At 43.9% G+C, this 72,089-nt stretch overlaps 3 protein-coding genes across 3 annotated transcripts; all 3 read left to right on the top strand.

The window, feature by feature from the left end:
- Positions 1–20,435: 20,435 nt before the first annotated feature.
- On the top strand, positions 20,436–34,245 carry LOC143935245 (olfactory receptor 11A1-like). Its single transcript, XM_077458953.1, has 3 exons — positions 20,436–22,481; positions 33,040–33,173; positions 33,264–34,245. Exons 2-3 carry the CDS (start codon positions 33,171–33,173, stop codon positions 34,188–34,190), a joined length of 930 nt encoding a protein of 309 aa, XP_077315079.1. The 5' UTR covers positions 20,436–22,481; positions 33,040–33,170; the 3' UTR covers positions 34,191–34,245.
- A 4,527-nt stretch (positions 34,246–38,772) lies between these two features.
- LOC143934841 (olfactory receptor 5V1-like) lies at positions 38,773–42,597 on the top strand. The gene is made up of 2 exons (XM_077458449.1): positions 38,773–38,820; positions 41,372–42,597. The coding sequence occupies exon 2, from the start codon at positions 41,449–41,451 to the stop codon at positions 42,376–42,378; it is 930 nt and encodes a 309-aa protein (XP_077314575.1). The 5' UTR covers positions 38,773–38,820; positions 41,372–41,448; the 3' UTR covers positions 42,379–42,597.
- A 16,306-nt stretch (positions 42,598–58,903) lies between these two features.
- LOC143934842 (olfactory receptor 10J4-like) lies at positions 58,904–59,984 on the top strand. The gene has a single exon (XM_077458450.1). It carries the CDS (start codon positions 59,041–59,043, stop codon positions 59,977–59,979), a length of 939 nt encoding a protein of 312 aa, XP_077314576.1. The 5' UTR covers positions 58,904–59,040; the 3' UTR covers positions 59,980–59,984.
- The last annotated feature ends 12,105 nt before the right edge of the window (positions 59,985–72,089 follow it).

The raw sequence follows: 72,089 nt of genomic DNA on the forward strand, positions 1-72,089 counted from the left end.
AACTCGAACATACAGTCAATTGTTCAGGTTCGGGACCAAAAAACCCAAAAGTTCGGTACAAACCCAAACTTTACAGTTCACTCAACACAAGAAACTAAAATAAATGAATAAAATAAAGGGACCAGAAGTAACCCTCTAATAATCCTATGATAAAGTAGTCACTAAGTGAATAAATACCACAATTATTGTATGTTAAACATAAATGCTTATTCCTGGCTATCCACACCAGCATATGTGAAAACATGCAGCTCAGTGCTCTAAAAGTGTCACCACATATACCAAAACTGGGTTAAAGTGTAAATACCATAGAACTAAAAATTCCAAACCAGTATGTGATACCACTTAAATATCCAACCAAATTAATGAAAGTATGTGAAAAATTAAGTGATAAATGAACCTCCTGCCGAGCAATATGTCTTCTACAAAAGGACAAGAGGTTAAGTGACACTAATTGAGTCCACAAAAAAGTCCAAAAACCAGTAATCATTAAAGTCTGTATAGAAATATATATAAAAAAATTATATTGAAGCTCCAAAATAACTAAGTGTTCCAAAAAATGTGACCAAAAGTTGTGTTCACAAAGTAAGATTAGGTGACGCTTGTGCTCAGCAGATCAGGTGACGCTTGTGCTTCCCCTCAAGGGTCCCCACTCACCAGCTCCTATTACCCCTGCAGGGTTGGTAGGCGTATATAGATAGCCGTGGATGTTTTTCCTGGTGACTTATCCAGCCACACACCGGTAGCCCCTCTCACTGGCTTCTCCAGCTACTGCAGCGAATCAGGAAATCCACACCGATCTTCTTTTTTTAGGACGAGGTTCAGGGTTTACTCACGGATGAATCCTGTGTAGTTGGAGGCAGAAGAACTCCTACGGTGGCCGTGTCTTCAGGATGGAGACTGAGAATGTGTTCACCATGTGGAAGGCTCTAAAATGGCCAACAGCACACAGAGCCAAGAAAATGAAGCACTTTGGGGGGGAATTAGATGGCCAGTGCTGCAAAAAAATAACATTTTGTGATATTCCACCCAAAAGTACCCATAAATCCACCCACAAGAAATGTAAAAATCCGCCCATCACAAAGTTTTATTTTTTTACTGCACTGGCCATCTAATTCCTCTCCCAAGTGCCCATAAATCCGCCCATCATGGACATGAATTTGCCGCGGGGAGCGCGGGGCACATCTGAACAGCTGATGGTAAAATCAGCTGTTGTGATGTTACATACAGCGCATGCGTTGCGCCCTTCAGCCCAGGCACTATTCGATGGGGGGCATTTCTTGACAGAACACCTGGAGAACTGCGCAGGTGCCGTACGTAATACCACAACAGTTGATTTTACGCTCAGCTGTTGTGTCGGCGAGGCGGCGCCTGCGCACAATACCCGGCTGAAGAAATTTTTCAGTCAGATTGTGCTAAGGTACGTTCATGTAGGTGAGGGGCGAAATTTAACATGAAGGGGGCAGATGTTTTCAATGAAGGCCAGTGCTGATCTAACATGAAGGGGGTGGATATTTTCAAGGATGGCCACTGCTGCAAAGATGGGGGCAGAATTGTAAACGTTTAGCTAGCTAAATAGGCCCTTTAGGAAGAATAGCAGATAAAGATTTGTTTAGCAGATTTGTTTGGGCATCGTTAAAAATTCTGCCCTCATCTTTGCAGCACTGGCCATCATTGAAAACATCCGCGCCTTTCATGTTAAATTCCACCCCTCACCTACATGAACACTCCTCGACAGCACTTAGGCACAATCTGACTGAAAAACGTCAGCTATTGTGCGCAGGCGACGTCTCGCTGACGCTACAGCTCATCATAAAATCAGCTGTTTGTCCCAGGCACTATTCGATAGCGGGCACTTTGACAGAACACTGATCCAGGGTCCTGCTGCCACCTCGGGGCGGAAGATTGTGGCGTTCTCAGGGTGCCCTGCCACAAGGCCTGTGATGGAGCTGACAGGAAGAGAGGACTCAGAAGGCAGAAGATTAGCCCACCAGCTGACTGCCAGGAGGAGAGGTAAGTGAGCCATCACACGAAGGCTGAGCAAAGTCCTTAGTTGTGTGACTGGGGTTGAAATTTGTGAAGAGGTGGTATTTGTGGAGAGTGTGTGGGGGAGTTGCTATTTTTGGAGTGTAAGGGGGGATATTTGTGAAGTGGGGTGTGGGGGGGTATTTGTGGAGTGTAGGGGGTAATGCTGGGGTTTAACATTGCGTCCGCTGACACCAGTGCTAGCGGTTAATATTGCATCTGCTGACACCAATGCTGGGGGAAATGACAGTTTGCATGCAGCCCCCATTGGATGTGAAAATTGGATGTGAAAATTTCTCCTGTGGGAAAGGTCATTTGAGTTTGAGACCCCTGCCCTAGATGTTTAACCCCCTTCCCAGCTAGTGTCTTTAGTACAGTGACCACTGTGTTAGTGTTAATGGTTCCCACAAAGGGTCAAATATGTCAGTTAGTGTCCAATTGTCCACCGCAATATCACAGTCCTGCTATATGTCGCTGATCGCTGCCATTGCTAGTATAAAAAAATTCATAAATATATCCCATAGTTTCTAGACACTATAACATAAACCAATCAACATGCGCTTATTGGGATTTTTTACCAAAAACATGTAGCAGAATACATATTGGCCTAAATTCATGAAGAAATTCAAATTTTTGTTTTAAAAAATTTATTGAATGTATGTTATAGCAGAAAGTAAAAAAATTTTTTTTTTTTAAATTGTCGATCTTTTTTTGTTTATAGCGCAAACAATTAAAAACGCAGAGGTGATCAAATACCACCAAAAGAAAGCTCTATGTGAGGGGGAAAAAGTCCTCAATTTTATTTTGGTAAAGTGTTCCACGACCGTGCAATTGTCAGTTAAATAACGCAGTGCAGTATTGCAAAAAATGGCCTGGCCATGAAGGGGGGTAAATCTTCTGAGGGTCAACTGGTTAATGGTCCCACAATACTAAACTGTATAAGTATACTTTTGTTATGAAACACTAAGCAACCCATTAGGCTGCACGTCCTATTGCTACATGTTTTAATATTGAAAAGGTAATACATAACAAAAGTAAAAACTGAAAAAATCCCCGAAAAAGACTATTGTGTAGCAGAGGTGGGAGCATGGGGGGGGGGGGGGTTGATTAAATAGTATTCTGAAAACAAATTTGTGGAAGTTCTAATGAATGAGGAATAGCTATATGCTGTCAGGTTAGTAATGGTGATTTGCATGCACTAAAAATGGATTTGTTGGTAACGTCAAATACACAATGATTTGTTTTGGTATTTTCAGCTGTGAATTTCCAATGAACAGAATCAATGAGTCTAGGGTCACAGAGTTTTTCCTCCTGGGCCTCCATAGTCAAGACCAGAAAATACCACTATTTGCTCTGTTCTTCATAATGTATCTAGTAACACTCTTGGGTAATGCTCTCCTAGTAGCTGTGATTGTCAGTAGCCAGGAGCTACACAACCCGATGTATTTCTTTTTAGGAAATCTTTCTTTTGTTGACATTTGTTTTAGCTCAGTAACGGCTCCTCTTATGTTGACCAATCTTCTCTTGGATCAGAAATCCATTTCCTTTGAAGGATGTATAAGCCAATTATTCTTTCTGTTTTGTACAGCGAGCATGGAGTGTTTTGTCCTGGCAATTATGGCTTATGACCGTCTAGCTAAAAGGCCAATATAATTTACAGGTATTAGGTCCCTACATGTTTTGCCAAAACATTGGCTTCTTCAGGGTAAATGATGTTATAATCTGTGCAAAAATGTGGATTCTGAATAAGAAAACTGAAAAAGCACACAAAAAAAATTGCATATTAATCATTGATTTATAAAGATGTAGCGCCCTGTTCCTAATGAGCAGACACTATTGTTTTTCCAAAATGAAGTTGTCTGAAGCTGCAGTTTGGCTCAGGCTAATTATTTCAAAGTTCTGGTTTCTGTACCAGTTCAGCTGGGTTGTGCTTGTTTCCACTTGGCCGCAGGTGTCGCTGTCGCCACCGGTAAGTGTTGGAAATGCAACGGGCTGAATGTACTGAATACCCCTTTTACTCGGAAATAGCCCAGTGGGAGTGGTTCACCCCCTGTGCATTCTGGGTGGGTGTATTTAAGGTACTGATGCCATTTTGAGGGGTCTCTTTTGTGGGGTTTGCTATCCCAACTTCATGGCCCTCCTGACCTGGGGTGTGTGCTGCCTGTTCCTATGTCTGAGGGCAGGCTGGCCCGAGGCTTTGCAACTGAAAGGGTAGTCCCAAAAGTCTTGGGGCCTACTGATCCAGGGGTGGCCCTGTGCTGTCTTGCCTGCGGGGAGAAGCCAAGCAACTGGAGGATCCAGAGGAGGACTTTTACAGGAGAGGACCGAGCAACAAGGCTGGTATCTCTGGAGGAGCCTGGAGATTCAGTTGGAGGACCCAACCCGGGTCACTAACCACACAGTATCGCCGGATCGGCCGAAGGAAACTGGTACTGTGTGACAGTTCTTTAATTTCTCAAGAAGTTCATTTAAATTGACAAGTCTGTGGCAGAGACTTTGTTTGTTCATCCAACCAGCTGCTAGGTCAGTGAGAGAGACCTATCCGGTGATTGCTGGATCCAGCTTGTGGAAGCTGTTTGTCCTCTGGATCAAGGAAATACCTCTAACCCGGAATTACCAAGTACCTGAACTCCCCTTAACCCTCTATCCCTCTATTGCAAATCAGTTTGTTTATCTCAAATAAATCTTGGAAAAAGGACTAAGTGTTGGAGCTGACATGCTTTGATTCACTTTACAACGGGACCCCTGAGATGGTGAAGCGAGCAGGTGAGGTAACGGTAAGCCCAATAAAAACCAGCAGCTCCTCCGGGGGTCAGTGCTACATAAACTTATTTTATAAATGCTGGAAGCATGGCATGGCTATAAATGGCTCTCCATGGCTGGTAAACCCACACATCCCAATACCTGCCCTGATATCCCCAAAGGCGAAGATGGCATTGAGACCCTCCCAGGGGAATCAACAGAAATGCACCCCAACTTAATGTGGCTGCAGGGGGCTAACAGAGACCTAGCATGTAAAAATAAAAACTTGTATCAGTATAATACATGAACATCATCTGGATAAACTGTATCCCAGACAAAAGGGCTGACATAGCCTCATTACTCACAATTACATGATATTAAAGTCTCAGTGCCATATTCGCGTTTGGGGATATCAGGGTAGGTATTAGGATGTGTGGGTTTACCAGCCATGGGGAGCCATTTATAGCCATGCCATGCTTCCAGCATTTATAAAATATGTTTATTTCTCTATATATATCAATTATTAATAAGCAATTTTTTGTGTGCTTTTTCTGTTTTTTTATTCAGAATCCACATTTTTGCACAGGTTAATAATTTGCCCTGAAGAAGCAAATGTTTTGGCGAAACATGTAGAGATCTATTACCTGTAACTTATATTGGCCTTTTAACATCTCGGCTTGTTTTAAATGTATATTTTCTTGTCCTGGCCTTGTTTACACAAACTTACATGTTAGGAAACGGAACTTCAAACAGTGCCCTTGCCATTATGAAATAAAAGAGAAGTCTCTTGACATCATCCAAGTGCCTGATGTCACGCCTGACCTTTGTGGTGACAACCTAGGTACCACAGTGTTTTCTACTACAAGCGATGACAACAAAATAGCCTTGTCAGTCAAAGATAGAGAGTTCATCAAAATAATGGACAAAGAATTCTTCCAGGATGAGTCTAACAGCTGGGTTGCACCATTAATGCTTCGTGCTGCAAGGGTTAACCTCCCAACCAATCGTGAACAGGCTCTATCCAGATTCAACTCACTTCAACAAACACTAAAGAACAGGCCTGAAATGAAGGACCATTTCATCTCTTTTATGAAAAGGATCTTTGACAATGATCACGCCAAACCAGCCCCACCACTTCAAAGACACAATGAGTGCTGGTACCTGCCTTTCTTCGGAGTGTATCATCCACGTAAGCCAAAGCAAATCAGGGTAGTATTTGACTCCGGTGCCAAGTATCAAGGCGTATCCCTGAAGGACGTTTTTCTCACTGGTCTAAACCTAACCAACAACCTTGTAGGTGTACATATGAGGTTTAGAATAGAGCCAGTTATCATAACTGCTGACATTGAACAAATGTTTAACTGCTCCATTGTATGTTAAGACCATAAGAACTGCCTAAGTTTTCTGTGGCACCATGACAACAACATGGACAATGAGATGATTGAATACCGCATGAAGGTACATGTTTTTCGGAAATAGTCCCTCACCCGCTGTTGCAACATACGGTTTATGAAGGACTGCCCTTGATGGTGAAAAGGAGTATGGCATAGATGCTCGACACTTCATTGAGAGAGACATCTATGTGGACGATGGACTTAAATCTTTACCTACAGACGAAGAAGCCATAAACCTGCTCCAAAGGACACAAGGTATGCTTTCTGAGGCTAACCTCAGACTACACAAGATTGCTTCAAATAGTGTTGCTGTTATGAAAGCCTTTCAACCTGGCGATCAAGCCACAGGGTTTAAAGACCTGAATATGGGAATGGACATACCACCTGTACAGAGAAGTCTGGACCTATGGTGGGATTTATTAACCAGTTGCCGACCGCCGCACGACGATGTACGTCGATAGCATGGCACGGGCAGGCATATTGGCGTACATGTACGTCCCTTGCCTCCCGCGGGTCGGGGGCCCGATCGGGCCCCCGCCCGGTGCCTGCGGCGGTCGGTATTCGTGCGGGAGCGATCCCGGACGAGGGGACGGCCATTCGTTCATGGCCACCCCCTCGCGATCGCTCCCGACGAATAGGAATCCCCCGTGACATCACTTCCTCTCCTGTAATGTAAACACAGGAGAGGAAGTGATGTATTCTCTCCTCCGTGTCGGTATTTTTCGTTCCGACACGGAGGAGAGCGGATCAGTGAGTTGCACCAACACATCCCACACACAGTAGAACATGCCAGGCACACTCACACCCCCCCTTTACCCCCCGATCACCCCCCCAATTACCCCTGCCCCCCAGTCACAGTGACACCAATGTCATTTTTTTTTTTTTTTTTTTTTTTTTGCATTGGTGTCATTTGTGACTGTAATAACTGTTAGGGCAGTTAGAGTTAGCCCCCTTTAGTTCTAATGTACCCCCCTAACCCCCCCAATAAAGGTTTAACCCCGTGATCACCCCCCGTCGCCAGTGTCACTAAGGCTGGGTTCACATTGCAGCGGTTTATGAGAACGAATGTGATTCGCACCGCACTGCAGTGCAAATCACATCCGATCTCTGTGCGATTCGAGTTCAGCCATTCGCCGCACCCGCCGCACCCGCCACACCCGCCGCACCCACCGCAAATTCGCACGGGACCCTTTTTTTGGCCCGCAGCAGAATCGGATCGCATGGGTGTTCACACCATGCGATCCGAGTTTGCAGATCGCACTGCGATATGCAAACTGATCTGGGGGTGTCAGTAACATTTCACTGACACTCCCAGCAGTTCGCATAGGGCAGTGTGAACTGCCGCCGGGAGGCATGCGATGCGGGAACCCGCCGCGGATTTGCGGCGTTTCCGCATCGCTCCAGTGTGAACCCAGCCTAATAAGCGATCATTTTTCTGATCGCCGTATTAGTGTCACAGGTGACGCTAGTTAGGCAGGTAGGTATTTAGGTTCGCCGCAGCTTTTTATAGCGCCAGGGACCCCCATATACTACCGCATAAAGCCCCCTGATTGCCCCCTAGTTAACCCTTTCACCAGTGATCACCATATAACTGTTACAGGTGACGCTGGTTGGTTAGTTATTTTTTATAGTTTCAGGGCACCCGCCATTTATTACCTAATAAAGGTTTAACCCCCTGATCACCCGGCGGGTGTCATTTGTGACTAATAACTGTTAGGGCAGTTAGGGTTAGCCCCCTTTAGTTCTAAGGTACCCCCCTAACCCCCCCAATAAAGGTTTAACCCCGTGATCACCCCCCGTCGCCAGTGTCACTAAGGCTGGGTTCACATTGCAGCGGTTTATGAGAACGGATGTGATTCGCACCGCACTGCAGTGCAAATCACATCCGATCTCTGTGCGATTCGAGTTCAGCCATTCGCCGCACCCGCCGCACCCGCCACACCCGCCGCACCCGCCGCAAATTCGCACGGGACCCTTTTTTTGGCCCGCAGCAGAATCGGATCGCATGGGTGTTCACACCATGCGATCCGAGTTTGCAGATCGCACTGCGATATGCGAACTGATCTGGGGGTGTCATTAACATTTCACTGACACTCCCAGCAGTTCGCATAGGGCAGTGTGAACTGCCGCCGGGAGGCATGCGATGCGGGAACCCGCCGCGCATTCGTGGCGTTCCCGCATCGCTCCAGTGTGAACCCAGCCTAATAAGCGATCGTTTTTCTGATCGCTGTATTAGTGTCACAGGTGACGCTAGTTAGGCAGGTAGGTATTTAGGTTCGCCGCAGCTTTTTATAGCGCCAGGGACCCCCATATACTACCGCATAAAGCCCCCTGATTGCCCCCTAGTTAACCCTTTCACCAGTGATCACCATATAACTGTTACAGGTGACGCTGGTTGGTTAGTTATTTTTTTATAGTTTCAGGGCACCCGCCATTTATTACCTAGTCTCACTAGTGTACCCCTAAATTTAGGGGTGTCTACTTTCCAAAATGGGGTCATTTGGGGGGGGTTTGTGCCATCTTGGCATTTTATGGCCTTCAAAACTGTAACGCCCTTAGAAAGCCTGAAGGCGGTGCTTGGTTTTCGGGGCCCCGTACGCGGCTAGGCTCCCAAAAAGTCACACATATGTGGTATCCCCGTACTCAGGAGAAGCAGCAGAATTTATTTTGGGGTGTCATTTCACATATGCCCATGGCATGCGTGAGCAATATATCATTTAGTGACAACTTTGTGAAAAAAAAAAAAAAAAAAAAAAAGTTTGTAATTTTCCCGCAACTTGTGGCAAAATATAAAATATTCCATGGACTCAACATGCCTCTCAGCAAATAGCTTGGGGTGTCTACTTTCTAAAATGGGGTCATTTGTGGGGGTTTTGTGCCATCTTGGCATTTTATGGCCTTCAAAACTGTAATAGGTAGTGAGAAGTGAACTCAAAAATTTACGCCCTTAGAAAGCCTGAAGGCGGTGCTTGGTTTTCGGGGCCCCGTACGCGGCTAGGCTCCCAAAAAGTCCCACATATGTGGTATCCCCGTACTCAGGAGAAGCAGCAGAATTTATTTTGGGGTGTCATTTCACATATGCCCATGGCATGCATGAGCAATATATCATTTAGTGACAACTTTGTTAAAAAAAAAAAAAAAAAAAAAAAGTTTGTAATTTTCCCGCAACTTGTGGCAAAATATAAAATATTCCATGAACTCAACATGCCTCTCAGCAAATAGCTTGGGGTGTCTACTTTCTAAAATGGGGTCATTTGTGGGGGTTTTGTGCCATCTTGGCATTTTATGGCCTTCAAAACTGTAATAGGTAGTGAGAAGTGAACTCAAAAATGTACGCCCTTAGAAAGCCTGAAGGCGGTGCTTGGTTTTCGGGGCCCCGTACGCGGCTAGGCTCCCAAAAAGTCCCACATATGTGGTATCCCCGTACTCAGGAGAAGCAGCAGAATTTATTTTGGGGTGTTATTTCACATACGCCCATAGCATGTGTGAGCAATATATCATTTAGTGACAACTTTGTGTAAAAAAAAAAAAAAATTTTTTTTTTTGTCATTATTCAATCGCTTGAGGCAAAAAAATTAAATATTCAATGGGCTCAACATGCCTCTTATCAATTTCCTTAGGGGGTCTACTTTCCAAAATGGGGTCATTTGGGGGGGTTTTGTACTGCCCTGCCATTTTAGCACCTCAAGAAATGAGATAGGCAGTCGTAAACTAAAAGCTGCGTAAATTGCAGAAAACGTACCTTAGTTTGTAGATGTGACAACTTTTGCGCAAACCAATAAATATACAATTATTGACTTTTTTTTTACCAAAGACATGTGGCTGAATACATTTTGGCCTAAATGTATGACTAAAATTGAGTTTATTGGATTTTTCTAATAACAAAAAGTAGAAAATATCATTTTTTTTCAAAATTTGCGGTCTTTTTACGTTTATATCGCAAAAAATAAAAATCGCAGAGGCAATCAAATACCATCAAAAGAAAGCTCTATTTGTGGGAAGAAAAGGACGCAAATTTTGTTTGGGTACAACATTGCATGACCGCGCAATTACCAGTTAAAGCAGCGCAGTGCCAAAGTGTAAAAAGACCTCTGGTCATTTACCAGCAAAATGGTCCGGTCTGAAAGTGGTTAAAAGACAACAACAAAAGCCTGGGGAATGCCCAGGAAAAGAACAAAGCCTGCTTACCACCAGCTCGCAGACAACCAAATAAACCTGTCTAACAGTATGTATTAAAAACAGGGGTTTACTCCACATGCATTTGAAAACGCATGCGTGAGCCACAGAGCCACGTCATGGCACGGTGGTATCTTTGGTCCTAACACTAAAATATGAGTGTCTTCACAGTGGAGGCACACGCATTCTGATGGATAAATGAGGGCAGGTGGACTGAAGGGTAACCCACCCCTTCTTAAAGTTACAGCAGCACACCAAACACCCAGTAACTAGCACAATGGCTACAAAGGTGTTGGTGCGTTGCTGGACCAATACAAACACCAATGTGATACCGAAAAACTTGCCACCACCCTCATCTATAGCTGGCTATCGCAGTAAGCGGCATTTGGAGGGCTAGAATAGGTAACAGCAAAAGCCTGGGTAATGCCAAAGAAAAAAACAAAGCTTAATTACCACCAGCTCGCAGACACCCAAATAAACCTGTCTAACAGTATGTGTTAAAAACAGGGATTTAGACTGTACGCATTTGCAAAGGCATGCCAGAGCCACGTCGCAGCACCCTGGTATCTGTGGTCCTAACACTAAATTAAAAGACACTTTTTAAAAGACACCTTCGGCTTTCAAGTCAGCTCTGCAGACAAGCCATTTACGAAAAGTGGTGTTCTGTCAGTGGTGAACAGCCTATACGATCCACTGAGATTTGTAGCTCCCATCACCATACAAGGTAAATCCTTACTTAGTTCTCAGAGACTATTAAAGATTGGGATGCTCCACTGCCAATAGATCAGCTTTCAAAGTGGGAGTCCTGGAAACAATATCTACATGCCTTAGGCTGCGTACACACGGGCGGACTGTCTGCCCAACTTAGTTCGTCAGACAATCCGACAGACAGTCCGCTCAAAATTTGCATGAACGGACTTGACCACACACGATGAGCAGACAGTCCGCTGAAAGCGTGCGCGATGACGTCTACAGCACGTATGACGGGACTAGAAAAACGACGTCCTATACACTGCAATGCAACCTTCGGCCATGTAAATCCTTTCTGAGCATGCGCCATACTTAGTCCGTCCAACTTGCCTACACACGAGCGGACTGTCCGCTGAAACCAAGTTTGGACGGACAAAACCAAGTTTGAACGGACTGTCTTACGGAAATTCCGTAAGACTTTGTTCGTCAAACTGTCCGCTGAAAAAGTCAGCTGAAGCCCACACACGAGCGGATTGTCCGCTGAAACACTGTTCAGCAGACTAAGTTGGGCAGACAGTCCGCCCGTGTGTACGCGGCCTAAGATGGGAACCGTATACCACGCTGCTATACTTCTTCCTCCCTTGCCACAAGTCAGAGGAAAGAGCTTTGCATCTTCTCAGATGCATCCACTGAGGCCATCACAGCTGTCTCTTACCTCAAGCTAAGAGTTTCTTCTAAACAAGCCCACATAGGGTTTCTGTTTGGGAAAGCTAAGTTAGCACCTAAGCCTGAACACACGATTCCCAGGCTTGAACTTTGTGGAACTGTGCTAGCTGTAGAAATAGCAGCTTTCATGCTGCGTGAGCTAGACATTCAGATAGATGACGTCAGATTCTACACAGACAGCAAAGTTGTTCTGGGCTACATCTACAACCAGACTAAACATTTCTATGTCTATGTCAGCAACCGTGAACTTTAGTTGCATTTCTTGAAGCCTTAAACTAAGAGTTATTGTTATTGCATTATATGCATGTTCTTTTATGTTTTTCAGGTCTTCAAGACATCCAGAAAATTACATTACATTATTTGCAGTTGCATCACTACTGCTCTGATGTATATAGTGGCATTTATCATGCCAGGCGGGGAGTGTGCTGCCCCAACGGGCATTTTCTATGGGCGTTTATATTTAGTTCACATGCTGCTATCTAGTGACCCTTTGTGGTAATGCACTTGTGTTCTCAAGTTTATTTTCCCTTATGTATGACAAACTTCCTTTGTATGTAATGTTTCACCCTTCTTCCTGTGCTTTTGTACTTCCTATGTCATCAATGCAACTATCAAGCCTCATGTAGCAGGGCATATGTATTCTGCATTGTAAGCTGCAGACAATATCATCTTTTAACCGCACAATACCATAACCTATTCATCTGTATCCTGTCATCTGCTGTATAATGATGTTTAGAATAAAAGCACCTCTGTGGGTAGAATCGGTATTGGTGAGTTCAAGCTATCTGATGAGGATTGTCTTCAGTGATTATATCTTATAGCCAGGCATAGAGGTCTTCACAACAATCAGTCAGAATAGATGTATAGATCCAGTGATAATTTTGAATTTAATATATTAACTTTGTTATATTTAAATAATTGACACAAGGAATACAAAATTTAAAAAAAAAATATTTATTAATAAAATGACATGAAAAAAACAACATTTACATTGTACATAAATTAATAAACTTTCCATTACTTTGGAATATGTATGCAGCTAAGCAAAAAATAAATAACTGCAATAGATTGGGGATATTATGAGATATAATTAAATGCAAAAAGTTACAAATTTGAGCCAATTAACCTACCTACATGTCTTTGGAGTGTGGGAGGAAACCGGAGTACCCGGAGGAAACCCACGCAGGCACAGGGAGAACATGCAAACTCCAGGCAGGTAGTGTCGTGGTGGGGATTTGAACTATCGACCTTTTTTACTGCCAGGTGATAGTGCTAACCACTACACCACTGTGCCGTCCTTAACCTATACCACCGCTTTAAGAAGGTTTTCGTGTTTACACGCCCATCCTGTTTGAAGAGAAACCAGATACTAAAAAATTGATAGATGGCTTATCCCAATTACCAGTGAACACCAACTCGTTGTTGTTTATGTATTCCAATTCCAAAAAAAATGCCAGCGTGTCGCCACTTCCTCGCCATAGAATCACAATATCTTCTCTTGAAAAGAACTAGATCCGGTATATTTTTTTCTGAAAATTGCTTTGTCTTTCCATTGGCTTAACAAGCGGTTGGCAGCACTGGGTGCATACTTGGTTTGTCATAGCTAGTTTTAGGGTTCCTCCATATAGTCCAAGTATCATTCACCCAAGGGTGGGTAGGTGTTTTCACCACATCCCCTCCTATGGCCTCTTACTGAGCCTCTCTATTTGGTGATGGCTCCCTGGAGTCAATAACCTCATTGATGTTTAATTCCTATACTTTGTTTTCTCTATAGTTGTTCCAATCCCTTTGGTATTTTTAGGTTTTTTATGTTTGATGTCTTTATCAGCTTTAGCCAAATACTTTTGTATTTGAGCAGATTTTTCTTTGTATTCTGACGTATCTTTGAATGGACTCTATCTTTCTTTTAATCCAGCTATTTTTGTGGCTATTTTTTTGAGTTGGAGCAGTGTGACCGTATGCAAACGGAGGTGTGCCAGAGTCACAGGGTCTAAGGAGCCACCTGGTCTTCACCAGTGCCACTGGCAGTGCGGATGTTGCACTGCAAGGCAGCTCCCAGGTTGAGGCTCTCTAGCACACCCGTGCGGGCACAGTACATCCAAATAGGCTTAATATTACTTAGGTTCAGGTATTATTGTGTCCACTGACATCAATGCTTGGGGGTTAATATTGCTTCTACTGACACCAATGCTGGGGATTTTTGCACCCACTGAAACCATTGTTAGTGGTTATTATTGCATCCACTGACCTCTTATCCACTGACCTCTTATCCACTGACCTCTTATCCTTTACAAGCAAGTAAGCTTCCATCTTAATTTCTGTTTGATCTGCAGTTTTCATGGTGTTGTATAGGTGATAAGCCATGACACCAGCCATATGATGTGTTTATAGTTTGGTTGAAAGCAACATGTTCTGCTTTAAAAGTACCCTATAATATGATAAAAAGTACATTTGAAATGTGATAGTCCTTCAGTCTGTTAGATACCCTGCCGCCAGGTTCTGTCAACTGGCTAGGTGCCTTGCCACCTGGGTCTGGAAGCTCGCTGAGTGCCCTGCTGCTGAGGTCTGGAAGCTGGCTGAGTTACCCGCAGATGAGATCCTTTAAGAAGTGCAACACTTGGAACTTGCAGCTCCACAAGGCAGAAAATATCCCAATGCTGGGATCCCATGGACTATCTGCAGGCTTAACATGGAGTCCCTTAACCCATACTGCTTTTCATTTTACCCGTCTCCAAGGTTTTACCAAGGAATTGGTTCCCCAGCATAGGTCCCCTAACACACTTGGAGTCGCAGAGGCACACATTACAACTGGATCAGGACAAACGTCAGATGGAAATCTGCCCTCACCCAGAACACCTCTACTACTGGAACTGTAAGTGTAAGTGTATTTTAACAGTCACCCAGGTCTTACCAAGACATTGGTTCCCCAGCAAAGGTCCTCTAACGCCCTTGGAATCGCAGAGGCACACATTACAACTGGATCAGGACAAAATTCAGATGGAAATCTGCCCTCTCTCAGAACACCTCTACTACTGGAGCTGTAAATAAAAAGCAGAGATCTGGACCACCAGGCTTTGACACAACCTAAGCAAATGGCTCATGAAATTTGTCTACAGGAACCTTAGACCAAACGGGTAATCCATGCCAGGCATGCAACAAGCATGGAGATGCAGAGGTATTAGAACTATGGAGCTGGTGATATCTTGACCTTAGTACCGGAGACTGACTGGGCAGCAGGCACAAAACTAGCAGAAGTAGGCTGGGCAGTAGGTGGTATATAAGCAACATCAGGCTTGTCAGCAGATAAAGGATCAGTGGCATATGGCTGGGCAACAGGTGAAATACCAATGGATTCAAGCTGGATAGCAAGTAAAGGATTAGTAGTCAGAGTGGACAGTAGGTAGAGAATCAGTGGCATCAGACTGGATAGCTGGTGGCGTATTAGACTGATCAGTGGATAAAGAATCAGTGGAATCTTTCTGGGCAGCAGGTGAAGTACCAATGGAGTCAAACTAGATAGAGGGTAAAGGATTAGTAGTGTCAGCCTGAACAGTAGGTAGAAGATCAGTGGCATCAGATTTGATAGCTGGTGGCGTATCCATGAAGTCAGGCTGGCAGGGGGTAAAGGATCAGTGGAATCTGGCTGGGCAGCTGGTGAAGTACCAATGGATTCAAGCTGGATAGCAAGTAAAGGATTAGTAGTCAGAGTGGACAGTAGGTAGAGGATCAGTGGCATCAGACTGGATATCTGGTGGCATATAAGGCTGGTCAGTGGGTAAAGGATCAGTGGAATCTTTCTGGGCAGCAGGTGAAGTACCAATGGAGTCAAACTAGATAGAGGGTAAAGGATTAGTAGTGTCAGCCTGAACAGTAGGTAGAAGATCAGTGGCATCAGATTTGATAGCTGGTGGTGTATCCATGAAGTCAGGCTGGTCAGTGGGTGAAGGATCAGTGGAATCTGGCTGGGCAGCAGGTGAAGTACCAATAGGTGGGATCTGTGAGAGCAGCTTCCCTGCACAGTTCTGCAGAAGTAGAAATGCCTTTTAGGTGAGCACAATAGAGGAAGCGCTGTTGTACCATTCAAGTGCTCACCAAAAATGCAGAGCAGTTGTAGACTTGAACATTCTTCTTTTCTTTTGTTTTTTGATTGGTCCATTCATGAAGTATCAGCATTTCATGTCCTATAAAAAAGAAGAGAAAACGAGTTCTGATCCACTTATCTTAAAATTATTTTTTTTTTACCTTAACCGCTTGCCAACCAGCTGCCGTCATTATACAGCGGCAGGTCTGCACGATCACCTGAAATCCCTGTTCTGTGAAGCAAGGAGAGACAGATTGTGAGTTCCTAATAGCTAGGAACCACGATCTGTCATCTCCTATAGTCAGCCCCCCCCCCCTACAGTTAGAACACACAGTCAGGGAACAAAGCTAACTCCTTGATTGTCCCCTAGTGTTAACCCCTTCCCTGCCAGTGACATTTACACTGTAATCAGTGCATTTTTATAGCACTGATCGCTGTATGATTGTCAATGGTTTCAAAAATGTGTCAAAAGTGTCCGATTTGTCTGCCATAATGTCGCTGTCCCGATAAAAATCGCAGATCGCCACTATTACTAGTAAAAAAATTAAAAATAAAATAAAAACGCCCTAAATCTAATCTAAAAATCTAAAAATGATTGGTTAAACCCACAAGTGCTTTTTTACCATTACTATACTTTTATATTGGTCTTTGGAATTTACAAACGCAGCAAATTATAAAGTGGATGAAAGGTTTAGCACTGGGAATACTTTTTGAAAGATAAATAGTGCATTTTATATCCAACTATATAGATTGGACCAATATGAGGAGGAAAGAGGGACAGAGGGACTTTCTCCAAATCAGGGACAGTGCCTTGAAATCAGGAACAGTTGGGTGCTATGTTATGTTACAGAATATACTTGTAGTCCATCTATTCAAAAAATTAGAGTCGTGGACTATACTCACTTTAGAAGACATTCCACGCCAAGAACGCTTTTTCCTACTGCTGCATGGATGGGCGACGTCGTTGGTCCTCTTTAGTCTGTAAAATCTGGGACTTGTGGTGGCAGCCTCCACTGGTGCGGGGATCTGACTTGCAGCCGCACCTGGTCCCTGGGAGGACTGGTCAGACGTGTCTACTTCTGTTGTGGTGGAAGTCTGAGTGGCAGCCGACACTGGTGCTGGACACGAACTTGCAGCCGACACTGGTGCAGGAAACGAGCTTGCAGCCGACACTGGTGCAGGAAACGAGCTCACAGCCGACACTGGTGCGGGAAACGAACTCGCAGCTGACACTGGTGCCGGGACTTGTCTCCGGCTTGCTTCCAATAAAAATAGGTAAAAATTAGTTCTCTTCCACATATCTTAAAAGGTGTGTGTATTGTGATCACTAAAATTGTTGTTATTTTCAGCATAACGCAAGGTCCATTTCTTTATTTTGCTCCCCCTCCCCCATAATACTGCAATATAAAAAAAAGCAGGGGAGACGTTATTAAAGGAAGGTTTTTTTTATAAAAAAAACCTTTTGTGTGTAACTGCCCCCTCAGCCCCTTCTCCAATACTTACCTGAGCCCATCTTTATCCAGCGATGTTGCAGGAGTGTCTCATCTGTGGACACATGTGCGGTTCATTTTGTTCCAAAATAAAATTTGGACAAACTTTCGTTATTCGGAAATTTGGATGTATCCTCATTACTGAATTAGAAAAGTACAGAGGAAAAAGGGACAGAAGGACTTTCTTCTAAATCAGGGACAGTCCCTTGAAATCAGGGACAGTCCCTTGAAATCAGGGACAGTTGGGAGCTATGTTATGTTATGGAATATACTTCTAGTCCATCTATTGATAAAATGAAAGTCGGGGACTATACTCACTTTAGAAGACATTGCATGAGATCGCTTTATCCTTTTTCTGCATGGATGGTCGGTGTTGTTGGGCCTCTTTTTCCCTCGTCCCTGGGACGACAGATCACATATATGTGTGGAACACGAACTCGCAGCCGCCACTGGTGCCTGGACTTGTCTCCTGCTTGCTGCCATTGTGTAGACTTCACATCTCCCTTCCTATAAAAAGAGGTAAAAATGAGTTCTCTTCCACATATCTTAAAAGGTGATTTTATTATGTTCGCTAAAATTGGCGTTATTTTCAGCATAACACAAAGTCCATTTCGCTATTTTGCTCCCCAACAATACTGCAATATAAAAAAATGCCGGGGAGAAGTTATTAAAAGAGTTGTAAAGTCAGAAGGCTTTTATTTTTATTTTAATGCAATACTATGCATTAAGATGAAACAACCTTCTGTGTGTAGCAGCCCCCACAGGCCCCCAATACTTAACTGAGCCCATCTTTATCCAGCAATGTTGCAGGAGTGTCTCAGCTGTAGACATGGGAGCAGTGACTCGGCTCAGGTGCCACATAGCAGGCTGCTTGCTGTGAGGGCACTCAACAGGAGGGAGGGGCCAGGATCACAGAAAAGAGACCCGAGAAGAGGAGGATCCGGGCCACTCTATGCAAAACCAACTGCACAGCGCAGGTAATTATAACTTTTTTTTGTTTTGTTTTTTAAAAGGAGACTTTACAAAGAATGTATCTATACTTACCTTAGACCCAATACACACTATTAGATTTTCTGCAGATTTTTGTTTTCAGATTTACCAAAACCATGTAGTGCAAGGGCCTGCCGGATTGCATACAAATTGAAACTCTTAAGGTTTGACCTCATATTATATGGTTTTGCTAAATCTGAAGACAAAGATCTGCAGAAAATGTAATAGTGTGTATGGGGTCAAACTCCCGACTTCCATGTGGGGCCTAGGCACAGTTCCCCTGGCGAGATCCTAGGGAATACCGAGTAACCAAATCTCATGAAAAAACTTTCCTGCGCTGCGCTGGAGGAGCTTCTTGTGACATTTTGAATCCTCAGCATTCTCTGCAATATTGCCGGAAGGAGCGTAACGTCATCCCCCGCAGTGCAGAAGTCAAAGGTAGAGTAAGCATATTTACTTTTTTCCATATAGCTTTACCGGCACTCACGTTGAAGGCTGCGGGAACCGTTTACAACACGAGTGCCAGTAACAGGTGGACTAAAGAGTAGTGTATATGTGAGAAAGGGGTCACCTGTAAGAAAACATGCGCTGGCTTAGAGCGCACCCTGATTCATGGCTGGAAAAGCTTAGTGTCGGCTTGCTGACACTGGAACATGTGAGTGCAATCTGTTTTAAATATTTTTTAATAAACAAGTTGAAATGTTTTACACTATGATGGTTCCACATGTTTTCTTATGAGTTTGAATATCCAGTGGATTGCTGACTGGAGAATAACCAGGTGTAAGGAGTGGTTATCCATTAAATGAACCAAAGGCGAGCTTCCATTTTTTCCTGGTGAGTGGCCATTTCACAAGGTGGTGGTGGCACGAATGGGTGAATTTATAAATGAACTTTTGTCTTTACCCTGAATGGTGATAGGGGAATTGTATCCCACTTCACGCATATATTTTGGAATTGAGGTAATACACGGACTGAAATTACTGTGGGGTTTTTTGTGTTGTTTTCTTGAGATTGATTGGGAGCACTGAATACCATGCAATTTAGTTAAATAACACAGGTGGTATTATCAAGGTTTTGCACGTGATTTATGTATAAATATTTGTAGTACTGAGCACAATCGGTACTAGTAGATATTCATATATTCTATATATCCATTATTAAAACTCAATACAACCCCATCTGAGCAGATAGGGGTAGTGGGAGAATCATTTACCTGACTTATTCAGTTATGTATACAAGATTCAGCTTCAGCTATAGAACTTTGTAAACGACCAGCTTTTGTTTTCTAACAAAGATTAGCCTGTTGAATGCTTCAAGGCCTCTTTCATATGGGGGTGCTTTTAATACAGATATGTTTTTCTTTTTGCAGACAACGTTTGATTAGTGCACCCACTGGCATAGCCATAGTTCTTATTGTGATCAAATAATACTATCAAATGCCCGTATGACTTTTCTATCACACCACACTTATGTAAGTTTTCCTAAACTCTTAGGGTCCTTTCACACGGGGCGGATCAGTTCTGATCCGCCCCGTGGATGTCCGTTTGCTCAGCGGGGATCACTCCGCCGATCCCCGCTGAGCAGGGAGATGACAGGTCTGTCTCCGCACACTGTGCAGGGACGGACCTGTCACAGCGCCGCTCTCCCCTATGGGAGATCGGATGACGACGGACCGCAGTGCCCGTCGTCACCCGATCCGATCCGCAGACGGATGGAAAAATAGCTTTTTCCTCCGTCACACTTTTTCGGATCGGAGCGGGTCGGATGTCAGCGGACATGTCACCGCTGACATCCGACGCTCCATAGAGCTCTATGGAGCACCCGTTCAGGTCCGCCTGAAAAACTGACAGGCGGGCCTGAACGGGACGTTGGTGTGAAAGGGGCCTTATTGTTGACTTATTTTATCCATTTGACACAAATATAGCACATCTATTCCCTGTACGTTGTTAATAAGTCATTGTTTTTGTACCTAATTGATGTATTCCTTGTAATGAGATACTTTTAGTAAACATTTTAATTTCTCAGTGGACTGACTGCAAATCTTCCGGGAACTACCTGATTATCTGTAGAAAACCACTAATATATATAAACAGTTATTAGTACAAACTGTAAGAAAGTCTTAGACAATCCTGTTATTAACACTGCTATAACCTTATACGCACCCTCTGTTAATTTACCACATCTCTAGCTTATGTTTAATATATGGGAATATAAGTCTCCAGTCTTGAAACATTTTTAAAACAGGTCACACTTTTGGTAAGTGAATTTTAGAAAGAAAGGAGGAATTCTTGTATCCTAATATATAGACCACTGTGCAAACGTTGTAGGCAGGTGTGAAAAAATGCAGTATATAAAAAATGCTTTCAGAAATAGAAATATTGATAGTTTATTTTTACCAATTTACCAAATGAAAGCAAATGATCAGAAAGGAAATCCAAATCAAATCAATATTTGGTGTGATCACCCTTTGCTTTCAAAGCAGCCTCAATTTTTCTAGGTACACTTGCACACCATTTTTGAAAGAACTCGGCAGGTAGATTGTTCCAAACATCTTGGAGAACTAACCACAGATCTGTGGATGTAGGCTGCCCCAAATCCTTCTGTCTCATGTAATCCCAGACAGACTCAATGATGTGGAGATCAGGGCTCTGTGGGGGCCAAACCATCACTTCCAGGACTCCTTGTTCTTCTTTGACATTGGCTGTATGTTTGGGGTTGTTGTCCTGCTGCAGAATGCATTTGGGGCCAATCACACCCCTCCCCGATGGTATGGCATGACCGATAAACATCTACATGTATTTCTCAGCAATGAGGACACTATTTTTCCCAAACCACATTTCCAACTCCATTTGCAGAAATGCAGCCCCAAACTTGCAAGGAACCTCCACCATGCCTCACTGTTGCCTGCAAACACATATTTGCAACCCTTCTTAAACAAACTGCCTTCTTCTACAGCCAAATATTTCAGATTGTGAACTCATCAGTCCAGAGCACCCGCTTCCATTTTTCTGCACCCAAGTTCCTATTCGGCAGAAGAAAGTATTGACCCCTAAGTGGACTTTTAAGGCACTCAATTATGTGTAAATAGAAAAATATTACATTTTAGTGGTAAATATATATAGCGAGAAATACAGAATAAAAATAACGCAATGTTGCACAAACATGCATATGAATTAGAACAGTCAGCACAATAATTGATGATATTGTCTTATGATTCACCCAGTGCGTTTCAGAGTTTTTTCTCCTTTTTTGGGGATACGAAAGGGAAATTATTTGTGTGTATTATCACTGAAACTATCATATGCAACACATTCAACTTAAAGTATATCCCGAATATGGCCGTCTGTGATGCTCAGCCTTTAAGCGTAAGGTTATTTGCTGAAAGGTGGCCTAACAAACCCAGAGAAATATCAACACCCAATACTGCTGAAGTCAGAGGATGGTAGGGCCCTCATGATGGTTGACCTAATGTTTATTCATTCACAGGTAAGAATAACAGGCTCAAAAAATAAGCGCCCATTTGAATAAGCCATATGGGAGTGCGTTTTCGGCACTCAACCCAAAAGTTCCTATTCTGGCATAGTTGACTTATTAGTCTTGTCCCCATTGAAGGTATGGGTTTTGGCTGCATTTCTTCCATGGAGACCACTTCTGAACAGACTTTTCTGGACAGTAAATGGATGTATCTGGGTTTCACTGGTTTCTACCAGTTCTGTGCTGATAGCACTACTGGATATCTTTAAAGAGAAGTAAGCATGACCACTGTGTCTAAGGTCCTCAGCATTGCCTGTTTCTTTGTGTTTCTTCAAAAGAGCTTGAACAGCACATCTTGAAGTCTGCTTTGAAATTGTTGCTTGCAAAAGACCTTGCTGATGCAGTATAACAACTTTGGGTGCTCAGTCTTGCCATGGTGTATGACCTGTGACATGATTTGTCTTCCACAACCTCATCTTAGTAGCAGAGATTTACTGTTCCTCACCCAGTTTTAAGCCTCTTATGCAGCTTTTTCTGTTTCAGTTAATGTGTTCTGACCTACATATGACATTGATGATCATTAGCATCTTCTTGGTATAATTGGTTAACCATTCACCTGACTCTAGTCTAACAAAATCTCCGACTTTGTGAAAGTGTACACTTGTACAAAGAAGTGATGCTGGTTTGAAGGCAAAGGTTAGTCACACCAAATGTTGATTTGGTTTTGATTTTTCTTTTGTTCTCTCACTTTGTATTTTGTAAATTGTAAATTGCTAACAATAAACAATTAAAATATATATTTTTGAAAGCATTCTTACTTTCTTCACCTCAACAGCTTGTCCTGAAAAATTGTATGTTAGTGCAAATATAAAAAAAAGTATCGCGTACAGTACTCAAGCATTTCTTCACAAACTTTTTGCACATTATTGTATTTGAAGAGAAAAGTGTCATAAATCCGAGCACCAAACCTCCACAATTGGAAGTGAAGGGAAATTTAGCTATAGACTAGAAAAAAAATTTAAATAAATAATAATGATGAACTAATATGAATCATAACCCTTCCCTAGTCGAAAACTAGACAAAAAAAATGACTATACATATACAGTGGTACCTTGGATTACGAGCATAATTTTGGTCCAGAAGAATGCTTGTAATCCAAAGCACTAGTATATCAAAGTGTGTTTCCCCATAGAAGTCAATAGAAACTCAGATATTCTTAGCACAGTGATTGCTATTGTATGCAGTACCACATGTGGCCAGAGGTGGGAGGGCGACAGAGACACTCAGAAACACTCGGAGACTGGAACACATACCAAACATATTGTGAGGTTTTTCTAAAATTTAACTGGAAAAGTGGAAATACACTTTATAGTAGAACTCATTAATAATATGAAATGAAGGGGTTACTTGTATAAAGCCGGGGTGGAAAAATAGAAATAAACAGTACAAATCACAAGAAAAAAAAAAATTGTGATTTGGTTTCATACTTGTAAAGGTGGTAAATATATGAAGTTCACACTGAAAAGTAAGCCACTTATTTTTAAAGCTTAGAAAGTTACAAGTTTTCAGCTATTCTGCTGCTGTGGAGTAGATCCAAACATGCATGGGTAAATCTAAAGCTACCAAGAAATCCACCAAGTGCTTGACTTGTGTATGTATGTTCAATTGTCCAATGGCAACCATAGCCAATTGTTTTGAAAACAAATGTAAAATTTTAGCTAATATCGACTGTACATACACCACAACTTTTTTTTGGGTTCTTGAGAGTTCATAATTTAAGTTTTCTTACATTAATACAAGAAGTATGTATTATGTTCTTGATAAATAATAATTGTTACTATTTTATTTAATGAATTAATACATTTTATGTTTTTTTTTTTTTTTTTTAAAGAGCTACAACAACAACCAAGAATTTTGAAACACTTTACAGGATTGTGATACCTCTGTGAGCCAGGATATAAAATATTGCTATATAAAATAAAATAATACTAATTCTATCATTCAGATTTGGTTATTTCATAATTATTAGTTTTCTAAAAAAATGTAAACTTCCCGAAAAATTGAGGGTTATTTGCTAAAGAAGTTAAAAATCTTCATTCAAAAAGAGGAAACATTAAAGTCGATAATCTAGCGTGCGGATAAAATAAATAAGCAGTCATTTGCTTTTCTCAAGAAATTTCAATTATGAGAAAGGGAAATTACTATATATATTTCTGCACATGATTTGATAACTGAATCATTTTTTTTAGTGAAAAGTATATAGCAAAAAATGTCACCAAGAATCTGCAAAAGGTCTCAAATAAGTAATAAATTCACAAGGTGCATCCATGCAAGGGCAGTTGCACTATGCACTGGAATTTTCCCCAGAGCTTAGTGATTGTAGTGGAATTTTACTTTGAAAAGCATATCTAATCATGTGCAAGGAAAATTAACATAAAGCATTTTTTCTAGCACATAAATGAATCATGGAAATCAGCAGAGCTTCGCCCCATTTACTAAGGTCTGGGAAAAATCACTTGCAAACTGCAACTTTCCTTTCAGTGTGGACAGTCTATTTGACTTTAGTAAATCAATCCCTTGAATTCCATAATTTAAAAATGAAAGGTGCATACATATACACACTTGACTTGAATTGCAAGCTAATCTTGTTAAAAATGCAACCTAAAATTCATGGAAAATATCAAAGAGCAACATAGTGTAGACATCTACAAAGATTGGTATTTCTCTTCCCAAAAATATATATTAGTCCATTTGAACAATATGAGAATGTTGATGGAAACATGTTACTAGTGGAATGTCATGTGATTTATTAAAAGCTACATCTCCTCCTTGACTCTACAAAACCTTGAGCTGTGCCCTGTTTTTGGAAAATATGACAAGCTCTAGCTCTACTGAAACAGGAAACCTTGGTGTCGACATCCTGTTGCTGGGATGTTTTGTCAACTAAGGCCGGCCATAGATAATGCAAGGGTTGCAAGAAAGAAAATCGCTTGATTCCCCTATCAGTACAGTCAATGTTGATGGGATTCCTGCAACTCTATTGTGTTCTCCTGGCTGGGGGGGGGGGGGGGTAGGGGTGCTGGAAAAAGCCCCTGCCGGGTGAACACATGGCTAATGCCGCTGGCAATAATTGCATGTAAAAACCTAATATGATATTCACCATACATTTACTGCAGGAAAATCAATCATAGATATTTAAATAACATGAACAAGGAAGATATAAATATCTCAAACAAAAAAGTAGGAAGATAGGGGTGTGGCTGGGGAATCCTCAAAATATACGGCACCTCATCTCAATTAATTTAGCAAAAATTGTAAATGGGGATAGAGGGAGGGGATTATAGCAGTGCCAATAGATTAAAAATTACAAGAGGTACATAAAATATCAATATACTTTATTTACATATATAGAAAAAAGATATAAACATCAATATATAAACATGCAGGAGTGTAAGCAGATACGGTACATATATTTAAATTAAGAATAAAGGAAGAAGGGGCCTAGGTGTTAGAAGGCCAGTAGTACAGGTAATCAATTCCCACATATTTCCCCAAAACATTGGCTTCCTCAGGGAAATGGTATAGGCCTGTGCCAAAATTTTAGGTTCTAAGTAAAAAGACAAAGAAAGAACATCTACAATTCAAAATTTAATTTAAATACATTTCATATATATTTTGAGAGTTGAATGCATGACATGGTCATATGCTTTCAATAAATAAGGGATCCAATTAAGTGTCACAGATACATACCCCCAAGAAACCCCCAAGAAAGTCATTAGGATCATCCTCAAGAGTGAATAGAAAGTAAAGATCAACCAACAGTAAACTGATCCTCAAAGCACTTTTTCTAGTGAAGAGTTACTAGCGGAGACAGCAGGTATCGACTTAAAGTGCTATATACTTGTACATAACATTATCAAACATGTATTCCTGGGAAAGTTTGGAAGAAAAGAGAGAAGTGAGAGAGGAGCAAGAAGCTGGAAGAAGAGAGGGATACGAAAAGAGTGATAAAGAGAAGAGAGGAGGGGAAAGGGAGAAGTATGGGAGGGTAGTCACCGTAAACATTCCGCAATTCCGTCAGGTCCAGCCTTCCCTGAGGTTCCAGAGACTCCAAACGTCATGCGTCATGCGCCTCCAACCGGTCCTGTATCCTGGTGGTCATCTTTTCCATTAGTTCCATGTCCCTGATTCTGGCGTGTAATGCACCCGGGGTAGGGGGTTGTGTCTTTTTCCAGTGCAGGGCCACAAGACACCGCGCTGCCGTCAGGATGTGCTGAGATAGTTTTTGCAGGGATTTCGACAGTTTGGGGAAGGGGACACCAAGTAGGAAAGTTTTGGGAGTTAAGTCCAGCGGACGGTTCAAAATACTGGTCAAGAGACGTCAGACCTCCGTCCAGAAAGGGACTATACGGGGACACTGCCAATAAATGTGTAGGAGGGTGCCCTTGTGCTCCCGGCAGCGCCAGCACCTGTCCGTTGCAGAAGGGTAGATGGCATGAAGAATGTCCGGGGTCATATACCAGAAGAATACAATTTTGTATGCTTTTTCCCGATAAAGTGTGCACATGGAGCTTTTGGATGCCTGTGACCATATCCTCCGCCATTGCTCCTCCGTGAGCACCTCACCCAGTGCCTCCTCCCATTTAAGCATATATGCATGTTTGCCTTTGGAGCCCATGGGAAATACATTAAGTATTTTGTAGATATTGGAGATCATCCCTCTCTGGGCCGTGCCTGCTAGAATAATGCTTTCAAACGAGGTAGGCGGAGAGAAGCGGAGGTCAGAGGAAATGGTCTGGGCAAAGTGACGGATTTGCAAATAGCTATAGAATCTCTGACGGGAAGGTTGTATTTGGCTTGGAGGTCAGCATAGGACAGAAGTCTCCGCGACCTGGGGTCCACGAGGGCCCCCAGATGGAAGAGGTTCCGGGAAGACCAAGGGTGCGACATCTGGTGGGATAAGCTATCTGGCACCTGGGGGTTGCATATAAAGGAGGTCAGGAGCGATTTATCCGTGGTCAAGCCAAACTCTTTAGAGAGCTTACGCCAGAGGCGTTGCAGATGGGACATGGATCCCAGCAGTCGGGACTGGGGGACCAATGTCGCTGCACTCCAGAGCATGCTATTAGGGTGCGCCTGGGCCAACCATAGTATTTCAACTTCCGACCAGCGGTTGTGAGGTCTTTGGGTATACCAGGAAGCGACCGCACGAAGTTGGGCCGCCTGGTGGTACTTAACCAGATCAGGGAACGCTAAACCCCCATCCGAACGGGAGGCAGTCATGACAGATCTAGGTATTCTGTGCCGCTTGTAGTTCCACGTAAATTGGAGTAGGTCTCCTTGTATTTTTTTCAAGTGTGATGAAGGCACGGGGATGGAGAGGGTCTGGAAAAGGTAGAGGAGCTTCGGGAGAATAGTCATTTTCACAGAGGCTATTCTACCAAGGAGAGAAATTTGGTGTTTCCGCCACCGTAACAGTAGTTGCCTAATCTCTCCGTAAAGGGGTGGGTAGTTCGCCTGGTATAGGGAGGCGAAGGTTGGGGTAATGTTTATCCCCAGGTATCCTAGGGATGTAAGTTTCCAATTGTAGGGAAAGTTGGATCGTAGATGGTCCACCTCCGGTGGTGGGATGTTAATTGGGAGGGCCTCCGACTTTGAGGCGTTAATTTTGTAGCCCGATATTGCACTATAACGATCTAGCTCCATATGTGAGTTGGGTAGGGATATCCCGGGTTGGGTCAGGGTGAGGATAACATCGTCCGCAAATAACGAAATCTTAAATTCTCTGCCCCGAACCGGAATGCCCCTAATAGCTTGGTTCCGTCGGATGGACGCCGCCAGGGGCTCTATACAGAGGGCAAACAGTAAGGGTGACAGAGGGCATCCCTGACGTGTGCCGTTGGAGATAGAGAAGGTCAAAGAGGTGGCGAAGGGGGTCCTCACCTGAAAGGATGGGTTGGAGTAAAGATGGCGTATGGCCCGCAAAAAAGGCCCCCCTATCCCAATGTGGGTCAGCGTGGCGAACAGGAAGGGCCACCCCAGTCTATCAAAGGCCTTTTCCGTGTCCAGGCTCAGAAGCAAGGACGCCAACCCCTCCTTGTTCGCCACGTCGACCAGGTCTATTACCCTCCTAGTGTTATCTCCCACCTGGCGGAGGGGGACAAAGCCCACCTGATCCCTATGAATCAGGGATGGCAAGACCCTGTTGAGACGCAGAGATAGCAGTTTAGTGAAAATTTTTAAGTCTGCGTTCAGGAGTGCTATGGGCCTATAATTGGCGCAGAGGTTGGGATCCTTATCTGGCTTAGGGATCAAGGTAAGGAAGGAGCGTTGCATATCCGAGGGGACGGGGGTGTTCTGTAGGAAAGCGTTAAAAAAGTCTACTCATATGCGGAAGCAGGAGGGGCAGAAAGGCTTTATAATATTCGTAGGGCACGCCATCTGGACCCGGGGATTTGTGCGCAGGGAGGGATTTAATGGTCAGTTCCACCTCCTCTTCCGTGATGGGCACGTTTAGAGAGGCCAAGTCTGACTCTCGGATACGAGGGATATCACTGTCGGATAGGTACTGCTGCATACGATTCAAGAGCTCTGCCGATACAGGATTGCTGGGGATGGCAGGGCTATTATAAAGCTCCGCGTAGAAGCCCGCAAACGTATCAACTATATCTTTGGGGTGGGAGACAAGCTCATTAAGTTTATTTTTGATCTGGTGTGGGGCGGACAGGAGGGTTTTGTCCCTGAGTTTCCTTGCTAGGAGAGAGTGCGCCTTATTACCCTTATCATAGTACGTCTGTTTAATTCGCAGTAGGGCTTTTTCCACCCGACGGAGTGCCACGTCTCCTAGTGCCGTGCGTAGATTGGTGATTTTTCTGAGGAGTGGCAAGGACGGAGACATGGGCAATTTCTGTTCTAATTGTTTGAGCTCCTTTTCTAGTTGTAATTTAGTGGCCGCTACGTCCCTTTTCATGGCTGAGGAAAGTGCCATGCACTTACCCCGTACAACCGCCTTGTGGGCCTCCCACAAAGTGGGGAGCGTAACATCTGGGGTCATATTTTCTGTAAAGTAGTGGCTGAGGGTCGAAACTAATTCCGAGTGGGAGGGGAGGTGTTGTAGAAGGAAGGTGTTCAGCTTCCAATTATAGGGCCGAGTCGCCGGGGAGCCCAAGGCCAGGGTAAGCATTATCGGGGCATGATCCGACCATGAGATCGGCAGGATAGACGCACTACGTATCGCTCTCAACGTAGCGTTATTAGTGAAGAAATAATCTATGCGGGAGTGCATTCGTTGGGGAGCTGAATAGTACGTATATTGCCGATCCCCCGGATGGAAGGCTCGCCAGGCGTCAAATAGTGCATAACGTCGGGTAAGTTGCCGAAAGAGTTTCGAGTCCCGGAGGGCCTTGATCGAAGGCACATGGGTAACCACCACTAGGTGGTCCGCCATAGCCGAATGAGCCAAGTTAAAATCCCCTCCCACCACTAGATAACCGGGATCGGTTTTAAAGACTTTGGAGAGGAAGCTATGGTGACGGACATTTGGGGCATACAGAGTACACAGGGTAATCAGTTGCGACTGCCACACCCCTTTAAGTATCAGGAAACCCCCTGAGGGTCGCTCTAGTGGTCAGTGTAGGTAAACGGTGCTCCATGTCAGATCAGGATAGCTACCCCCGCTCTCTTATGGGACCCCGAGGATTGGTATACAAGCGGAAAATTTCTGGAGGCGAAGGCAAAGGATCCCCCTTTATCAAAGTGCGTCTCTTGAACTAGGAAAATATCCGCCCCTGACTGTTTAAACTTCCGTAGTGCCAGATGCCGTTTCCTATTTGAATTTAGGCCATGGACATTCATGGATAGGATCTTGGCCATCAGTCAAGTCGTGGGGGGGGGAATAAGTGTGAGGGCGGAATCTTACCCGGGTGCGCTTCAGCCGGAGGATCCAGTCGCTGCGTTTCCGGAACCTGCAGACTGCGGAGTGGTGACTTAGGAAAAAGGAGAGGGGAGAAGAGGAGGGGAAAGAAAAGAGAAGAGAGAAATAGGTTAGAGCAGCAACATCGAGATTGTAGAGCAAACTTGGTTCCGTAATCGGACCAGATATAAAACAATAATCGACCCTGAGTGAGTGGATCACTTGGGTCTGCTTGGATTCCCAGGGGGCCACCCGACCCAGCGCAAAAAGCGCGGGCTGGGCGGCCGCATGGGAGTCCCGGTCTCCTCATTCAGCACCTAAAAGTGACTAGAGGAGTACGGGCTGACAAAAAAAAACAAGCAAAATTGCTAAAGTATAAATCGTAACAGTAAGAACAAAGAGGAGCCTAGGGCCCCAGGTACCCCACTCGTGTACTCGGGGAAAAAAAAGAGCAAAAAAGGGGGGTCGCGAGAGCGAGGGGGGAGCTCACTCTCCCGAGTCTCCCAAATACCAGGCTAAAAGTAGAAAATCAGTAGTAAGGCACCATGGGGGAAGGGGGAAATAGGAACAAACAGGAACAAATAGGAACAACGGGGACCAGCATTAATTTAGCGTCCAGGGACTAGACCGCTGATCGGTCAAAGGAACAGTGAACCTTCATCTCCACTGCCAGTCGGGCCGGGAGGGCCAACTAGTAATAAAAAAAAGTCACAAGAAAAAAGATGGAGGGCTGGGTGTTTTAGCCAGGGTTCTGTCTGTTAGGTTTTTCTGACGCGTCCCGATGTCTGGGTCGTTTGCGGGAAGGAACCTTTTGCCACAGCGTCAGAGGTGCAGACTGAGTAGCCACGAGGTCCCAATCGGGGATCTGGGGGGGCGGATGCCCAAGTCCTCACAGAAGGCCTGTAGATACTCATGGTATCCTCAGGGTACTTCAGAGTGGCCGATTTGCCTTGATGTTTGGCAGTAAGGCTAAACGGAAAACCCCAGCGATAGGGAATGTGGGCATCTTGCAGGATGCGTTTTTGCAGGGTGATCCAGGGGTGGTCTGGAAAGAGTTGCACTGAATGGTCCCGGAAGGTCACCACGCGAGCTAAACGGGCCTGCCGCATGATGTCCTCCTTGAGGTGAAATGAGTTAACTCTACAGATGATGTCCCTGGGGCCGGAATTGGCATTTTTGGGGCGCAAGGCCCTATGGGCTCTGTCCATCTCGATAAACTTGGTGGTGGGTTCCCCAAGGAGGGTGTTAAAAATTTCCTGTAAGATAATCTGAATATCCTCCGGGCCATCGGACTCCGGGACCCCCCGTACCCTTATGTTATGCCTACGCCCCCTGTTATCCAAGTCCTCCACATGACGTTGCATATCTCTCAGTAACAGATGATGATCCGCCCCCTGTGTTTGGGCCCGGTGGACCGCTATTTTGGTCTCCTGAATCTCCTCTTCGGCCATCTCCACCCGGTCCGCAAGATGCTTGAGACCAGAGTGGAGCATTTGTATTTCTGCTCTACATGTGGATTTGACGTCTTCCATTAATTGCTTAAAATCCTCTTTGGTAGGGATCGCTTGCAAATACAACTGCCACTGTGGGTGTAGCGGTGGGGGGTATGGTTCCTCAAGAGCCCTCTGATCTGGGCGAGAAGGGGGGGGGCAATGGTCTGGGACCCGCAGGCCCATCAACAGGCGTGGGAGAAGCAGTCCCAGGAGTGGAGTCCCACACCCCAGCCCACTCTGAGGCTGGGGCCAGGGGACGTGACCTGTGCTGTCCCCCTCCATGATAAGGGGAAGCTGTGGGGTCCCCAGAGTGAGGAGAGCAGGTCGGGGATCTGCCTTGGTAGTGTAGGTGGCTGGGAGCCCGCAAAGAGGTCAGTCTTTGGGCTTTGGGTGGTGGAGATTCTGGGATGGAATCTTGCAGGGGTATACCCTTTCCTCCGGGCCTCTGGTACACCCAGGATAATGGCTTCCCAGGGAGGGGGGCAGGGAAGTCCCCAGCGTCCAGAGGGGGGGAGATTCCAGAGACACGGTGGACATGAAGGGGTCTGAGGCCGCCCGGAGCAGCCTGGGAAGTGCTGCTGAGCACTGAGTGTCAGGTGGAGAGGGGGACCCCCTCCCCAAACGCCTCGGGCCTAGCTCCCCCACCTCCCAGTCCAGTCCATCCCCACAGGGAACACTCCTATCGGTCACCAGCGGAAGGGAGGGGGAATGGTGTGTTAGGCGGCGTGGATGCTGATTAGGTAGAGGGAGACTGTCCGTGCACTGCAGCAGCGGTGGTGGCGGCGTGGTAGGCCTAAGGCCTAGCTGGGCGGTATGGTTGGCGGCCGGAGCTGGGGGTGGACTACAGGAGCTGAGGACGTCTGCTGCGGTGTCCCTCTGTGTTCGGGTCCTCGCTGGCGGCTTAAGTGGGCGCCGCGATCCGGAGAGGCGGCCCGTGACGGCGCGGTGATGGAAGTTGGCGCCATTTTAGGAGGCTCGCTGGCCGGGAGCTCCGTCGCCAGAAAGAATGAACGGAGGTCTGTAGCGGAGCCCGGCGGAGCTGCGGAAGGTCCCCTGGATGTTGAGGAGCGGGTAGCTCTCGATTTCCCCATTGGATGGCGATGGATGGTCCCCTTAGGTGCCTTGTAGCGGCAGCTGGCTGGAGAGCACGGGAGTTAGGTGTCCATCAGGGTCGGCTTCCGGTCACGCCCCCCTGAAATAAAATTTTCAAGTCTTGGGGTCAAGTTATATAAAAATCAGCATGCAAATGTTTCAAGGATTCCCACAGTTGTCATGAATAATCACTGTAATTCACTTGATATTTTTAATTTCCTGTGTTTATTTTCTATGATCTACAACTCCATCTAGTGGCCAAAATGTGGTATTTTTAGGATTTAGGTAATTCAGTAAAATGCAGCATTATGCAGCATGGTCACTAGATGGAACTGACAATCATAGGAAATAAATATATTAGATAAATTAAGGAGATTATACGTGACAGCTGTGCAAATGCTTGGGTCATTTGCATAGCATTTTTTTTTTTTTAAATAGACCCTAGGTATCAGCTCTGACCACTTGTCTGTTTTTAAGCTACTGAATTCCACGTATTCTGCTCCTCTCCACAGCAAAGGAACAAACAGTTTTGTAGCGGAAGATAACAGCTGGGAGGGTCTCCTTTTACATAATGCAGGAAGTGTGCATAGGGCATAAGAAAGCTTTGAAATTCTAACATGAGCAACACGTATTTTTTTCACTTATTAATCAGATTTAACACAAGACTTTTAAAAGTATATTAGTATATTTAAAAGACCAAAAAAATAATTCCTTTGGGTTTACATGCACTTTAAGTATTGTTTCCTTTTCTCTTTAGAAAAATCTGCTTTTTTTAATTAAGAAAAGGGGGTTGGTAACATGATTTAAAAGCCTCAGATATTATGGTGACTACGGCAAGAGCTCCAGTTGGTGTTGATGAAGGAATCTACTCTTCTGTACCCATTCTAAATGGTATGGACCAAATTGCTAACAATCTTTTAAAGTTACATATCTCGGGTATATGTCATTAATGCTAATTTAATATTTGTTTTATAATTCCAGGCCATGCAGAAGAATCAATCTTCTGTATTGTTCTTCCAGCTTCTTGGGTTTCAGAATGCCCAAAGTCTTCGAATTCCACTCTTCTGCTTCTTTCTCATAATTTACATTGCTATCTTATCTGGCAATCTTCTAATCATGATGCTTGTATTATTGAGCGAAAAACTTCGGTCACCTATGTATTTCTTCTTGAGCCACCTCTCACTATGTGATGTATTCTGCACTACCAATATCATCCCAAACATGTTACATATTTTACTGTTAGAGGTTGTTTCCATGCCAGTGGTGGAATGTTTTCTCCAATTCTACCTCTTTGGTTGCTCAACGTGTACAGAATCTTTCCTACTTACAGTGATGTCCTATGATCGATACTTAGCTATATGTTACCCTCTACATTACCTTTCAATCATGGGCATACAACTCCGTGTCCATTTGGTCGCCTGGTCTTGGTTGTTAAGTTTTTGCATAACTCTAATACCAGGAATTTTGGTGAGCACACTAGATTACTGTGGTCCTAACACAATTGATCATTTCTTCTGTGACTTGGCCCCTTTCCTTAAGCTTTCGTGTTCTGATGTTTATTTTGTAGAAACAGAAATAATTGTGTGTTCAATACCCATTATTCTCTTTCCCTTTTTATTCATTATGATGACCTACGTCAATATTTTCCTGACGATACTGAAGATTCCCTCTAAGGCGGGCAGGCAGAAGGCCTTCTCTACATGCAGCTCTCACTTAATTGTAGTGTGCACGTATTATGGAACTCTTATTATAGTCTATATGGTTCCTACCAAAGGACATTTCACCGGCATCAACAAAGCCCTGTCTTTGCTGTATATTGTTGTTACACCCTTTTTCAATCCCATCATATACAGTTTAAGGAATAAAGAATTACAGGTTGTAATGAAAAAAATGGTTTGTCATAAGTAGTAATATTTTAATTTCAACGCTTGTTTTGTTAATTTATGTTCTATAAAAGAAATCTGATTCTTTTTTTGTCCTAGTATTATACAATTTGTATTTTTTACATATAAACTGCACTTATTACTAACATTCACACAAGCAACCACTACCAAATCACTTTATAGCATTGAGTGACAAAGTTCTTCTTTCTTGCCATAAAAACCAAACAGCTTATCCCCAGTTCCCAGCCTAGGCAACAAAGATCACATGATCTCTGGGTAACTAGCTGGAAATGACAAGAAGAGCTACTGGTAACAAGAATAAAGCACTAATCCCTTATGAGAGAAAGAGGGGAGTGCTACAGGTGTTTTTACAGGCATTATGTCTGGGGGGGCTTCTGTACTGGAAAGAGCTGTACTACTGGTGGGGGAATCTGTGCTGGAGCTACAGGCGAGGCTTGTACTGAGTGGAACCTGTACTGTTAAACCGCTGTATGGTCTTGGACACCATGCTGCATCTCAATTTCAGGGTCTTGCCAATCTTCTTATAGCCTAGGCCACCTTTATGTAGAGCAACAATTCTTTTTTTTCAGATCCTCAGAGAGTTCTTTGCCATGAAGTGCCATGTTGAACTTCCAGTGGCCAGTATGAGAGAGTGAGAGCAATAACACCAAATTTAGTACACCATTATTATTATTTATTATTATTATTTTATTATTTATTTTATATGTATTTTGATGTAAGAAGGCAATTGACAATGAGGATGGCAGCAACATTTAGCCAAAAATTTATTTAAATAGTGTAGTTTAAGGTTGGGTTAGCGGCATTGGGTCTAAGGACAAGCACTGAGCAGTACTTGTATGGATGGTGGTCGTCTGTTATCTAATAGCTGGAGGAAGAGGGAAAGGCTTCAGCAATATAAAGTATAATTTAGATGAAGGTGGGTGTGTTAGTTGGAGGGTCATCATTTAATACTGTAGCCTGGTCTGATACCACTGAGTTTATGGAAACATTGTGTTAGGGATTGTTCGGTATCAGTAGGCAAGGTGTGAATGAAAGATTCCCAGGCATTCAAACATTTTTGGACCTCATTATAGTAATTTAATGTATGTGCATTCATTTTAATTTATTGTATTTCAAAATAAATTTTTAATGTTTTGGAAATCATTATGCCTTTGCATGACATAGTCTGCAGCTGTTCTGTCGCACAGTGGAATTCAATAATAATAGCAAAAAAAGAAATCCCATGTTTATTTCTTTTATTGCACATTTATATAATGAGTCCAAGGAGAAATTAAAACCTCTTGAAAATTACATGAATAATTACATCATGGGTATAGCAATTACAGTTTGACAAATACAACACAACAGCAATTAACTTTAATTTGACTTCTGTGTTTTAAGAAATTTTGTGATAAAGCTATCTTTCAAAATAGTATGGAGTTTTAAAACTTCTAAATTACTAAATAACATTTTTATATATAAAAATAGAAAATCATTGCAAGTTCCCTTATCACCTATAAAAAGACCAAGACAGAACATTCAGTAATTCATAAGATTACAGTACTGTGTGTGTTTTGTGTACTTTTACTTTTTTGAATTTGGCGCCGATCTCCGCTCCCGTGCGCCGTAACATCACAGGGAACGGAGCTCGGCGGCATTCGGCACTGTGTGAATCGAGCAGAGGACAGCTTGATCACACAGCGTGGAGGACATCGCTGGATTCAGGGGACAAGGAAAGTAACTTCTCTGTGTCCTCCCCTGCATCCAGCGATGCGATCCCGAGTCTGGCTCGGGGTTACCGCTTATGATAGTAAAATCCCAACCTGAGCCAGACTTGGCATCACCGCCAGGGAGGTTAATGAAATAGCATAAATAACACAGTTCAGGAATGTAGTCAAAAACAGAAGGCAGGGTATGGAAGGCAAAGCGAGGATCAGGAAATCAGGAGACAGCGAGATGAGGAGCAAAATCAGAACCAGGTTACAGAAGAGAAGTCAGCCAGGCCGAGTCATACACTGGAACACAAGCAGGAACACACTGGAGCTATTGACCACGTAAGGGCAAGGAGAAAATGAGTTAAGCTGCTTAAATAGCCAAAAGGGGCTGGATGGCTGTAGGCTGGACTCATGAGGCAGTTTAATGGTAACAAGATGAGTCACTGTGGAAAGAACAAGCTAGTAATTAACTGACAGCTGAGAACTGAAGGAAAAGAGCTGCAAGTAAGTAGCAGAAGGCAGCCCTGACAAATATATATATCTTTATAATAATCCTGATAAAGGATCGAGAAAATGGGAAAGAGACTACAGGAACAGGATAGAAAGGAGAAAAAAATAAAGTAAAATCAAAAAAGTAGTGGAGGAAAGGTTAGTAGCGGTTGGGGGTTTAAATTGGAGGAATGGTTTGCGGCTCTGTATTTCTCTCTTAGCAAAGGCATATGTCATTGAGTTTTCCTCAGGACAATAGATGCAAGTGTGGATAGGTATATTAAGTTGTAAATTTGGGGTGGGATATCATTTATATAGATTAATCAAACTCTCATAGGCATCATCCTGCAAAATATGTAAAAAACAAAAACAAATGGAAGGGTAACGGGACTTTAAATATGCCCATGAGAGCCCAGTAAGCACTAAATTGTTTTGTAAAAATACATTTTTATTCAAACGATACATTGAAAAAATTTGAGAACAGGATCTAAAATTTTCCGACAAAAAAAACCTGATTGGACTTTTTCCGATCGTTTGTAAAGAATTCCGACGGACAAAGTGCCACGCGTGCTCAGATCAAATTACGAGACCATCGCTAAATGCTATTAGCCTCAACGTAGTCCCGTCGTATGAAACAAACGTCACCGCGTTCCAAACTATTGGATTTTCCGACAACTTTGTCCGACCGTGTGTATGCAACACCAGTTTCGGACAAAATCCGTCAGAAAATATCTGACGGATTTTGTGGTCAGAATGTCCGATCGGGTGTACAAGGCATAAGAGTTGTATATTACACTTTTGTTTTTATTTAGCTTTGCTTTAAGAATTATTAGTACAAGTAATAAATCAAATTTCCACGTCATTTTAGTTTCATGCTAGGATTACTGTAGGGTACATGCCTGAAGGTTATCAATGCTGAGTGTAGTAGGTCACGTAAGAATCTTAAGTATTAATTGTGAGAAAAGAATATGAAAAGTTTGTGCATTTATTTTAATAAAGTATAATAAATACAATTTAAGCATCCATTCCTACAAGTAAATTGGAAAATCTCTGGATGTTTATCATCCACTTCTACACAGTCCAATCCACCATTGACCACACAATTTCGAGCTTTCTTTAACAAAACTGTCCAAACAGAGGAATGCCACCTAACTAAAAGTCTCTATCAAGGCCGCTAAATGATCTATGGTGTTGAAAGTAGACTGTTTTAATCCATTTGGTTGTATTTGCAGTTGAAATTGGTTGAAACTGGTTACAATTGTTAAAAAATTTCCATCTGTGTGGCCAGCACGCAAGCTAAAAAAATTGCAGGTAAAGACATAAGGACCCATAAAAACTACATTTGTACCCAAAGAGAGCGTTGTATTTTATTTATTTATAGTATGCCGAAATCAAAGGACCATTTTAGATAAACAATATCTTATGATGTCCTTTTTTTAAATAATGCAATGTTATTCTTACCATTATAAATTTGTTCTACTTTCCATTATTGAATAGGTTGTATGTAAGATGTAAAACAGTTTTAATATATTAATATTTTAGTGTTTTTTTAACTTTAAAGTGATTGTGAAGGTAGTTTTTTTTTTTAAAATAACAAACGTGTTTACTGTATACTTCCAGCCGCTTGCCATGGGGGCACTCGTGTGTGCTCGCAACCGAGCCCCGCTGCTGCATCCACTGACACAGACAGAGGGACTCAGCCCCGCCCCACCACTCCCTCATCACTGGCTTTGATTGACAGCACTGGGAGCCAATGGCTCCAGGTGCCCCAGCAAAGCCACAGAGACCCACAGGGGGGGGGCAGAGAGGAGCTACAGACGTGCAGGGTGTTGGATTGAACGAGGGCTCAGGATAAGGGGGGGTGTGAGGGGGATGCTAACACCTAAACATTTGTTACCTTAATACAAGGAATGCATTAAGGTACAAAATGTTTAGGCTTTACAACCACTTTGAGCTCATAAATATTTTAAATGAATCACTTATTGACATATTCTATACATTCACATAGGGACATGACACATAAGGGAAGACAAACATATAGGGTACATATCCAGTGACCCTTTACTTTTGCCCCCTTTGTTCTTCTATCAAATTTTTAATCTTCTCATCACTATTGCCCACCTTCTTCTATTCTATAAAGTTAATGACCCCTTTTATTTGTAATGTCAATGCTCCTACCACTTTCCGTTCCCATCTTCCTCCTCATCATTCAAACTGTGCCCCCTAATTGTGCCCCCCCCCATCTTACATCCTACGTTTGTATTTTAGTGCTTAACTGCATTGGGATCTAGAATTTAATTAATCCTCCATTGACTTGTAACTGTAAAAAATGATTACTCTTGAGAAATTCCCTAGGTAGAAAATAGAATAAAAATAATCATCAAGGCCACTCAGTTGGCAGTGTGATGCCAAAGCACAGATTCAACAAACCCCAAAAATACCAGAACATTGGTAATTTCATGAGACATTCTTTTTAGGGTCTCTGCAGCATATGTTTTACTCTAATGCAACAGTTCTGCTTCATTGTGTATGGAACGATTTAATTTACAGAGCATTAAATGTGCTTGTTTCAGCTAATGTTTATGTCCAACTAAACAGGAATTATGCCCTGTACACACGGTTGGACATTCCGACCACAAAATCCGCCTGATTTTTTCCGATGGATTTTGTCCGAAACGTGTGCTGTATACACACGGTCGCACAAAGTTGTCGGAAAATCTGATTGTTCCGAACAAGGTGAAGTAAAACACATACAACGGGACTACGTAGAGGCCTGTAGCCAATAGCTTTCGTCCCCAAATTTATTCTGAGCATGCGTGGCACTTTGTGCGTTGGGATTCTATACACACGATTGGAAAAAGTCAGATCGGATTTTGTTGTCGGAAAATGTTAGGTCCTGCTCTCAAATTTTTTCTGATGGATAAAGCCCCCTAGAGCCCACACATGATCGGATTTTCCGACAACATAATCCGATCGGACTTTTCCCTTAGGAATTTCCGACCGTGTATACAATTTACATTTAGCAGGCTGCAGGTAGGGTGGTGACACCATTGTATACCTTACATGTTCCAAAGAAAGTGCTGTCACCTACAGTGATGTATGTATTTAAAGTGTATAGAAAGCCAAACCAATTTTTCTAATTTAGAGCAGGGAAGTATTACAACTCATATAAAGTGTTTTTTTCAATCTGTGTCCTATTTTGGAGATTTTTCATGACTTCCTGTCCTGGAGACGCAACAGGAAATCAAAGGAAATCTCTCCAAAGTGAACAAAATTCCTATCTTAGAGAACTGCTACAGGTATCTGAAATATTTAGGGTGTGTTTTCCTAGATATCATCTACATATATCTTGTCTCTTAGTGGACCATAATTTGTTTTTAATGATTCCTTTTTTCTATTTTTTTTCCTATGTAAACATTTTACATTCAGATTCCTTTATGTTTGTAGCACCAGATTTAAAATAAAACTCTTGTACCGGAAACTTGATTCTAGTGCAAAATAACATTTCTAGTTAATTCTAAAATTTGTATCTGGGCAGCACAGTGGTGTAGTGGTTAGCACTCTCACCTAGCAGTAAGAAGGTCGCTGGTTCAAAATCCCAACTACCTGTCGGAGCGATCCATTAAAAAGTATAGGAACTCGTTGACTATTCAGCTGCTAAACGCGGCGAAGGCCTGTATCCCTTTGTGCTGGAGATCGGAGAACCCACCGGCAATGGCTCTATGGTTTTCTAAAGTAAATGAATTAAGAGATATGGCAGACCTCACAGCGACGCTCCATAATAGGGAGGAGGCCTTTCGTGAGACTTGGAGACCTTGGAATCATTTCATCTACACTGAGGCGTACCTTCGGGTGGTAGCTTCAAATGCCCGTTGAGAGAGAGTCTCTGTTTGCTGGCTGCGGCCCCCTTTCCCCCCCCCCCCCCTGCGGTCGGGTGGCGCTCACAGTCCCTGTTTTGCTCTTTTCTGTTAGCCTTCCTCGTTTTAGCTCGCCTGGAGCCTTGTCTGTGTTTCTTTTACTTGGTCTGTCTCTCTGTTCTGATCCCCCCTCTTTCTCCCTGGCCCTCCTTCCTCCCTGTCTCCCTCTGTAGCCCCTTCCTTTCGTAATTCCCTTCCCCTTTACCGTTTCGCTTCCTCAGCCCTTTATCTTTCATGATTAGATCCTGCCGGTTAGCCCTGGCGGGCAGCGGTGGGTTGTGGGCCTCCCTGGGAATGACCAGTTCCAACAAGTGTATGCTCTGTCCGCCTGGGGCCCGGCTCACCGCCCATCTCCCTCCTTCTCCCTTTCTTTATAAAACAACAAAACTTTGGGCATCTCATTGTATTGCATGGCCATGCGATGATTACTACCCACCTGGGTGGGATTGGTTAGCCTAATTGGTGTTGGAGGTCTTGAGAAGGGACTCTAGCCCCCGGTTCGGGAATGTTTTCTTGTTTATTTTAAGCCTATATTGGGGGTGGTCTCTCTGTATATCCCACCTGGGTGATACTGTAAGCTGTATGTTGTGAAATTCTGTATGTTCTATTGTTGTTGTCCATGTGCCTGTTATTTCTTCCGACATTAAATAAAAGAATTACAAAAAAAAATCCCAACCACGACACTACCTGCCTGGAGTTTGCATGTTCTCCCTGTGCCTGCGTGGGTTTCCTCCGGGTACTCCGGTTTCCTCCCACAATCCAAAGACATGCAGGCAGGTTAATTGGCTTCTGTCCAAAATTGGCCCTAGTATATGAATGGGGACATTGGATTGTGGGCTCCTTGAGGATAGGGACCGATGTGGGTGTAGCAATGTACAGGGAAAGGGACAATTGTAGACACTCACTCAGGTTGAACTGGATGGACTGGTGTCTTTATTCAACCTAACTAACTATAACTATAACTAACTATAACTAGTTTAAAGTTCACCTAAACCTAAGTATTTTTATGAATTCCCTTATGCTTTTTTTTTTTTTTTATACATATACTTTAAAGCATCTCTAAACCCCATTATATTTGTTTTCAGGGTTTAGATACACATTAATCCTTTTTTTTCAATTTATGTGACATGGTAGCTATGAATGGTGCTGTCAAGAAAGTCAAATGAACATGAGTATGACAAACCAAACCGAGGCTTTTGAATTTGTCCTGCTTGGATTTGGGAAGCTTAACCAGTTTAGGACTTTAGTCTTTGTGGTCTTTTTTACTATTTACTTTGCAACATTGTTTGGAAACCTCCTTATCATCGTCTTAGTATCGTCAAGTCATCACCTCCATACTCCAATGTACATCTTTCTCATTCATCTTTCTATATGTGACATTGTGTTTACCACAAACATCGCTCCTGAAATGTTATGTCATATACTGAATGAAGTTGGTAAGATGTCCATGGCAAACTGCATATCACAATGCTATCTGTATGGATCTTCTACAGTTGCAGAGAGCCTCATTCTGACTGCCATGTCCTACGATCGCTATCTAGCCATATGTAATCCTTTACGTTATACTTCAACTATGAGACATGGGGTTTGCTTGAAGTTTGTAGGTTCCTCTTGGTTGGTAGGACTCTTAGTTAATCTAAATACTTGTCTAATGCTGTTTAGTAGTGATTTTTGTGGGCCAAATATTATTGACCACTTCATTTGTGAACTGGATCCACTTTTAAAACTTTCATGTTCCAATACTTCCATGTTGGAAACCTTAATCTTAATATTGTCCATCCCTATAATAGTTATTCCATTTGTGTTCATAATAGTGACTTATGTTTGGATCTTTCTAACTGTTCTGAAGATTCCATCTAGTACTGGGAGGCAAAAGACCTTCTCCACCTGCAGCTCACATTTGACATCAGTGAGCACCTACTATGGAACCCTGACTGCCATCTATGTTGTTCCAAATAGAGACCATGCACTCTCAAAGGCTTTGTATGTCTTGTACACAGTGGTGACTCCATTATTCAATCCAGTTATCTATAGTCTGAGAAATCAGGATATAAGAAAGGCATTTGAGATGCTGTTAAACAAGATAAAATAAAGCAGTGTTAGACCTTGCTCATTAGGGTAGGCTCTTGATTGGATCTATCAAGCTTGAGCCATCTACCGATTGTAGAGAAGCAAAAAAAATTTCCAAACATAAGACTTCATAAAATGTATTTCCTAATATCAGGCTAAAACAATACATTACCAAACATACCAATTTGCCCCTTTTGTCATGTTTTTGTATTGATCTTGATCTGTGTGGATTTTTTGGGGTCAAATAACTCTTTATTCCACAAATTTCAAGGTACATGGCAAAATGAGACAGCAGACAAAATATACATTTCTGTACTGCTTTTAAAGGGGTTGTAAAGTAAAATTTTTTATTTTTTTAAAATAACAAACATGTCATACTTACCTCCACTGTGCAGCTCGTTTTGCACAGAGTGGCCCCGAACCTGCTCTTCTGGGGTCCCTCGGCGGCTGTCTCTGCTTCCTCCCGCAGGTGCTTCTCACGTTAATGCGAGCTCCCTCGCATTGGTGAGAAGCACTGCGGGCGCGCTCCCGTGATACAGCCGGCGGCTATAGCCGCTCGCTGTATCACAAGGCCCCGCCCCCGGCGCGCTGCGTCATTGGATGTGATTGACAGCAGCGCGAGCCGAAGGCTGCGCTGCTTTCAATCCATCCACTCCAGCCAATCAGCGGCCAGGCTGAGCGGCGAAGAGGACGGCGGGGGCGAGCGCGGGATTTTCGAGGGGTCAGGTAAGTAAAATGGGGGGACTGGGGGCGCCGGCAGTGTGAGATGTTTTTTCACCTTAATGCATAGAATGCATTAAGGTAAAAAAACATTTACCTTTACAACCCCTTTAAAGCCAAAGTATTTGGGCAGCACAGTGGTGTAGTTGGTAGCATTCTTACCTAGCAGTAAAAAAGGTCGCTGGTTCCACTCCCAACCATGACAGTTTCCTCCGGGTACTCCGGTTTCCTCCAACACTCCAAAGACATGCAGGTAGGTTAATTGTCTTCTGTCCAAAATTGTCCCTAGTATATGAATGGGGACCTTGGATTGTGGGCTCCTTGAGGGTAGGTACCAATGTGAGTGTGCAATGTACAGGGATGGGGACAATTGTAGACACTCACTCAGGTTGAACTGGATGGACTGGTGGACCTTACTAACTATGTAACTATGTATTTAAAAAAACAAATGAAACATATACATTTAATATAACTTGATGGGACTTTAAAACTAAGGGGCTTTTTTTTTTCTTTCCACATTGTATTGCCCTGTATAGCAGAGAGACTCTGTGTTTCAACAAAAGATTTAATAAAAAATTATGATTGATAAAAGAATATATAGAAATTTGGAAATAAATAAGTTTGTCTAGTTATTTGGTAAATATAACATTTATGGGTATTTTCATTGACATAAGCCTTGGCAACCAATTATAATTTAGTCTATATTGTGCAATTGTTCAATTTGTTATAAATGGGCCTATGGGCCTCGAATTCTTGAACTTGCTTGTTCCCAGCTGTTATCATTAAACCTGCTTCCCTGGGGAGCCTGCCTGCTATGATCATTTGTTGTTCTACTTCAGTCCCGAAAGAGCTCCTTATTAGACTATGGAGACAGCTCCACCAGGATTTTATCTGTTTTATGAATGCTTAAAAGCTTCTCCTTTAATTATCGTCATCGCTGAACAAGAGGATTGAATATGGTGCTCTAACACAGTAATTAATCTAAACCAAATCTACAGAAAGTATCTGTTAGTAAAGGGCATCCAAAACCACATGTTGGTAACACAAAGGGGTTGATTTACTCAAGTCAAATAGACTTTGCCTTTTGCAAGTACAGTAAAACCTTGGATTGAGAGAATAATTTGTCCTGGAAGCAAGCTTGTAATTCAAAGCAAATTTCCCCATAAGAAATAAGGGAAAGTCAAATGATTAGTTCCACAACCATTTATTCATAAGTCATTCAGTTTATAGTCCATATAAAAAGATTAGCGCAATGTGATAGGTTGAGTAACCATAAAATGTCCATCCACAAATGGAAGCCTCCACAAGGGCAATAGAAGCAAAATCCAGTAGGAGCTACAGAGTATAAAAGAAAAGAGAGGCGCCTCTAAATGTAGCAATATGATTACATTTAATGAAGGCACAACATTTAGCAACTCACATGGTTGATCATTAAAAGAGGCACATCTAAGTATGCAGGCAACCGGGGTAAAGCTGTCCACACAGACCATCCCCCGCACCGCCGGCTCTCACCGCTGTCAGTCTGCAATCGTGACTGGGAAGACTACCCTGCAGTAGAGCAATCTGAAAGCGAGGATTAAAGCGCTCGTGGAGGGCAGCGTGGAAGGGACAACGTCAATGGCGGTGAGGAGCATGGTCTATGTGGGCAGCTTTACCCCGGATGCCTGCATACTTAGATGTGCCTGTTTTAATCATCAACCATGCGAGTTTCTGAATATTCTACTTTCATTAAATTTAACTATATTGCTAACCTTAGAGACACCTCTCTTCTCTTTTATACTCAGTTATGACTTGTGTGAGGGGGTTCGCTCGGTAGCGGGTGTGTGTGACCCCCTGGATGGGTTCACAACACAAAGTCAGGCACAGCAGACAGCGGTGTAGGTGCAAAAAACAAAAGGTCCGGTTTATTTAGGCTACATGCAGTGATACATATAACAGCCAAACAAAATAAAACAAGAAAATAAATCCTGGTCAGCTTGACCTCTAACTACACACGTAGACTCCCTGTCTAACAACTGGGTGCAGCCCCAGTCCCTGTCTCTATTGTAGGGGTTTGCCACACAGGCGTTAACTCACCGCACAGAACAGATCCCAGACTCCCCAGTCTATACACACAAAACTGGTTCCAGGATGGAGCATCTCCCTATGCATGCTGGGGTTTTTTGTAGAGGTCTTAATGAGCCCACTTACTTCAGCTGGGCTCATTAACTCTTCCCCTCTAATTGTAAAAGTCTGCATAAAGCCTGAATCTAGGACACACATATTTCCCATCCTGAATACAACCAGGTGATTTTACCTGCGTGCTGCCACATACCCCCCCCTCTTGTTTCAACCTTGGGGTTGTAACACAAGCAGCCAGACACGCATGTATCCGAGACAAAGCATCCACATTCCCCATTTTAACACCAGGGCGATGCTTAACTGTAAAGTTAAATTCCTGTAGGGCCAGGAACCACCTATTTACCCTTCTATTGGTCTCCTTGTTTTGAGCCATCCACTTTAAAGGAGCGTGATCAGTCACCAGGTCAAAGTGCCTACCTAGCAGATAGTACCGAAGGGAATCTAGAGCCCACTTCACTGCTAAACATTCCTTCTCAATCGTGGAGTAATTTACCTCATGGGACTTCAACTTCCTGCTGAGGTAAATGACTGGGTGCTCTTCCCCGTTCCAGACCTGGGATAACACTGCTCCTAACCCAACGTCTGATGCATCAGTTTGTACAACAAAGTCCTTAGAGAAGTCTGGTGAGTACAACACTGGCTGGCTACATAAGGCTGTTTTTAAGGACTGAAATGCTTCCTCAGCCTCTGGGGACCATTTAACCATAACCGACTCTTTCCCTTTTGTCAGGTTGGTGAGGGGCACAGCCTGAGAAGCAAAATGGGGAATGAATCGTCGATAATAGCCAGCGATTCCCAGAAAGGCTCGTACCTGTTTCTTGCTGTTGGGACGTGGCCAACTCTGTATGGCCTCGACTTTATTGACTTGGGGTTTTATCACCCCCCTCCCAATAGTGTACCCAAGATATTTGGCCTCCTCCTGTCCAATGGTACACTTCTTTGGATTGGCCGTAAACCCAGCTTCCCGGATAGAGTCTAGGACTGCTTGTACTTTTGGCAAATGTGAGACCCAGTCTGTGCTATGGATAATCACATCATCCAGGTAAGCTGCAGCATATTTATGATGGGGCCTCAGAATCTTATCCATTTTCCGCTGGAATGTTGCCGGTGCATTCTGTAACCCAAACGGCATTCTCTTATATTGGAATGCCCCATCTGGGGTTACAAACGCAGTTTTCTCCTTGGCCGACTCGGCCAGGGGAATTTGCCAATACCCTTTGGTGAGATCAAGAGTTGTCATATATCGGGCTGTTCCCAGCCGGTCAACCAACTCATCTATACGTGGCATGGGGTAGGTGTCAAATTTTGTAACTTTATTTAATTGTCTAAAATCGTTACAAAACCGCCAGCTCCCATCAGGTTTGGGCACTAGTACAATAGGACTGGACCAGTCACTCTGGGACTCCTCTATCACACCCAATTCCAGCATCCTTTGAACCTCCCCACGTATTGCCTCCCGTCGGGCCTCTGGTATTCTATAAGGTTTTAGTTTTACCCTTTCTCCTGGCGGGGTGATAATGTCATGCTCTACGCCAGATGTTTGTCCCGGAAGCTCAGAGAAAATCTCTTTGTTACGAAGTACAAACTCTTTAACCTCCTGTTGTTGGGGTTTCGATAAGGTGTCTGCTATTCCAACCTCAGGAACTAAGCAATCAGGCTGTACTTGTGACAAAGTCTCTGCGACTAGGGATTCCCTATCCCTCCAGGCTTTCAGCAGATTGACGTGATAGATCTGCTCCGGCTTTCGCCTTCCTGGCTGTCTAACCCTGTAGTTCACCTCACTAATTTTTTCAATTACTTCATATGGACCTTGCTATTTGGCCAGAAATTTGCTTTCAACCGTAGGGACTAGCACCAAGACCCTATCCCCCGGGGAAAAAGTACGTGTCTTGGCCCCACGGTTGTACACTCTCTGCTGTGCTAACTGCGCTTGGGTTAAATGTTCCTTTACAATTGGCATTACCTGTGCAATTCTATCTTGCATCAGGGCGACATGCTCAATCACACTCCTGTGAGGAGAACTCTCATTTCCCCAAGTTTCCTTGGCGATATCCAGCAGCCCTCTTGGGTGTCTCCCATAGAGCAACTCGAAGGGTGAGAAACCTATAGAGGATTGGGGTACCTCCCTAATAGCAAACATCAGATAGGGTATTAGACAATCCCAATTCTTTCCATCTCTATCCACCACCTTCTTTAACATTTGTTTTAGGGTTTTGTTGAATCTTTCAACCAACCCATCTGTTTGGGGGTGATACACAGATGTACGCAATTGCTTCACTTTGTACAACTTGCATAATTCTTTCATAACCCGGGACATAAAGGGTGTACCTTGGTCCATAAGCAGTTCCTTACAAATACCCACGCGGCTAAAAACAAGGGATAGCTCTTTGGCTATGGTTTTGGCCGAGGTATTTCGGAGAGGAATTGCTTCTGGATAACGGGTGGCATAGTCCAATATAACCAAAATGTACTGATGCCCCCTAGCAGACTTCATTATCGGACCTACCAAATCCATTGCGATCCTCTCAAAGGGGACCTCAATGATAGGAAGAGGTACCAGTGGGTTACGGAAATGTGGCATAGGTGCCGACTTCTGACACACAGGGCAGGAGGAACAATAATTTTCTCTTTCCTTCATGACCCCAGGCCAATAGAATCTCTGCAATACCCTCTCTCTGGTTTTCTCTGTCCCCAGATGACCTCCCAGAATGTGTCCATGAGCCAATTCTAACACCAACTTCCTGTAAGGTTTGGGCACTACAAGTTGCTCAATGGTTTCTTCTGCCCTTTGAGCCACTCGATATAGCAGGTCCCTTTCCATAGTGAAGTAAGGATAAGGGCAAGTCTTATCTGGGTTCACTAACTCGCCATCTATTTTCACCACATTTTCCCGTGCCTTTATTAGGGTGGGGTCTTTTAACTGTTCTGTGGCAAAATTTTCCCTGTGAACCTCAAGATCAGAAAACTCCACAGACGGCATGTTTTCATCTGAGGATGTTGGCTCCTCCCCAGTTTCTCGAGTTTCCCCCGCCAATACCGACAAGGGAAATTCAGGAGAGTCCTCACCACTCCCAGAGGAATTCTGGTCATCTTCCTGGTTTATAGGGGCACCAATGGGGGCCTCAGGACAATCCCAGAGTTCCCAGAATTTTGGAAAACCCCTTCCCACAATAGCATCATGTGGTAAGTGAGACACTAACCCCACCTGATGAGAGAGGTTACCTTTGGGGGTCTCAAAAAACACTGAAGTTACAGGATACTCTCGGGTGTCCCCATGCACACAAATAACAGCTACCCTGTTCTTCCCAGAGACCTCTGTAGTAACTAATTCAGCTTTTATCAATGTTACCAGGCTACCTGAATCTAGCAACACATCAACATGTCTACCATTAATACACATTTTACATAAATGTTTCTCAGGTCCCCGAATGGCAGTGCATGCAACTGTCGCAAACAGCGACTGACGTCTCTCCCTTATAAAGTCACATTGCATAGGCTCATCCACAACTGGGCAATTGGCTGCAATATGTCCCTCTTGCCGGCAGCGGTAGCAAATAATTTTTTTCGCTGCCTCTTGCAGCATGGGCTTCCTGGGCTGCTCCCGCCAGACCTTAGGTAGAACTCCCATCCTCTCACTCTCTCCACCCTCACCCCTTGGAGTCATCTTACCCGCCACTGGGGATGATCTGGTCTTAGGGGGAAAAGTCCGTGAGTCCCTGGAAGAGGTGGTCAAGTTCTCTGTAGCCAAGTACCTCTCAACCAGATCCACAAGTTTATCTGCATTTTCTGGGTCTCCATGGCTTACCCATTTTTGGATGGCAGTAGGAAGAGCTCTCAGGAAACGATCCATAACCACACGTTCCACAATGTTTGGTGCGGTCAAAATCTCTGGCTGCAGCCACTTCCTGCTCAGGTGAATGAGATCATACATTTGAGACCTGGGAGGTTTTCCAACCTGAAAAGTCCAGTTATGCACACGCTGAGCCCGGACTGCCAGGGTGACACCCAGCCGTGCCAATATTTCTGCTTTTAGCACCACATAGTCTTTTGCTTGGTCAGGCTCTAGGTCATAATAAGCTTTCTGCGATTCCCCAGTTAACAGAGGGGCCACCAGTCCAGCCCATTGCTCCTTAGGCCACTTTCCCCTTTCAGCAGTCCTTTCAAATGTGGTCAAAAACACCTCCGGATCATCCTCTCCAGTCATTTTTGTCAGTAAACGGCTTACACCAAAGGTTGCGGTATTATTGTACCCACTTGCTTCATTGGTCTGCGGACGTTGCTGTATCAATGTCTCCATTTGCTGTTGAAAATTCTGCTCTTGCTTCTGCAACAGGTCTATGAAGCGGGCTTCAGATCGCTGCTGGGCTTGTTGCTGAGCTTCCAAACTCTGCTGCAAAGTTGCATTTGTCTGCTGCTGATTTGCATTTGCCTGCTGCTGGGCTTGTTGTTGATCTGCAAGGCTCTTTTGTAAAGCTGCATTTGTTTGCTGCTGATTTGCATTTGCTTGCTGCTGGTTTGCATTTGCTAGAGCCAGCTGTCTCAGTATCTCCTCCATGCTGGCCTTAACAAAAAAAAAAAAACTGCCAAAATTCTCCACCAACTGTGAGGGGGTTCGCTCGGTAGCGGGTGTGTGTGACCCCCTGGATGGGTTCACAACACAAAGTCAGGCACAGCAGACAGCGGTGTAGGTGCAAAAAACAAAAGGTCCGGTTTATTTAGGCTACATGCAGTGATACATATAACAGCCAAACAAAATAAAACAAGAAAATAAATCCTGGTCAGCTTGACCTCTAACTACACACGTAGACTCCCTGTCTAACAACTGGGTGCAGCCCCAGTCCCTGTCTCTATTGTAGGGGTTTGCCACACAGGCGTTAACTCACCGCACAGAACAGATCTCAGACTCCCCAGTCTATACACACAAAACTGGTTCCAGGATGGAGCATCTCCCTATGCATGCTGGGGTTTTTTGTAGAGGTCTTAATGAGCCCACTTACTTCAGCTGGGCTCATTAACTCTTCCCCTCTAATTGTAAAAGTCTGCATAAGGCTGGGTTCACACCGCTGCGATGCGGGAACGCCGCGAATCCGCGGCGTTTTCCCACATCGCACACCTCCCGCCGGCAGTTCACACTGCCCTATGCGGACGGCTGGGAGTGTCAATGTTATGTTAATGACACCCCCAGATCCGTCGGCATATCGCAGTGCGATCTGCCGACTCGCACAGGAATCGGATCGCATGGTGTGAACCCCCATGCAATCCGATTCTGTTGCGGACCCAAAAAAGGGTCCCGTGCGAGTTTGCTGCGGGAGCGCTGCGAATTCAGCCATACTATCTGTATGGCTGAACTCGCATTGCTACGGAGATCGGATGTGATTTGCTGTGCGAATCACATCTGGATCTCCCCCCGCAGCAGTGTGAACCCAGCCTAAAGCCTGAATCTAGGACACACATATTTCCCATCCTGAATACAACCAGGTGATTTTACCTGCGTGCTGCCACACTTGACACTACTTGGATATCAAGACATGACTTGTATATCAATTCAAGATTTCTAAAAGAATGTTGCTTGTCTTGCAAAACACTCTCAAAACAAGGTTTTACTGTACAGTTGATTCAGAGCTTAATAAATGAGGGGAAGTTCTGCTTTTGCCATCCAATAAAATGCAAGCAACCATTGAGATTTTAGGTGATGGTTTGGCTAGATAATTTATGCCCATAGATTTTAGGGTATTATTAGGTTGGGTAGACCATTGATGGCCATAGTTTTGCCCCTGGAGTAACCCCTTGTATACTCCAATAGATTCATGTAGCTCCTGTAACAGAGCAGGACAGGATTTGCTCATATTTGTACATTTTCTAAATTTAGAAATAGCAGCAATTAGAAATGGTATTGTCAGAAACCATGAATCAGACCGAGACAGAAGTACAATTAAATCACACTTGCTTATTAAATAAAAATAAAAAGGTAAATAGAAAAAGCGTATTCAAAGAATACAGAGTCCAGTAACCAGATAGGGTAGTCAGCCAGGCCAGAGTTCAATAACCAGATCGGGTAGTCAGCCAGGTCAGAAGTCAGGGATCCAAGTAGAGCAACAGCAAGCAGGATAAGGAGCCAGAAGGGATGTCAGCAAGCCAGTCTTTAAAAAGAACCACAGGAGATGGTTTCTAGTGATGTGACCAAGGCGAAGGCAGAGGTGAAGTGAGCTGGACAGCTTTAAGTAGGCAGGTCAGACGAGCATGATCAGGAACAGCTGGTAACTGTGGAGAGAGAGATGAGAGCTGGCAATTAGCTGACAGCTGAACAGCCAGCCCAGAGAAGGAAGGGCTAAGCCAGCCCTGACAGGGATTTTGGCAGGAACACATACATATATTTTGGTTGATCTGAAAAGATATTTAGTGATATTTAGTGACTTCACTTGGCAGGAATTCTGGGCTCCAGGAGGGGGTTCTGATCCATTAAATGCCTGGACCTTTCCACAGATGCTATGCTCTCAGGCCACGGTGTTATAAAGTGAGAAGGCAGAGCAGGAAATGCTTGGAATTGTTGCAGTGTTACAGTTAGAACATTTTTGCCCATATGTAATCAACGAGTCCAGGAGATTGGATGTTAAAGGTCTTCGATAAAAGATTATTTCTCCATCGTTTCCTCCAGACTAATTATGGTGTGCGAAACTTTCTCATGAGCTAGTGAGAAAACATTGTCACTAGTATATGGCACATTGCCATTCTTTCCCCTTGGCTTCATCCTCGCCTGCCATGCCATTCTTCCCCCCGGCTTCATCCTAGTCTGCCATGCCATTCTTCCCCCGGCTTCATCCTCATCTGCCATGCCATTCTTCCCCCCGGCTTCATCCTCGTCTGCCATGCCATTCTTCTCCCTGGCTTCTTCCTCGTCTGCCATGCCATTCTTTCCCCCGGCTTCATCCTCGTCTGCCATGCCATTCTGTCCCCCTGGTTTCATCCTCATCTGCCATGCCATTCTTTCCCCCGGCTTCATCCTCGTCTGCCATGCCATTCTTTCCCCCGGGGTTCATCCTCGTCTGCCATGCCATTCTTTCCTCCTGGCTTCATCCTCGTCTTCCATGCCATTCTGTCCCCCTGGTTTCATCCTAGTCTGCCATGCCATTCTTTCCCCCTGGCTTCATCCTCATCTGCCATGCCATTCTTTCCCCCGGCTTCATCCTCGTCTGCCATGTCATTCTTTCCCTGGCTTCACCCTCGTCTACCATGCCATTCTTTCCTCCTGGCTTCATCCTCGTCTGCCATGCCATTCTTTCCCCCTGGCTTCATCCTCATCTGCCATGCCATTCTTTCCCCCGGCTTCATCCTCATCTGCCATGCCATTCTTTCCCCTGGCTTCATCATCATCTGCCATGCCATTCTTTCCCCCGGCTTCATCCTCATCTGCCATGCCATTCTTTCCCCCGGCTTCATCAACATCTGCCATGCCATTCTTTCCCCCGGGCTTCATCCTCGTCTGCCATGCCATTCTTTCCCCCGGGCTTCATCCTTGTCTGCCATGCCATTCTTTCTCCCTGGATTCATCCTCGTCTGCCATGCCATTCTGTCCCCCTGGCTTCATCCTCGTCTGCCATGCCATTCTGTCCCCCTGGCTTCATCCTCGTCTGCCATGCCATTCTGTCCCCCTAGCTTCATCCTCGTCTGCCATGCCATTCTGTCCCACTGGCTTCATCCTCGTCTGCCATGCCATTCTGTCCCCCTGGCTTCATCCTTGTCTGCCATGCCATTCTGTCCCCTTGAAGTCCTCATCAGCCTGGCCCCTCTGGAGTGCTCCTCTGCAGCCAGGGCAGCCTGCCCCTCCACCCGATGCATTAACAAAAATGTATTGGAAAGATGTAAAACCGATAAAAATGGAAAGTAAAACATATAAGAGCATGTGAAACAACAATGCACCATTATACTGGCGAGCTGAGGCAAGAAAGTTAGAAAAGGAATCCGAAACAGAAAAGACTTCTTTCCATAACCAACCACCAGCCAGCGCTCTGCAGTGATTGGCAAGTGCTTAAACAAATGGAAGTAAAAAGTCTATAAACAGTTGCCTGCACAGGGGATTTTTTAAATACACCTATGATAGACATTAAGGGTCCCTTCATTTCTTTGTAAGGGGGCAAACTTACAGAATCTTTAGGGGGATCAAATAATTATGGAAGGAAGAGAATGTTAGAAGTATAATAACATTAACACGCAGATTTGCACAACTATCATACTTATTTATCCAGTATTTTCAGGACTACTGCATCCTTTTGAAAGCTTTTTCAATAAATGAGATGGGGGGGCGGGGCTTTACAAATCAATCTCCAGCATATCCTGTAATAGGAATGCATTGCCAAGCCTTGTGTTGGAGCGCCCTCTCCAGATAATGTGGAGAAATGTTTCAAGTCAAGACATCTGCAACATGACATAAGTCCGGACTCTCCAAACATTCTAAACAAAGCACCAGTTTACGGTCTTTTAGACTTTTGGGGGGGCCAGAATGTGGCTAGTGGCAGTAGCATATGTCCTCATGTTGAATACACAATTCCTCCCATCCCCCTTGTGTGGTGTCAGAGGAAGAAATGGTGCCTTCTGGTTGTTCAGAGTCCTTGCTTGTGCTAGAGTGCCCTCTGTAGGTAATTGGCAGAACTGTATCAGAACAAGACATTGGTGACTGTGTTACATGCAGATCTTTATGCTGGAGCGCCATCTGGAGGGGATAGGAAGAAATGTTGGTTCACCTTCTGCAACTGACATGGCAATGCTTCTTTTCAGATATTGCTACTAGATGTTTTAAAAACACAGTTACATTGCTATACTGCTACATTGTTGGCAACATTCGTTCACTTTCTTGTTTTGGACACTATCATTAAAGCAGTCCATGGACGATCAAATATAGGAGTCTTGTCACTGCTGATATTCTTTTTTTTTCACTAAGGGCCTGTTCACACCATAGAAAAAGCAGTCCAGATGCGCTCCAGATGTTTTTTTGCATGCATGATTTTTGATGCATTCCAGTGTGTTTTTGATGCAGTCCACTGCATCCCCCCCTTTTTTTATCCCTACAGTGTACCGTATTGCAAATACATATCTTTACTATCTATAATAATTGAGCTATCCTCGTCCGTGGTTATATGGTTTTCAATGGCATAGTTCCCACCAGTGCTTGCAGTCCCAGTGCATTCCAGTTCCAGAAAGAAAAGTAGAACATGCTGCATTTTTCTGCATTGGACTGTACTGGAACGCTGTAAAAAGCATTAAAAACTCATGGGAACGCACTGGAACACCCATGTTCTTATTTAAGGTTAAGGGAAAAAAAGGGGGGGGAATGCACTGGACTGCATCAAAAACCCACCGAAAACGCATCAAAAATGCACTGGAACGCATCAAAAACTTGCATGCGAAAAAGCATTTGGAGTGCATCCGGACTGCATTTCTATGGTGTGAACTGGCCCTCAGTGTTTAATTACAGTTTTATTTGTTGATAATACATTGATAATACATTGTTATATTACTATTGTAGCACACTACTCCCTTGGGTGCTGATGGGACCTATTGACCCTAAGGGCCAGTTCACATCACATGCAGTCCAGTGCTTTATTTTCTGCATCAAAAACGCATGGAAAGCAGGTTATATGGTTTTCAATGTCATAGTTCCCACCAGTGCTTGCAGTTCCAGTGGAAAGAAAAGTAGAACATGCTGCATTTTTCCTGCAATAGGCTGTACTGGAACGCTGTATAATGCATCAAAAACTCACGGGAAAGCCCATGTTCTTATTTAGGGTTAAGAAAAAAAGGGGGGGGGGGAATGCACTGGAGCACATCAAAAACATGCATGGAAAAAAATCACCTGGAGTGCATCCGGACTATGTTCACTACTGGCCCTTAAGGTTAAGGTAAAGGCAAAAAAAGGGAGGGGGGGAATGCACCGGACTGCATCAGAAACGCACCAAAAATGCATAAAAAATGCACTGGAACGCATCAAAAACATGCATGCAAAAAAGCATTTGGAGGCGCATCCGGACTGCATTTCTATGCTGCATCAAAAACGCATTGAAATTAGGTTATATGGTTTATATTTATATAAAGGTTATATGGTTTTCGATGTCATAGTTCCCACCAGTGCGTTCCAGTTCCAGAAAGAAAAGTGCATCCGGACTGCATTTCTATGGTGTAAACTGATCCTTAAGGTAAAGGGAAAAAAAAAGGGGGGGGGGGGAATTCACTGGACTGCATGAAAAAACGCACCAAAATCACATCAAAAACGCACTGGAATGCATCAAAAATGCTCATACAAAAAAGAATCTGGAGCGCATCATAGACTCCGTACGTTTCTATGGTGTAAACTGGCCCTCAGTGTTTAATTACAGTTTTATTTGTTGATAATACATTGTTATATTAATATTGTAGCGCACTACTCCCTTGGGCGCTGCTGGTTTCGTTCATTACAGTAGTGCTGGTTTAACCCCCCCTTCTTCCGCCCCCACTGTAGAAATCGCAAACACAATCCAGCAGTCTAATGGGACGTTTATTCTTGAAGCTGCAGTGTGTGTGTGTGTTCTGTAGGTGATGCAGGACCGTATAAGTTGCCTCTCTTGTTGAGTTGCACGAGTAGAAAGAACTCTTTCCCTTAACGTACTGGCTCATGTCCCTCTGAACGACATGTGGTACTGCTGAAATGCTGGAAGTCCCAGGCCTCACCTGCCTCCTCACCTCCTGGCATTTTTTCCCAGGTCAGCTCAGGAGAGTCCAGGCGACCCTCGGTCTACTCAGTCCTGTTAGTAGATACTTCTTGCTTCGTGCATGGTGAACCTTCCAGCTCTGGAGTCTCTGAACCTCCAGGCTGTCCAGTAGAGTTCCTTGGCTTTCCAGCTCTAGGGTCTCTGCACCCCTCTGTTGGCTGTATTGTCCTTTGGTACACAAGCTGTTCGACACTTACTCTTTATTGTTATATTTTGTGCATCTTTAACCACTTCAATACAGGGTATTTTCACCCCCTTCCTGCCCAGGCCAATTAAAAATTTTCAGCGCTATAACATTTTGAATGGCAATTGAGCAGTCATGCAACACTGTACCAAAATAATTTGTTTCCCCACAAATAGAGCTTTCCTTTGGTGGTATTTGGTCACCTCTGCGGTTTTTATTTTTTGCGCTATAAACAAAAAAAGAGTGACAAGTTTGAAAAAAACACAATGGTGGTTATTTACTAAAGGCAAATCCACTTTGCACTGAAAGTGCACCTAGAAGTAAAGTCACTGTAAAGCCGAGGAGGACATGCAAGGAAAATAAAAAACAGCATTTTAGCTTGCACATGATTGGATGATAAAATCAGCAGAACTTCCCCTCATTTCAGATCTACCCCTTAGATTTAGAGCGACTGCACTTCCAAGTGCACTTGTAGTGCAAAGTGGATTTGCCTTTCATAAATAACCCCCCCCCCCCATATTTTTTACTTTTTGCTATAATAAATATGCCAATTTAAAAAAAAAAAAAAATTGTATTTTTAATATTATTTTTTTTTTTACTAGTAATGGTGGAGATCTGCGATTTTTATCGTGACTGTGACATTGCAGCGGACATATCGGACACTTTTGACACTATTTTGGGACCACAGATAGTTATACAGCAATCAGTGCTATAAAAATGCACTGATTACTATATAAATGTCACTGGCAGTGAAGGCGTAAACACAGCGATCAAGGGGTTAAATGTGCTACCTAGGGAGTGATTCTAACTGTGGGGGGAGAGGACTCACTAGGGGAGGAGACCGATCGGTGTTCCTATATACTAGGAACACACAATCTGTCTCCTCTCCCCTGACAGGATGTGGATATGTGTGTTTACACACACAGATCCACGGTCCTGCTCTGTAACGAGCAATCGCAAGTGCCCAGCGGGCATTGCGGCCGCCGGGGCACGTGCATCGACTCCTCGGTGATGCGGCGGGCACGGCTCCCCCTATACTGCTGGGAAGCCGAGGATGTCATGTGACGCCCGCCCAAAATGGGAGATCCCATCTGCAGACATCATATGACAATGTGCGGGTAGGGAAGTGGTTAAATAGGAAATAAACAGAAAACTCTCTCCATGTTTGAGGCTTGAATTGAATCAATGCACAAGTCTGAAGACTCTGAAGAGGGCACCCTGGGTCTGGTGAAAGACTAAAATTGCACAAGTTAAAGTGGTTCCAAAGACTGACGGTTTTTACCTTTATGCATTTTAATATTTACCTGAGCCCAATGGTGATCAAGCTATATGCATGAGAGTGGCTGCTCTCCTGGGTCTCTGGCTCCTCATTGGCTGATAGACAGCAGCTGAGCCAAGCCCTATTGTGTGTGTGTCTTATGGACACCCACAATGGGGCTCGGGAGTGAGCATGCACAAGTGCCCCATAGCAAGCAGCTTACTATGGGGGCATTCGGGGAAATGGAGGAGACCCGCGTGGGGTCCTGAGAAGAGAAGGATCGGGTCTTCTCTGTGCAAAACCATTGCACAGAATAGGTAAGTATAACATGTTTGTTATTGAAACAAAAACAAAAAAATCCACTTTAACCACTTGACAACTGGACATTTAAACTCCCTTCCTAACCAGACCAATTTTCAGCTTTCGGTGCTCTCACATTTTGAATAACAATTACTCATTCATGCAACACTGTACCCATATGACATTTTTGTACTTTTTTTCATACAAATAGAGCTTTCTTTTGGTGGTATTTAATTACCGTAGTTTTTTTATTTTTTGCGATATGAATCAAAAAAGACGGAAAATTTGGTTTAAAAAAAAACGTTGTCTCTGTTAAAATTTGTTGGCGAGTATTGGCAGAATATTGGGGAGTATTGGCAGAATATTGGCAGAGTATTGGGGAGTATTGGCAGAGTATTGGCAAGTTGTGGCAGAGTATTGGCAGAATATTGGCAAAGTATTGGCGAGTATTGGCAGAGTATTGGCAGAGTATTGCAGGATATTGCAGAGTATTGCACAGTATAGCACATTATTGCAGAGTATTGCACTGTATTGCAGAGTATTGCACATTATTGTAGAGTATTGGCAGAGTGTGGCACATTATTGCAGGGCATTGCACAGTATGGGCACAGAGCAGCGCTGTGGGCACTACAGATCCAGCCCACGGCGCTGCTAAAAACAATCTCTCCCATCTCCCCTTACACTGTACAGATCGGTACAGACAGGGGAGGGAGAAATCGGCGTCATGACAGGTTTGTTTACAAGTGATTACGTGGTAAACGGGAGCTACAACCATGCATTTACCGCGATCCATGATGCACCGGGTCTTCCGGACCCGGCGGTCACGGATGTTTGCGGGAGTGTGCCCCAGGGGGCGCGCAAGAGCAACATTCTGGGAAGACGTCCCACGGACGACCACCCAGAATAAGCCGACTGCGCTGTAGCCGTCTTTCGGCTATGGCCCGGTTGGCAAGTGGTTAATCTGTTTCCTTTTGGGAACTGTTGTGCTTTTTTCAAGGGTTCCATATTTGCCGGCTAAGGTATTAATTCCTTTTTCATCATTCATTGGCCAATGAGATAAAACGTGGACTGTTATAGCAAGTTAGGACTGTCTTTATATACTGTTGGTAGATAAAAGCAATTCATTTGTGTTAATCACTGATAGTCATATCTCCCAAAGTAACTTTATTGTCTTATTGATTGTTTGTATAAGTACACATTCTTGTTCCTTCTTCTTTTAGGCTATGCTTGGTCATATAAATTCTTTGTTGGTAAGTACTGGATAAGCAAGGTGCGTCATCTTCAGATGTACAAAGAAATCAAAAAACATTTCACCGTCTCCTCTTGGGGTAGCGCTACATACACAACTTCCAAAGTTGCAAAATGGTGAACACAACAGATGAAGTGCAGTTTATCCTGCGTGGATTTGGAAAACTATATAACCCATTTCCCACCTTCAGCATCTTCCTTATAATTTATATTGTTACATTGTGTGGAAACCTTCTGATCATTGTACTAGTGTCTACATATCACCAACTCCATACCCCCATGTACTTATTTGTTGCTCATTTGTCTATATGTGATATTGTATTTACTACTAATATTATACCTACCATGCTAGAAATAATACTAAAGGGTATGTATAAAATTTCCATGCCAAGATGCATCTACCAGTACTATGTCTACAGCTTGTCGACGGCTGCAGAATGTTTAATTCTTACGGCTATGTCCTACGATCGCTATTTAGCCATCACCAAACCGTTACATTACACGTCCATTATGAACCTCATCGTATGTCTGCAGCTGGTTGGTAGCTGCTGGTTGACCGGGGCTCTGTCAACTTTAATTATGGTATTCATGATATTCTTACGACCTTTCTGTGGGCCCAACGTCATTGACCATTTCATCTGTGATGTTGCACCTCTCCTCAAACTGTCCTGCTCGGACACATTTGCTGTTGAAGTAGCCATATTTCTATTCTGCATTCCTCTGCTGGTAACTCCATTCATGTTCCTCGTGGTGACATATGTCTGTATCTTCATAACCATAGGTAGAATACGCTCTTCCAATGGCAGAAAGAAAACCTTCTCCACCTGCAGCTCACACCTGACCTCAGTCTGCACTTACTTTGGAACCCTCATGACAGTTTATATGGATCCAAATAGAGGGCACTCAACAATAAACAAGATCCTCTTTCTTCTGTACACTGTGGTAACACCATTGTTTAATCCAATCATTTATAGTATAAGAAACCAGGAAATTAAGAAAATTATCGCAATGGTGTTGAGCACAATACAGTCTTATTTTAAATGCAAAAATTAGGAATAATGCCCTTTTCTCCATCAAACCGAAAAGGATAAAGAGACTATAGCAGTGATGGCGTACCTTGGCACCCCAGATGTTTTGGAACTACATTTCCCATGATGCTCAACTACACTGCAGAGTGCATGAGCATCATGGGAAATGTATTTCCAAAACATCTGGGGTGCCAAGGTACGCCATCACTGGACTATAGGATATCCTGTCAGACTATGGGGTCAATTCACTAAGCTTTACCGCATGCGGTAAGGGTATCATGTTACTCATTTACATAAATTATTGCATGCGGTAAGGGTATCCCATTACTCATTTGCATAAATTATCGCATGCGGTAAGGGTATCCTGTTACTCATTTGCATAAATTATTGCATGCGGTAAGGGTGTCACGTTACTCATTTGCATAAATTATCGCATGCGGTAAGGGTATCACGTTACTCATTTACATAAATGATTGCATGCGGTTAGGGTATCATGTTACTCATTTGCATAAATTATCGCATGCGGTAAGGGTATCACGTTACTCATTTGCATAAATTATTGCATGTGGTAAGGGTTTCACGTTACTCATTTACATAAATTATTGCATGCGGTTAGGGTATGATGTTACTCATTTGCATAAATTATTACATGCGGTAAGGGTATCACGTTACTCATTTGCATAAATTATCGCACGCGGTAAGGGTATCACGTTACTCATTTACATAAATTATTGCATGCGGTTAGGGTATCATGTTACTCATTTGCATAAATTATCGCATGCGGTAAGGGTTTAAACAACCCTTAGCCCTTGTACACACAGTCGGACATTCCGTCGGATTTTGTCTGACGGATTTTGTCCGAAACCGGTGTTGCATGCACGCGGTCGGACAAAGTTGTCGGAAAATCCGATCGTTCGGAACGTGATGACGTTATTTCGTTACGACGGGACTACGTTCAGGCTAGTAGCCAATAGCTTTGATGTAGGAATTTGATCTGAGCATGTGTGGCACTTTGTCCGATCGGAATTCTCAACAATCATGTTGTCGGAAAATTTTATAGCCCAGCTCTAAAACTTTGTCGGTCGCATATTCAGACGGAAACAGTCCGATGGAGCCCACACACGATCGGATTATCCGACAACACAGTCCGATCAGACATTTTCCGTCGGAATGTCCGACCGTGTGTACAAGGGTTTAAAGTGATTGTAAACCCTTACAACACACTTTTTGCTACAGGTAAGCCTATAATAAGGCTTACCTGTAGTTCCCCTGGATATCACCTAAACCTGAACGGTTCAGGAGATACTCCCTGTATTTACATGTGACAACGTCATCAGCACACGCGCACTGAAGTGAACTGAAGCAACGGCACGTATGTTACCGGCGGCTCCTGCGCGCACGTGTGGGAGGGACATCATCGCTGCTCTGGCCAATTACAGTGACAGAGCCCACGATACACGGAAGAAACTCCGGGAGCGATGTCGCAGGCCAGAGTGGTGAACGAAAACCGGTGCGGGGGCTTTGATCTCAAGTAAGTAATACATAATGAGCTAGTATTTTATGCATACTAGCTCATTATGCCTTTGTCTTGCAGGTTTTTTTTTTTTGGGGGGTTTATAACCACTTTAACCACTTGACCACTGGGCACTTAAACCCCCTTCCTAACCAGACCAACTTTCAGCTTTCGGTGCTCTTACACTTTGAATGACAATTACTCAGTCATGCAACACTGTATCCACATGAATTTTTTTTCCTTTTTTTCCAAACAAATAGAGCTTTCTTTCAGTGGTATTTAATCACCGCTGGGTTTTCATTTTTTGCACTATAAATCAAAAAAGACTGAAAATTCGGTTAAAAAAAAAATCTTTGTTTCTGTTAAAATTTATTGCAGAGTATTGGCGAGTATTGCAGACTATTGAAGAATATTGCAGAGTATTGCAGATTATTGCAGAGTATTGGCGGAGTACTGCAGAGTATTGGCATTGAGCAGAGCTGTGGGCACTACAGATCCAGCCCACAGCGCTGCTACAACTGATCTCTCCCCCTCTTCTCTCACAATGTACAGATCAGTACAGAGAGGGGAGGGAGGATCCGGCGTCATGACATGATGCCGATTTGTTTACAAGTGATCGCTCCGTCATTTGACGGAGCGATCACGTGGTAAACGGCTGCTACCAGCGGCCATTTACCGTGATCCATGATGCGCCGGGTCTTTTCCGGACTCGGTGGTCACAGATATTTCCAAGAGAGCAACATTCTGGGAGGATGTCCATGGACGCCACCTCAGAATACTGCACTATAGCTGTCTTTCAGCTATGGCCCAGTCAGCAAGGGGTTAAAGGAGAAGTCCAGCCTGAGCTTTTTAGGCTGGGCTTCTCCTATGGGTCACAGGAGTGCAATTTGTTTTGCACTCCTGTGACCCGTTTTCAGCGGAGAGCGTTCTGAAGTCCGCTCTCCGCTAACGTCACTGCAATCAGTCCAGGCAGCGTGTCATCCCAACTTCCGAAGTCTGAAATTACCAGATAACCACCTTAACTGATGGCAGTCTCATCGAGCCGCTGAAATGGCCGCTCCCTGCGCTTCCACAGCTCAGCACTCCAATGAGCATTGAGGAGAGCTGCTGAATTACAGTCAACAGCTCTCCTCTTGGGGATCTGTGAGAACCGAACCATCGGCAGTGTAGGGTGGCTCGGTTCTCAGTGCAGAGACAGCATTCGTTATTAAACGCAAAATTCTTTGTGAATTGAACTTTCACAACTTATTTACTGCATGTGTTATTTTACCGCAGTTTATTTGCTGTTATTTAACGCTTAGTGAATTGACCCCTATGTATGCTTTGTATATATACACACACACACATACAAACACACACGCACAAAAAAAATATATAAGTCATTTTTAAAAAGTGTCAATTATGAGTGGAGAAAACACTTTTTACAGCTTTCTTCAGATTTTGGTATATTCCCTTATGGGCTCCATTGTTTTCAGGTTTCACAGTGCTTGGGGAGGGAATAAATTTACAACCCCAGTGTCTAAGGCTGGCCATACATTATACAATTCTCTTGTACAATTTTCCTTTAGATTTACCATATAATATCAGGTGAATCCTAAACACTTTCAATTTGTATGCAGTCAGGCAGGCCCTTCCACTACATGGATGAAGGTAAATCTAAAGGAAATTGTATAATGTAAGGCCAGCTTAAGTCTTGCAGAAGACCGGCTGGCAGAGTATGCAGTGTTCACAGCCTTTATAGTGATGAGCTTGGATAGAGCTCGGCGCTCCGATTTGGAAACAGGTGTGTGTTCTGGTTAGGACCAGAGGTGCTCTACTCAAGAGACAGCACTCCATGCTGGAGGAGAGATTCCATGTCCATCGAGCTGAGAGAGTTGAGGCAATTAAGCTAGTCTTGGCGACCGACATAGGGTTATCACTTTTTCTTTATGTCAAACCCGAACACTTTATCGACGCATGGCAAAAAAATGTTTGGCCCACTTAGAGTACCCCTAGTTAGATCAGGGTCATCTAATATAGACACTCCTACTTGGAGACCCCCCCATTAGATCAGAGTCTCCTTATATCAGTACCCCCTAGGCTACATTTACATTGGAGATTGGGGCCAGTGAGAATAGTAGGTAGGTGCGGCCACCAGCCCTGTTCATTATAAGAACAGGTCACCGGAGGCCTTCGCTATTCGCTGCTGTCCACACAGCCAGTGTTTACTTGTGATTACCTTCACAGTGAATAGGGCCGGCGGCGGCACCTAGCTGCTGAGAGCCATAGCAGAAATCTTAGATTTTTGCCGCTAGCTACTATTCGCACTGGCCCTAATTGCTGGTGTGAATGTAGCCTTAGAGACCCCCTTTATGTTAGAGTCACCTTATATATAAGCACCGTCCTTACATACCCCCATTAGATTAGAGACCATCTATTAGATTACCCTTAGAAGCCACCCTTTAGATCAGAGTCACCTTATATCAGCACCCATCCCCCCTAGAGACCCCAATTAGATCTGGGACCCCCTTATATCAGCACCCTTGCGCCTTAAAAAAAACCATTAGGTTGCCTTACCATGTGGCAGCCACTGCAAGCCAGGAAGTGGGAGCCGGAGTTGGGGGACGGAGCTGCGAAGTTGGGCAGCTCTACAAAGTGCTATTTTCCTCCCACTGTGCACAGTGGCATAGTGCGTCATTGGTTGCTAAAATGCCGGTGGTCCTAGTAACCAATGACTGCAAAGGTAAATGAGGTGGGGAAGAAGTCGGAGCACAGGCAGATGCTGCCAACAGGAATTTTCACTGGGTGCATTGTGTGAGAGCACATGTTGCACTCATGGAGGAGAGGATACCTCAAGTTCCAGAACTTGCTCCTGCACTGGCTCCAGGACTCCAATCCAGATCTGCGGGACAGATTCCCTTGAAATCCCAGGACGATTGGGAGGGATGTGTCTGAGTTTCAGGCACATGATTCAAAACCCGGACTGTCCCGGTGAATCCCAGACAGGCGGCAACCCTAGACTGGGAGGGAATCTGGGAGACTGAGGAAGCCAGGACAACTTGGTGACTCCAGGGGACTGAAAGAATCTGTAAGTCCCGGAGGAGTGATAGAGCCTTAATGTGTCAGGAGAACCCCTTTCGAGAGGTCAGGAGTGGGCCTGTACAGCAGGGAACTGTAACTACAGGCTGAGTGAGCCAAGAAAGCCCAGAGATCCAGGAGAAGCTGGGTGAGATGGCCCTGAGGGACCAGTGACAAAAGCAGCACTGCTGCTGAAGAGAGAACCAGGTGGCTTGGTTTTTTCAATACTTGTTTTTCTGGTAAAAAATCCCCTGTGCAGGCAACTGTTTATGGACTTTTTACTTCCATTTCAGAACCACTGATTGGAATTGCAATGATTTGCAGGTTCTGATCCAAACAAAAAAATAAAATAATAAATGCAAGTTCTTTTAATAAATATGGGTGCGTGTTTAAAGAGGTAATAAACCGCACCAATTTTTCTTCTTTTTTTTTTAAACCCTGCAAAGTAAAGGCATAATGTGCCAGTATGCATGGCATACTAGCACATTATGAAATACTTACCTTAAAAGGAAGCCCCCCTGCGCCATGCTGTCAGCACTGACAGGCGCTTCCATCTTCATATTATTGGCTTACCTGTAGGTACAAGGTTACAGAAAGGGTTTACTTCCACTTTAAACCATTAAGCAAAATATTTAAAATCTTTAAGCATTTCTCTAACATACCACATGATGGCAGACATATTCCATCCACGTAACTGGTATCAAAAAACACTTGCTTTGTGCAAAGTTAATTCATATATGCTCTAAAAATATCATTGGTGTGCTACAGAACACAGTAGTAACCAATCAGAAATAATCACTGACTGATTAGACTACAGAAAAGTAAAAGGGTTCTTCTGACTGGTTGCGATGGACATGATGTATGAGGGTAGAAAGGTATGAAAAGGTTTCTTGTTTGTAGAGCAACCAACCTGTTTTTTTGATTTGTGTCCTAACCTGGATGTAGAAATGACAGTTCACAGGTTTCTGTAGGCAATAGGAAATATCTGCCCATCAATTCCTATATGTGAATTTCTTAAGGCTGCTCCATAAAAGTGTTTTCCACTTTGTGAGACCAGGTTTGGAATAATCATTCGTTGTTGGTCCAGTTGCTGGATGACACCCAGAACAGTATTAGCACCACATCCCAGGGTAGAATAATCAAATAACAATAGGTGGGCAAAGTTGGGATTTTAACGGTGCTTACATAAAATCAGTAACAAATATGTAAAAATATAAATTTTCTAATTTATTGGAAAATACAATATCGAGCAAACACAATAAAATTGTGAGGTAACTTACAAAATAATTTTATAACGATGGGGTCCTGGAAGTCAATAGCGGAGACATTCATTACACATTATTCCTAAAGGGACCCAATCGCTATAAAATTATTTTGTAAATGACCTCACAATTTTATTGTGTTTGCTCGATATTGTATTTTCCAATAAATTAGAAAATTTATATTTTTACATATTTGTTACTGATTTTATGTAAACACCGTTAAAATCCCAACTTTGCCCTCCTATTGTTATTTGAAGGTTTGGAATAAGTTTAGATCTTTCTTGAATGCCAAAACTTCAATCCTTCCTCTTCCTCCCAACTGCTTGACTTCCTGCAAGCAGACCTTGATTTAGGATTAGGATTACGCAATTTAAAGGTACAGCTGGTGAAAATCTCTGCTGTAACAACAAGAGATGGGCCGAAGATCCTTTAATAATCGAATTCTGCAAGACAGTCAAAAAGATAAACCCAACCACTAAAACAAATCTTTCCCACTTGGGATCTCTATATCACACTGGAGCCCTTATGCCGCGTACACACGATCAAACAATCGGGTGGAAAAGTCTGGCAAACTCAAGTCCGCCGGACAATCCCCCCGTGTGTAGCCTCCGTGTACTTTTTTGACCCGAAAGTACGGCGGACTTAGAAAGTAGTTTTGCACTCCAATCTTCCTGCCAGACTTGCATTTCGGCGGACAATCCGGCCATGTGCATGCCAGTCCGCCGTACTTTTGAAATGAGCGGACTTTTCCCGCCCGGAGAAAAGTCCACTCATTTTGAGCGGGTCTCCAGGTAGGCGGGGCCCACGAAGGAGACGTCGCATACCCCGCCACCTGGTATGGACTTAAAGGGGAACCCCAACGCCGAAAAAAAATCGGCGTGGGGGTCCCCCCAGGTCCACATCAGACCCTTGTCCGAGCACGCTACCCGGCCGGTCAGGAAAGGGGGGGACGAGCGAGCGCCCCCCCCCCTCCTGAGCTGCACCAGGCCGCGTGCCCTCAACATGGGGGGTGCCTTGGGGAAGGGGGGGCCGCGTGGCCCCCCCACCCCAAAGCACCTTGCCCCCATGTTGATGAGGACAAGGGCCTCTTCCCGACAACCCTGGCTGTTGGTTGTCGGGGTCTGCGGGCGGGGGGCTTATCAGAATCTGGGAGCCCCCTTTAATAAGGGGGCCCCCGGATACCGGCCCCCCACCCTATGTGAATGAAAATGGGGTACAATGTACCCCTACCCATTCACCTGTGAAAAAAAGTACCCAAAAAAACCACAGGGTAAAAATAGTTTATTGCACAGCTCCGGGGGTCTTCCGGGGTCTTCTTGCCTGACTCCTCCGCTATCTTCTTCTAGCTCTTTTGCTAGCGGAGGAGCCCGGCTTTCTTCCTCACCACCCCCTCTTCTTCCGACTTCGGGGGTCTTGTCCCCCTCTTCGGTTCTTCTGCCGGGGCACCGCACCTTCTTATAGCTCTTTTACAGGCGGTGGCCCGGTCTTCTGTCGCCGCTGTCGTCGTCGCCGCCTTCTGTTCTTCTGTTCTTCTCTTCAGATGTTGACTCGTCACTCCCTACCAGGTGGCGGGGCCAGCAACGTCTCCTTCGCGGGCCCCGCCTACCTGGAGACGTGCTCGAAATAAGCGGACTTTCCTCCGCGTGTGTGGGCGAGTCCGTTCATTTCAAAAGTACGGCGGATAGTACGGCGGACTTAGTACGCCGTATTAGTCCGCTGAAAAAGTGCCGTGTGTGGGCAAGTAGCCCGTTCGGAAAGTCCGAAGGACAGTCTGGCTGGAAGTCCGCCGGACTAAGTCCTTCTGATAGTCGGCTACGTGTGTACGCGGCATTAGGGCCCCTTATCGAAACAGCCTTTTGCCACATCTGATTCAGCATCCTTGTGAAATCTCACTTGGAATCTATTTTTTTTGTGGCGATGGCATAGGGTTGGGGAGTATCAGAACTTCAGGCTCTGGAATCAGAAGACAATAATATAATTTTTTGTACTCGGATAGAGTGGAACTTAGAACGGTTCATGGATTCCAGTTCTCCTCTTCCTCTACTATGTCTGAAGCTTGGGTCCTGCCAATCTTTTCAGATCCAGTTTCGAACTTCTTCACGAAGAAGGTATTACTTCGGTACTAAGACACTATCTTCAAACCACAACTACCTTCATACTTTCATCTAACCTTTTTGTAATACTCCCAAATATATAAAAAAGACAGGGGCAAAGAAGCATCATCTGGGGCCCTCCGGCCATTCAGGAACTGCAGTATCCACCATGCTTAGTCATGTCTGTGAATATCAGAGCTTTACAGTACCTCATGGAACATGTGGTTCTGCGCCAGCTGGGGAGCCATAGTTTGCAGATCCCTGCTCTAGTATAATAGTTTCATGGATAATCAAGTTGGTGTACAGGGATCGGGGACTGGAACCCCCTCTTCAGTTGGGCTGTATGCCACCCGGTTGTTATTTGCTTCTTGGATGGCCAGAGCAGACGTATCCATCAAAACTATTGAAAGGGTATTAATCATTGTCATCCCAACATGCGTTTACATGATGTTACAGAGTACACCCGGCAGATTTCTCATCTGTAGAAACTGACAGACAGGCTATCAGGCGGGCATTTGCCTATTTTAAAATAAATCTTTTACTATGCATCATCCCACCCATTTCAGCTAGTTATTTGTCACAGGTATGCTGCCATGGAGGCAACAAGAAAACAGAAAATTGTTTCATACTTACTGTAATTTTCTTTTCCTGGTGTCTATCCATGGCAGTATACAATCCCACCCTCGGCATGCTATATTACGTAGAATGCTGGGAGCGCACGAATCCTTTTCTTTTATAAAATTCTTTGGTCCTGAGGGAGGAGCCAAGGCGGAGCTTGTCACAGGTATGCTGCCATGGATAGGCATCAGGAAAAGAAAATTAAGGAAAGAATGAAACAATTTTTATTTTTTTCCATGTTCTCGTTGCTGATCTCCTACCCTCACCAGCTATGTCAGCCATGTTCTCCTAAGCTCTGTAGTTCTTCTGCAATAGCCTGCTGAACTTGCTGAAAAAAAACATTATTGTCTGGGGATTTCCTGTTTGTAAGACCGCTGGCTGCTAGTCCTCCTCTCGCCTCAGCCAGCGCTCTGACACGCCCCCTTGTAGTCCTTTGAAAGTGAGCAGGGAGTTCTATTTCCGCCTGGCTCGCTGTAGTGGGCCGGAGGGGGTCTGTGCCACCCATAGAGGGGGTGCCCTCCTCCTCTGCTACCTCCTCCCTGCCAGAACGGCCCCCATCCTCCCTGTCTCCACTGCCCACCTCCATCCCGCCATCTCCAGTGCGGGGAGAGTTACAGATCATCGGGATGACAGAGCGGATCTCGGGCTGATAGGTCTGTATGTGAGAACATCGCTCGTGGTACAGCCCCGACTCCCTGTACATTGGAACAGTGCACTCTGCTCTGTCTATCACAATTCTGGTACAGGGAGGCGCGGCTGTACCACGATTGGTGTTCTTACATACAGACCTATCAGCCCGAGATCTTCTCTATCATCCCGATGATCTGTAACTATCCCCACTCTGCAATGATGGGCACTGATAAGGCACTGCTGTCACCGCATTGATGGGCACTGCTGTCACCACACTGATGGGCACTGCTGTCACCACACTGATGGGCACTGACGAGGCACTGCTGTCCCCGCACTGATGGGCACTGATAATCTGCACTGATGGTGACATCGCAAAGATGGGCACTGAAGATCATAAGGCGCATTAATCTAAAAGGAAACGCTAGATACATTGCAGATTTCTAGAGGTCAATATGGACATAGCTTGCCCATGGACTCCAAACCCTTTCAAAGCATTGAGAGGTATCATTAAGTTTGCTGGCGAGGTGCTCATATCGCATGATCCAAGAGACCTTGTGCCTAAACATAGAAATTGCAACAGAGGATTGTTTTTTCCATTAACGTGCTATAGTATGTTTAGCAGCCAGTAGCATAAAGAAAGTGAGTCTTTGTGTTAAGTAGGGAAGCTTCTGTACTGGTTCACTGAGTAAAGCAACCTGTGGAGTTTTGTGGAGTTTGAGGTACTGGGGCCCCAGAGGCCCTCGTGAATAAGACAAACACCCTATTCCAAAAGCATCCCAGGTGAGGACATTCCCACAAAATGTGATACATTGTGGCAATAGAGCCACGAAACGCAAAGGTGATGAATTCAGAAAAAGCCTCAAAAGACGCGAAGGAACCATATTCCATCTAGTCATAACTTTCGTATTCGCCTCCACCAAGGAAATGTTCAAAACACCCTTGTATGCTAAATAGGAACAGGTATGCCAAAGGTCTGCATTTTTCTCCAAAGCCAAATCTGAGTCCCAGGCCCACATATAAGGCACATGTCAGCAGGGTCCACCAATAGCCTATAAATAATCGAAATTGCCCCTCTCTGACCCGCATACTGGGTGCACCATTTTTCATAAGGAGTTACCTTAGGATCCACAAGAACCACTGGGCCCAAAGACCATAGGAAATGGTACATTTGGCAGAATCAAAAGATTTCCAATGTAGGCATTTTCAGCTTGGCATCACAGTGTTGTATAGTAAAGGGGCCCTTAGGGGCCAAAAAGTGTTCAATCCTATAGAGACCTTTATTTAGCCACCAACAAAAAGCTTCTGGATCTAAGCTCGTGGAAAAACCGGGTTATTAAAAAGGTGGGACAGTGGGAAAAAAGGCGATATAAGGTTGCAATTGCAATGCACCCTGTCCCACAAAGCCAGGGAGTGAGATAACATAGGAGCCAAAATTGGAGACTGGCATCGAGTGGAACTGAGTGAACCTCCTCTCTCTCCATAGCTATCCACTCAGGTTTTTCATGGTGGGAATAAATCAACGAAAAGTGGGTTAATTGGGCTGCCTGACAATGCAGTGTGAGATGCAGAAGGCCAAGACCACCTTCGTCTTGTGAGCAAAAATTACCCTTTTTGACAATCTATAGCCCTTATCTCCCCAAATATAGCCAATTATCTTGGATTAAAACAAAATGTAAAACTTGCGCTTGGTGATAAATTAGTTGATATAGAAAAAATTAAGAAAAATTAAGAAAAACAGCGGCTGAACACAAAAAAACCAGATACTAGGTCTAAGTAACAGAAATGTGAAAAACAGTGCAGCGCTTACTATGAATAAATGTAACATGTGACTGAATACAATAAGGCAATTGATCAAAAGAAACTTCAGAATTGGTGATTCCAAAATTTGAACATCAATAGTAAAAAATATATATATATATATATATATGTAGTGCAATAAACAAAAAAAAAAAAAATTTAAAATTAATTGGTTGTTGAACCAAAAAAGATGTTACTCAAAATTGGTGTGAAAGCAAAAAATTGTTTGAACCACAACTTGTTGCTGAAAGACTCAAAAGTGAAAAAGTAAAAAAATGTGAGACACAAAAATATGATTATGTGAAGCGAATCAAAAAAATCAAAAAACAAATCAAAACAAGTCTTATGCCTTGAATAAGTGAAGTGATTTACAAGGCCCCAGACACGTGGAGATAAATGTTCATTAAGTGAAACATAAGTGAATAAAACGTAAAAGTTGATCACAGGTATCTCTGGTGCAGGTGCTTGACCACGTAAATTCTTTCACTACAGCAACTTAAGTGAGTAATAAAGGCTTACCAGAGCAACCATTAGTGTGCGCAGATACGAACTCCCAAACGATTAGGATCGGACAAGATCGCTCCTCCGACACTCCTCATACAAACGGATGATTCGAATCGCCTTTGGGAGCGGGAAGGTAAAACCTAACCCACACCTTCGGATGTTCCTTGAACGTCGTCCGTTCCGGTCAGTTCGGAAATTTCAAATTGGCGTGTCACCGAATGGATGAAAAAGGGAAAAAAACGCCCAATCGTGTGATAAAGTCTAAAACACGTGGATTTTATTTTTCAACCAGATAAGCGTTGGAAGCTACAAATGACTCGATCAAGTCGCATAAAATTGATCATAAAAAAGAAATGCTAGCAAAAGTATATAAGTAAAATCGAGCAGATAAAATAGCACGAGGTGTAGACGTATTGGGTAGATACGTCTACACCTCGTGCTATTTTATCTGCTCGATTTTACTTATATACTTTTGCTAGCATTTCTTTTTTATGATCAATTTTATGCGACTTGATCGAGTCATTTGTAGCTTCCAACGCTTATCTGGTTGAAAAATAAAATCCACGTGTTTTAGACTTTATCACACGATTGGGCGTTTTTTTCCCTTTTTCATCCATTCGGTGACACGCCAATTTGAAATTTCCGAACTGACCGGAACGGA

Source organism: Lithobates pipiens, unplaced genomic scaffold (genome assembly GCF_037356315.1).
Source record: "Lithobates pipiens isolate NorthernLeopardFrog02 unplaced genomic scaffold, aLitPip1_a1.2 Scaffold_28, whole genome shotgun sequence".
NCBI lineage: Eukaryota > Metazoa > Chordata > Amphibia > Anura > Ranidae > Lithobates > Lithobates pipiens.

Excerpts from the sequence above, each read along its gene's own strand:
- LOC143934842 (XM_077458450.1), top strand. The coding sequence starts at position 59,041 with ATGGTGAACACAACAGATGAAGTGCAGTTTATCCTGCGTGGATTTGGA.
- LOC143934841 (XM_077458449.1), top strand. The coding sequence starts at position 41,449 with ATGAACATGAGTATGACAAACCAAACCGAGGCTTTTGAATTTGTCCTG.